The sequence below is a fragment of the Eulemur rufifrons genome, chromosome 30, assembly GCF_041146395.1.
Source record: "Eulemur rufifrons isolate Redbay chromosome 30, OSU_ERuf_1, whole genome shotgun sequence".
Classification (NCBI taxonomy): Eukaryota; Metazoa; Chordata; class Mammalia; order Primates; family Lemuridae; genus Eulemur; species Eulemur rufifrons.
In genome coordinates this window covers 63,318,823-63,372,624 of record NC_091012.1, presented here as the reverse complement: position 1 = coordinate 63,372,624, position 53,802 = coordinate 63,318,823, and the positions used below count along the sequence as shown (strand labels likewise).

Sequence of the window (53,802 nt, the reverse complement as noted above, 5' to 3'; positions counted from 1 at the left end):
GTCTTTATAAAAATAAATATTATAAATATATATTAAATGTGAAAAATAGTTTACTTTAAGATGTGAATATTATTTACTATGATGTCTTTTTATTTATACTTAATAGCACTTGAGGACTTCCCTCCTGTATTAGTTAGGATTCAGTTGCAGAGAACAAAATTCACTCTCATTATTTCAGGCAGGAAAAGATTTATTATTGGATATTAAATGGCTTACATAATTATCAGGAGGACTGACTAAACTGAGCTTTCAAGAACAACTTTCAAAGCCATACCACTACCAGGCCACCAAAGGAGTCGCTAACTCTTCAATGATTAGAAAACTGCTACTTCCTACTGCCGTAATAAAAAGCCATCACTACTGCTGTTACCTCTTGAACCTTGCTCCATCTGCTGTGATTTATATCATCAGCAAAATAGATGCCACGCACCCTTGCCTCTCAGTACCCACAAGCTAGTGACTAAATTGCGATAGAACAGCCAGACATCTTCACAAGCATGTTTAATAGCAGGAATGGCAGAAGCATAGCCTCCCTTGCTTCTGTCATTCATGTCTCACATGTATGCTTCTAATTGGCCTATTATAAATCCAGAATCCTAGTTACAAAGGAATCTGGCAAATGTACTTTTAGCTTTTTAGCCTCTGCAGTACAGGAAGGTGCACTAAGAGGGTGGAAAGCACATTGAACAGTGTGTTTGTTTTCTATTGCTACATGACAAATTACAACACACGTTTATTATCTCACCATTTCAGTGAGTCAGGACTCTGGACTCAGCTTAGCTGGGTCCTCTTCTTAGTATCTCACAAGGCTGCAACTAAGGCATCAGTTGGGCTGGTTCTCATGTAGAGGCTCAACTAAGGAAGAATCTACTTGCAAGCTCACTCAGGCTGTTTGCAGAATTCATTTCCTATGGTTGTAGGTCTGGGAGCACCAGCGTGTTGCTGGTAGTCAGCTGGAGGCCGCCCTCAGCTTCTACAGGGTTCACTCAGTTCCTAGCAGCTGTCCTCGGCTTCTACAGGCCACCATCCACAGTTCCTTGCCACACAGGCTTCCCCCAAATGGCCACTTCATCAAGCCATCAAGGAGAGTCTAGAGCAAGTCTGCTAGCAAGACAGTGTTTTATTTATTTATTTATTTATTTATTTTTGAGACAGAGTCTTGCTCTGTTGCCCGGGCTAGAGTGAGTGCCGTGGTGTCAGCCTAGCTCACAGCAACCTCAAACTCCTGGGCTTAAGCGATCCTACTGCCTCAGCCTCCCCAGTAGCTGGGACTACAGGCATGCGCCACCATGCCCGGCTAATTTTTTTCTATATATATTTTTAGTTGGCCAGATCATTTCTTTCTATTTTTAGTAGAGACGGGGTCTCGCTCTTGCTCAGGCTGGTCTCGAACTCCTGACCTCGAGCGATCCACCCGCCTCGGCCTCCCAGAGTGCTAGGATTACAGGCGTGAGCCACCGCGCCCGGCCAAGACAGTGTTTTATATAATGTATCATAGCAGTGACATCCCATTCCCTTTGCCATTTGTGTTGGTTAAAAGAAAGTCACAGGTCCTGCCCACACTCAAGGGGAAAGAATTACACAAAGGCATGAACATCAGGAGGCAGAGATCATGGAGGGTGCTCCATAGAGTCTTAGAGTCTGTCCACCACAAGCACCATTCCATGTTACTCACCTTTTTTGCCATTCAACACACTCTTCTTCCCATACTTCTTAATAACCACTGATAGCAACAGCAGCATGATCCCACCTACTATAACATAAATCTCCCTCATACAAAAGTGCACTATCTTCTCTGCTAAGGAAAGATCCAAGTTTCTGTCAGATACTTGGCTCTATCCATGAGTGATATTGACTCCTAATTCAGTCTCAAGTCCATATTGATATCCTATAATATGTGGACTAAATTATAAAGTTAATTACAATCAACTCATATAAAACAGTAGAGGAAAAGTAGGGAAATAGATTATTATATACCGGAAAGATAACGGGTAGCTACTAAGTCCTCATTTCTGCAACTGGTCACATGGCTATAGTTGTATTTTGGTTTTTTCTATTATACAATAATTTTTTGGTGCACATTTCTATGAATTTTATAATAACACAAGTATACCTGTAGCCATCACAACAATTAGAACACAGAATAATTTCATCACCCTAAAAAGATTCCTTCACGCTATCCCTTTATAGTCACACCCTAACAACCACTGATCAGTTCTCTGCCCACCATATAAAAGACCAGATGTTTGCTTTCCCAGCATCCCCACCCCTTGCAGCCATGTGACAAGAAATGGTTAATCAGAATCTTCTGCCTGGAATTTCTCAATCTATAGGAAGTAGGAGGGAAAGTGGAGAATACAGTACATTCTGGTGGCAGTAGTGGCATCTTCACATCAACATTCTGGTTCTACGATCGGATTTACAGTGCTCTTGACTGCCCAGACTTTCTTTATCCCCCACTTTAGGGGGAGTTGCTTAGTGGTTCTATGAGCCAAACAGTCCAATAAACATTTTCCTCTTTTTCTTTATCAGCTAGAATATTTTTTTGGATTTAAAGTAAGATAGATACATGTAACACTGGGGGCCGTGTAGCGCTGGATCCCTCAAGGCAAGGCAAATTATTCCAGTAGCTATATTCATAGGCACATAATCACCATAAGAAGCACATTTTGTCCCGTATCTCACATTATGCTGCAGTTTCTATTTCTGTTATCAGAACTACATGTTTCTCCCATCCCAGAAGCATCAAGTAATAGATTCCCTAGCTCCTAATTCTCATTTTCCATTGCAGGTAATGTCTTTTTTTTAAGACCGCTTTTAAGATCTTGATCTTGCCAATGTTCTGCAGTTTATGATTTATCTAGCTTTTTAAAAAATCCTGTTTGGGATTAATGATTAAATTTTGATAACCAACTATCATTCTCCAAGACCTGTCTACCTTCTGCACAGGCCAAACAGGCAAGTTAAATGAGAGCATGATAGCAATCACCCCCACCTCCTATACACAAACACATTCTTCAAATCTTTGGTGCACACTCATCTCTGATTTCCCTAGGGATATGGTGTTGACAGAGTCAGTAAATTCTACTTGGCCCTTTTTACCATAAATAGTTCTTACTACACTGGTCAAGGAGCAAATGTGGTATATCTGTCAGTTGCTGATTGTGGCTATTGCAAGTATGCACTCATGGACTAAGAAATAACCATATTATATGTTTGTAGATCGATTACACCCATTCTAGATGGATTTAGATAAAACTGTGTCCCTTGATTCCATAAGCCCTGACTCTGACTAGTGGATGACCGTTGTGTTCTAACCCCCTCCAGTCTCCCCCGGGGATGAGTGTGAACTCAGAGTCAGGGTCCAAGAATCTCTGAAAGTCTGAGTAATTCTATTTGCCCAGTGCAGAGTTACCCCAGTAAATGGCCACAGACCCCTCTGGCCAAAAGGACAACAAGAAAGCTAGAAAGAAGATTTACAACACATATTTTATGGTATTGCAGAGTCCTTCCTCAAGGGTACTTGGCTTTCCCTGTTCACATCCCTCTGGGTATGTGAACAGACTCAGGTCTGCAAATTGGGTGAAAGGCCATAAATCTCCATCATAATGACTCAAATTAGGTCTCTGTTCACTAGACATTGAATTATTTTGGCTATATAAATCAAGTAAGAATTAGCAGGCTGCTCATTTATTTTAATCTAAGAGACCTGAGGAATAATTAGCCACTATCATACTTTTCAGCAGGTCAAAACATTCAGACTACTTCTCTGGCCACATTTTTTTTTTTTTTTTTTTTTTTTTTTTTTTGAGACAGAGTCTCACTCTGTTTCCCGGGCTAGAGTGAGTGCCGTGGCATCAGCCTAGCTCACAGCAACCTCAAACTCCTGGGCTTAAACGATCCTACTGCCTCAGCCTCCCGAGTAGCTGGGACTACAGGCATGTGCCGCCATGCCCGGCTAATTTTTTCTATATATATTTTTAGTTGGCCAGATCATTTCTTTCTATTTTTTAGTAGAGGTGGGGTCTCGCTCTTGCTCAGGCTGGTCTCGAACTCCTGACCTCGAGCGATCCTCCCACCTTGGCCTCCCAGAGTGCTAGGATTACAGGCGTGAGCCACCGCGCCTGGCCTCTGGCCACATTCTTGTATTCACCATGCTCAACCCATCTCTGGTCATTAAGTGCTACCACTTGTTCTTTGCCATTCTAGGTTCCCATTATTCTCACTGAAATTAGCAAGTTCTTGTCAATGAAAGCATGAACTAAGAAATTAAGGAGATTTAGAATTAATAGTTAAAATGTCTATACTACCCAAAGTGATCTACAGATTCAATGCAATCCCTATCAAAATGCCAATGATATCCTTCAGAGAAATAGGGAAAAAAATCCTAAAAATTTGTATGGAACTACAAAAGACCCCAAAGAGACAAAGCCATCCTGAGCAAAAAGAACAAAGCTGGAGACACTGCACTACCTGACTTCAAAATAAACTGCAATGCTATAGGAACTAAAACAACATGGTACTGGCATAAAAACAGACACATACACCAATGGAAAAGAATAGAAAACACAGAAATAAATCCACATATTTACAAGCAACTGATTTTTGGCAAAGGTGCCAAGAACATTCAATGGGAAAAGGACACTGTCTCTTCAATAGATGATGCTGGGAAAACTGGGTATCCATACGCAGAAGAAAACTAGACCCCTCTCTGTGTGCAAAAATCAGCTCGAAATGGGTTAAAGATTTACATGTAAGACCTGAAATTAGGAAACTTCTAGAAGGAAACATAGGGAAAACACTTCAGGACATTGGTCTGGATTTTATGAATAAGGCCTCAAAAGCAAAAATAAACAAATGGGATTATATCAAACTGACAAAGGAAACAATCAGGAAAATGAAGAGACATCCTGCAGAATGGGAGAAAATATCTGCAAACCATTCATCTGGCAAGAGATTAATATCCAGAATATACCAAGGACTCAACAGCAAAAAAAACTAATAATAATAATAAATGATGTAATTAAAAATGGGAAAATGAGCTGAGTAGACATTTCTCAAAAGAAGACATAAAATGGCCAACAGGTATATGAAAATATGTTCAGCATCCTTTATTGTCAGGGAAATGCAAATTAAAACCACAATGAGATATCATCTCAGCCCAGTTAGAATGGCTGTTATCAAAAAGACAAAACATAACAAAGCTGGCAAGGATGTGGAGAAAAGAGAATGCTTATACACTGTTGGTGGGAATGTAAATTAGTACAACTATTGTGGAAAACAGTATGAAGTTTCCTTTAAAAACTAAAAATAGACCTACCATATGATCCAGCAATCCCACTACTGGGTATATATTCAAAGGAAAGAAAATCAGTGTGTCCAAGAGATATCTGCACTCCATTTCAGTACTGAAATCAACCAGGGGAGACGTGGCAGGAGGGGAGGGGAATAACCTTCCTAATGGGTACAATGAACACAATTTGGGTGATGGGCACACCTGTAGCCGGGACTCAAGCGTTACAAAAACAAGCCATGTGGGCCGGGCGCAGTGGCTCACGCCTGTAATCCTCGCACTCTGGGAGGCCGAGGCGGGTGGATCGCTCAAGGTCAGGAGTTCGAGACCAGCCTGAGCAAGAGCGAGACCCCGTCTCTACTAAAAATAGAAAGAAAATTATCTGGCCAACTAAAAATATATATAGAAAAAAAAATTAGCCGGGCATGGCGGCGCATGCCTGTAGTCCCAGCTACTCGGGAGGCTGAGGCAGTAGGATCGCTTAAGCCCAGGAGTTTGAGGTTGCTGTGAGCTAGGCTGACGCCACAGCACTCACTCTAGCTCGGGCAACAGAGCGAGACTCTGTCTCAAAAAAAAAAAAAAAAAAAAAAAAAAACCATGTAACCTAAAACATTTGTACCCCTTTATATTTTGAAATAAAAAAAAAAAAATACAGAAGATATGGAATTGACCTATGTGTCCATCAACAGACAAGTGAATAAAGAAAATGTGGTATTTCTATACAACTGAATACTATTCGGCCATAAAAAAGAATGAAATCCTGTCATTCATGGCAACATGGATGAGTCTGGAGGACGTTATGTTAAGTGAAATAAGCCAGGCAGAGAAAGAAATGCCACCTGTTCTCACTCATGTAAAAGCTAAAAAAATTGATCTCATAGAAGTAGAGAGTAGAATAGTGATTGCTAGAGGCTAGGAAGGGGTGGGGGAGTAGGGATAGAGAGAGATTGGTTAATGGATACAAAATTGTAGCTAGATACAAAGAATAAGTTCTAGTGATCTGTTACACTGTACAGTGCCTATAGTTAACAATACTTTATTGCTGCAGTCATCAACCCCTGGCCCCAGACTGGTAGCCTGTGGCCTGTTAGGGACTGGGTGCAGAGCTCTGCCTCCCCCCCTGCCCCTCACCTCGTCCCCATCGTGGAAAAAGTGTCTTCCATGAAACCGATCCCTGGTGCCAAAAAGGTTGGGGACTGCTGCTTTATTGTATATTTTCAAATAGCTAGAAGAGACGATGTTGAACGTTCCCCAGCACACAAAAAAGAAATATTTAATGTGGTGAATATGCTGATTATGCTGACTTGATCATTCCCCATTGTATACATGTATCAAAATATCACACTATACTCCGTAAATACGTACAGTTATGTGTCAATTAACAATAATAGAAAAAATTATGTAAATGGAATCCTACAGCTATGATACGATACGTATTATTTTGTGTTTGGCTTCTTTCACTCAACATTATGTTTTTGGTATTCATTTATGTAGTGTATCAGTAGTTCATTTCCTTGTATTGTGGTGTGATATTTCATTGTATGTATATAATTAAAATTTTTTAATCCATTCTACTGTTGATGAAAATTTGGGTTGTTTCCAGTTTTGGAATATTAAAAATAATGTGGCTATGAACATTCTTATATTTGTGTTTTGATGCCCATGTTTATGCATTTTGAGTGGATATATATTTATATATCTAGAATTTGAATCAGTATGTGAATAGGGTATGTATATGTTCAGCTTTGATAGACTACTACTTAACAGTGTTGCAAGTGGTTGCAATTAATACTGCAATCAGTCATGAATAAGAGTTCTGGTAGCCCTGTATCCTCACCAACACTTGGTATTGTCTGTTTTTTCTCATCTTAGCCATCCTGGTGAGTGTATAATGGTATCTCATTACAATTTTAATTTGCATTTCCCTGATTATTTTTTAAAATAAACTTTATTGAGATATAATTTACATACAACTAATGTACTCATTTAAAGTGTACATTTTGATGAGTTTGACAAATTTGTACACCTGTGTAACCAACCATGCCACAATCAAGATAAAGAACATTTCTACCACCCTAAAACATTCCCTTGTTCTTCAGCTAGGTCACCCTCCCCTACCCCCGTCCAGACAACTTCTCATCTGCTTTCTGTCATCACAGATGTATTTTTTCCAGAGTTTCATAAAAATTGAGTTGTACACTAAGTTCCCTTTTCTGTCTACCATTTCTGGCAACGTAATGTTTGTGAAATTCACCCATGCCTATATCAGAAGTTTATTCCTTTTAGCATTCCATTATTATGAATATACCACAATTTGTATATCCATTCACCTGTTGACTGTCATTTGGGTTGTACCCAGTTTGGGACTATTATGAATAATGTTGTTAGGAAGATTTGCTTACAAGTCTTTGTGTAAACATATTTTCATTTTTCTACGGTAAATATTCAAGAATGGGATTGATGGGAAATATAAGCATATTTTTAATTTCATATTTTTAACTTCCAAATTGTTTTCCAGATTAACTGCACCATTTTGCATTCCCACCAGCAATATATGAGAGCTCCAATTGCTTCACATTCTTACTAGCACTTGACATTTTAAGTTTTTGCCCTTTTTTATTTTGGCCATTCTCGAGGGTGTATAGAGTATTTCACATTATAGTTTTAATTTGCATTTCACTGATGGCTAATGAAGTTCAGCATCACTTAATGTACTTAGGGACCATTCTTATATCTTCTTTGGTGAAGAGTCTGTTAAAATCTTTCACTGATTAAAAAATTTAAATCAGTTTTATTGAGTTATAATTCACATATAATAAAATATACCAATATTAAACAGCTTAAGGAGTTTGGGAAAAGTATACACTTGTATAACCACCCCTCCAATCAAAATACAAAACATTTCCATCAGCCCAAAAAGTTCCCTCAGGCCCGTTTGAGGTGATCTCCTCCCTCCACCACTGCCCCTTGGCAATACTAATCTGCCTTCTATCACTACAGTTTTGGCTTTTCTAGAATTTCATACAAATTGAATCATACAGTATGTAGCAGTTTTTATAATATTTTATTTTAATTTGTATACACTTTTAGAACAGCTTTATGGAGATACAACTTACGAACCATGAAATTTACCCATTTTTAAATGTAAAATCTGATGATTTTTAGTAAATTTGCACAGTTTTACAACCATCACCACAATCCAATTTTAGAACATTTCCATGACTCCAAAAAGAGTTCTCAATCCCCATTACCACTCCCAGCCCAAGTAACCACTAATCTACTGTCTATCTCTGCTGATTTACCTTTTCTGTACATTCAATAAAAACAGAATCATACATTTGGTCTTTGCATCTAGCTACTTCCACTTATAATTTCTTGGAAGTTCATTTAGGTCATAACCAAGATTGAGTAATTTCTTTTTAATTGCTGAGTTGTATTTAATTGTATGGCTATATCACAATCTCTATATTCATTCAACAATTGATGAACATTTGGATTATTTCCACCTTTTGCTATTACCAATAATGTTGCCATGAACATTCATGGTACAAGTTTTTGTGTGGACATCTTTTAATTTCTCTTGGGTATATACCTAAGAGTGGGATTGCTGGGTCATACATATGGTAACACTATGTTTAACATTTTGAGGACTTGCCAAATTTTTTTCCAAAGTGGCTGCACCATCTTCCATTCCTACCAGCAGTGTATGAGGTTGCCATTTTCTCTACATCCTCGCCGACACTTGTTATTTTCTGTCTTTTTATTGTAGCCATGTAGTCGGTGTCTAGTGATAATCTCAATTCGGTTTTAATTTGTATTTCCCTCATGTCTAATGATGTTGAGCATCTTTTTATGTTCTTAATAGCTGTTATAGGATGAATTGTGTCCCTCCTCAAATTCACATGTTGAAGTCCCAACCCTCAGTACCTCAGAAAGTGACTAATTGGAGATAGGACTTTTAAAGAGGTGATTAAGTTAAAATGAAGCCATTAGACTGGGGCCTCAATGCAACATAAATGATGTTCTTATAAGAAGAGAAAGAGGCACCAGGGGTGTGTATGTGTAGAGAGACAACCATGGGAAGAGGCAGCAAGAAGATGGTCATCCACAAGCCAACAAGAGAGGCCCCAGAATGAAACTAACACTGCTGACACCTTGACCTTGGCCTTTCAGCATCCAGAATTGGAAGAAAATAAGTTTCTGTTGTTTAAGTCACCCAGTCTGTGGTGTTTTGTTATGGTAGCCCTAACAAATGAATACAGCTAATGATGTTGAACGTCTTTTCATGTGCTTATTTACCATGTATATGTCCTCTTTGGAGAAATGTTTGTTCATGTCTTTTGCCTATTTTCTAATTGAATTGTTCTGTTTTTTTTTATTGCTGGGTTTTGAAAGTTCTTTTTATATTCTAGGTATGAGTCCTTTGTCAGCTATGTGGTTTGCAGATATTTTCTCCCAGCCTGTAGCTTATCTTTTCATCTAATTCACAGGATCTTTTGCAGAGCACAAGTTTTTAATTTTAATGAGGTCTAATTTATCAATTTTTCCTGTATTGTATTGTGACGTTGGTGTCAAGTCTAAGAATTATTTGACTAGACATAGATACCACAGATTTTCTGCTATGGTTTTCTCTAAAAGTTTTGTGATTTTACCTTTAGCACTTGTCTGTGATCCATTTTAAGTTAATTTTTGTGTAAGGTGTGAGGTTTAGGTCAAAGTTCATTTTGTTTGAAAGGGCTGTCTTTCTCCATAGAATTGCTTTTACAACTTTGACAAAAATTAATTTGGCATATCTGTATGGGTGTATTTACCTTCATTTTTTAAAGATTTTTTTTTTTTTTTTTGCTGAATATCATGTTCTAGATTATGTTTTTGTTTTTCGTTTTTGTTTTCCAGCACTTTGACAAGATCATTCCATTGTCTTTGACTTTTATTGGTTCTGTTAAACTGTCACTTTTATTGTTGCTCTTTTAAGATTAATATGTCTTTTTTTTCTCTCTGACTGCCTTAACCCTTAACTTAAAAGTCTAAAAACAGCCGGGTGTGGTGGCTCATGCCTGTAAACCTAGCACTCTGGGAGGCCAAGGTGGGAGGATCACTTGAGTTCAGGAGTTCGAGACCAGCCTGAGCAAGAGCAAGACCCCATCTCTACTAAAAATAGAAAGAAATTATATGGCCAACTAAAAAATATATATAGAAAAAATTAGCCGGGCATGAAGGTGTATGCCTATAGTCCCAGCTACTGGGGAGGCTGAGGCAGGAGGATCGCTTGAGCCCAGGAGTTTGAGGTTGCTGTGAGCCAGGCTGATGCCACAGCACTCTACCCTGGGCAACAGAGTGAGACTCTGTCTCAAAAAAAAAAAAATAAAAAGTCTAAAAACAATGTAAAGGCCAGGCTTTGTGGCTCATGCCTGTAATCCTAGCACCTTGGGAAACCAAGGTGGGAGGATAACTTGAGGTCCGAAGTTTGAGACCAGCCTGAGCAAGAGGAGACCCCATCTCTACTAAAAATAGAAAAAAATTAGCCGGGCATCGTGGTACATGCCTGTAGTCCCAGCTACTCGGGAAGCTGAGGCAGGAGGATCACTTGAGCCCAGGAGTTTGAGGTTGCAGTGAGCTATGATGATGCCACTGCACTCTAGCTCCAGCAACAGAGTGAGAGTCTGTCTCAATCAATCAATCAAAACAATATAAGCCATATAAGGAGCATTTGTATAAAAGAGAAAAAAGTACTATCACATCCAACATTACCACACTGACACAACCACAGTTTTGTGCTTTTGGATACTATTTTCCATAAGCATTTTTAAGATGGTTAATTCTCTAATCCTCTTCCTATTTCTCTCTTTTAATCCTACTCTCTTCTATCTGGTTTCAGTTGTGGTATCTCCAACTGCATGCAATTTTATTGGATTCACAAAAATAGATATAAGGAAGCATTGCAAACATCTACATTTATGATTCTTACTTTCTATTCACATAAAAAGAGCAATATTTTCTATTAACTCCTCATAGGCCTACATACGGTTTTGTATATATCCAAGAGAGGAGGGGTATGCAAGAAGCGTATAATACATTACATAAAGACTAATATTTTCACCCTTCTCTTTCTTAAAAATAAAAAGAAACTGTCCTACCTTGGATCATTTTATTTTTATTCTCATCACTCTGTATTCATTTTACCTTCTATGTTTCAGCAAACATTTTGGTCGATTGGGATTTCTCCTATCATTTTTAGTGGTGTTTTTGTGCCTGTGGTGATTCTTTTATGGATTATTTGTAAGTTTTGCCACCATTTTAGAGAAAAATTTGAAAAGTTTTCCAATACCTTTTCAAGTTTAAATAGTAAAAATCCTTAAAGTGGTTTCTAGGGGGAAAAAATTCCATTTTCCTAACATGCCGAGTGCCTCCAGAGTGATATAATATGTTCATTTTACTCAAATGCGCAGGCAGCCTAGCTTTGGAGAAATAACATGAACTGCAGATTTTGTAAGCCACTGCCAGTGGCAACCACCAAATGTCACCACTCCCAGTAATTCAAGCAAATCTACTGCTCCCATATTCACGGTTTCACATACAGAGCCTCTTGCACAGCTTCCCCAAGTTGATTAGGAAACGGTGTATCCAGGCAAGGTGGGCAGGCAAAGAAAAACTGAAATTTTCCAGCTACCTCTAGAAGTGAAGTCATGCACCTTAGCTTCTCTAGCAACTGACCCGAATGGCTTTTATGCCAGATCACCAAAGCTTTCTCCCCAAAATTTCTGGGGCTTGTATCTGGGTTTTGGAAGGCAGACTATTATGCTGAAGCTGTTTTTACAGTACTTATTAAAATACAACTTTATATAACATTTTACAGTTTTCAGAGTAGTTTTATTAATATCATATAACTATTCACTGGAAACTCATTGCCAACAAAACTGTGAGGTTGATGGGCTAAAGATTGTTCCCGTTTTAGAGATGAGGAAACTAAATCACTTGTCCAAGTTATTACAGATGATAAATGACACAACCTTAACAAGTACCTGAGTTAGGTCTCCTCATGCCTGGTGTCCTTTCCTTCCCGCCACACTGCCCCCATCTCAGAAAACACTAAATATCCATTAATGAAATCTGCTAAGTTTACAAAGAATGGATTTTTATTTTAAGGCTTTCTTACTCATGCAAATTGTCAACAGTTTCCATGATTGTGTTTGAGGTTTGAGCCAGGAACTTTTCGCTGTTAGCCCAAGGCAAAGCCCCTACTCCCAGGCTAACAGTTTCACTACATGGGCAGGTCGCTTCTGGGTGTCCATGAGAGCTACACACCACTGGAAGCTCAATATGGAACTTGAATTCGAATTGAATATATTCTGCAAGTCGTCAGAAATCAGCGGTGTTAGAGTAGGAGACTAGGAGACAGGGCTGAGACCGGATGCAGGTGCTTGAAGATCAAGATCAGGTAAAGGTGTTAAAATAAACCACTTTTAAACAGAAGTTAACTAGAAGGGCTGATAACGCAGATAACAACCAGCCTCAACTTGCTTGTCAGCTTTCTGACACCTTACATGAACTTTGGATAATTACAATATCATTTACAGCAACAGTCCCCAACCTTTTTGGCACCAGGGACCAGTTCCCATGGTGCCAATTTTTCCACAGACTGGGGCGGGAGCGGGGTGGGGGGGGGATGGTTTGGGGATGATTCAAACACATTGCATTTATTATGCACTTTATTTCTATTATCATTATTACATTGTGATATATGATGAAATAATTATACAACTCACCATAGGTTGGGGACCCCTAATTTACAATGTGGTTTTAAAATTTCTCTGCCCTTGAAATCACCATGACAGTTCTGAAATAACCATATAAAGTATGAAAATGGAGGGGGGGACCTAATGCTGGGAATTGCTACCCAAATTTTTAGTAAAAGCCAGCCCCTTTGGCCTTGAATATTCCTCCCCTCAATTAATAAGAGTACAAAAGATCTAAGACCACTTCCTCTCAGTGCAGCTGCTCTTTTCCAGCCTGCCCACACTCTCTCCTGAGAGTGTACTTTCGTTTTCGATAAGACTTTTATTTGTTTGGCTTATATGGTGCGTCCTGAAGTTCTTTTCTGCGGGGAACAACAATAATTTGGAAAAGCCCCCAGTCAGAGGCCGGGGCCAGTGGAAGGTAGGGAAACTGAACACGTGCGTCCTGTATGCTCAGCATAGACACGCTGGAACAAAAGTCTGACCCTGGGCAGATCTTCCTAGGTGTTCTGGGTTCAAGGGGAACTTTTCATGCTTGAATCCTACCACTTACCCTTCTTCTCCTTAAGGCTTCCCACTAAGAAAGCTATATGCACTAGGAGCAATAGTAGAAGAGTAAGCAAAATATTTATTAAATATTAATAAAAGCTCGATTTGAGAATTCAGCATAGGCTTAGTAACCTCGTCCTCCTCTCTATCTTTCTGTTGCAGGGTTCTCTGGTTAAAAAATATGGATTGGAAAATGCGTCTTAAGCTACTCTCTCCCCTCTGAATCTGAGAAGCTTAAGTGTTCCGAACAAATGTGGCATGACCTAATCATCCAACAGCAAGTGGGACCGACTATATAGTTACAGATGCGTGACATTTTTTACTGTGATGGGCCTGCTCACTGGTGAAATATGCCTAGTGATTGACTTCAGACCAATCAGATTAGTAACTCCCATACAAGAAGATTAAAAAAGAGGTATATCAAGTGCCCAAAATTATAGGGGAAACTATTTTCTCTCCACCATGGACCAAGGCTGAAACATGGAGAGAAAGTTAAGAATGTTCCACTTCCGTGATATTAGAGAGCGAGTACACTTGCCTTTCCACATATGTCTATCGAGGGGAGCGTTGATTTCAATGCTGGCTCCCTCTCTTGGGTTGCCACGGTGACGAGAGAGTAAAGAACAAGTGACAGCAGAAAGAGAAATTCAGTGCCACCCAGAGATCCAGTGTTCCAGGAGGAAGTAACAAGATTCCCTTCTGAGCAGAACCAAGCTTGCCAGCGCTTCAGCGTCGAATGGGGGCTAGGGATGAAGTGTTCGGGCTCAATGGCTTGTTATCTCGGTGGTGCTCGTGTTTGTTGCCAGTGTGTTAGAAAGAGAGGAGACAGCCTCTGGTCCTGACAGCTAAGCCTACATTCTCTGCCCCCACAGTCACGTCAAGTGACACTGAGAACTTTGAGTTATCATCAGACTGCTTCCCTCGGTGCCTACAAACAGATGTTGCCATCAGGACCCATGCTGATGACACACATCAACACCTCCCAATCTTTGTGCTGACTAGGGACAAGGTTGCCCTTCTGAGACCCTGATGGTTATGTCCGACATGAGACGAGTGGCTAAATCAAGCTGGCCGTGAGTACAGGACAGCAGCTGATTCCTCAGCCGTGCATGCAGCTTGCCTGAGGAGATAATGTTCACCTCTCCACACACTTGTCATCTAACCTTTCATTGTATTCCTGGTATGTTCTAGAGATATAGCTGTCTTGGGTCACCAGTCCTGGCAACATGCTGCCACGTCTTTCAGGTGAGGAATCATAGCTTGATAATTTACTTGGCCTCAGTAGAAGCAGGAAATTGGTTGTCAGAGTGCAGTGATGTAGTCTTCAAAAGTAAGCCATGCTGGGCACAGTGGCTCATGCCTGTAATCCTAGCACTCTGGGGGGCCAAGGTGGGAGGATTGCTTGAGGCCAGGAGTTCAAGACCAGCCTGAGCAAGCTAGCAAGAACCCGTCTGTTTACAAAAAAGAAAAAAGAGAAAATTAGCCAGGCATGGTGGCACATGCCTGTAGTCCCAGCTACTCGGGAGGCTGAGGCAGGAGGATGGCTTGAGCCCAGGAGTTTGAGGTTGCTGTGAGCTAGGCTGACGCCAGGGCACTCTAGCCCGGGCAACAGAGAGAGACCATGTCTCAAAAGAAAAAAAAACGTAAGCCGAGTTCCGGGTTACAGGTGCTTCACATTTACCCAGAGTTCAAGGCCCTGGACAACTGCAAGGATTGGTGGAAAGTATTAAACTCAATCAACATCAAGATTCTGGGGGCGGCCGGGCGCGGTGGCTCACGCCTGTAATCCTAGCACTCTGGGAGGCCGAGGCGGGTGGATTGCTCAGGGTCAGGAGTTCGAGACCAGCCTGAGCAAGAGCAAGACCCTGTCTCTACTAAAAATAGAAAGAAATTATCTGGCCAACTAGAATATACATAGAAAAATTAGCCGGGCATGGTGGCGCATGCCTGTAGTCCCAGCTACTCGGGAGGCTGAGACAGGAGGATCGCTTGAGCCCAGGAGTTTGAGGTTGCTGTGAGCTAGGCTGATGCCACGGCACTCACTCTAGCCAGGGCAACAAAGTGAGACTCTGTCTCAAAAAAAAAAAAAAAAAAGATTCTGGGGGCTAGTCCTGACTCCTGCACTGACTTACTGTGCAACCCCAAGCAAGTCAGTTCCCTTCTCATCATCTTCAATTTCCTTATTGAAAAGTGAGAATATATCTCTAAGAATATTAAGAGATTCAAGTGAGGTCATGGATGTAAAGTTGCTCTAAAATGCAGAAGGAACATACCACCTGTGTAAAACCAGCTTTTATTCCTAAGATACTAAAGGACAAATATGTGTAGTCCAAGATTCTTGAAAGTGTACGTGGAGAAAGCCAAGTACCTTAGCTCACGTCTTGCCCACAAGCCTTAGGAGGGCCTGTTGACAGTGCCTCCCTTGGGGCAAGATAGCAGGCTTGGGGGCAGCAGGGACCTAACAGAGCTAGATGGGAATGGCAAGGGGAGTCAAAGATGTGATGACTAATAACATAGCATGTTTCAAAAATGAATCATTACATGCATATATATTCACATGTACTATATATAGTGTCTGTATATATAAATGTATATATGTAAATATAAATGTATTTACACATATATTGTGTGTATATATAAATATAAATATAAATGTATGTATATATCACTTCTATAATGTGCCAAGTACTCTGCTGAGGCCTTTACATGTATTATCTCATTTAATGCTTACAATAACCCTATGAAATTGGTATTATTATCATTCCTATTTTATAGATGAAGAAACTAAGGCTTAGAAACTAATTTTCTCGTGGTCTCTTAGCTACCAAGGATAGAACCAGTATTTGAACCCAAGTTCAGTTTAACTCCAGAGCCTATCCCCATAACTACCAGACACTAAAAATTGCAGGCCGTAGAATCCTCTGGGTGGATGGGCCTCCTGATCCCGCGCCTAGCGCTGTAGGTTTAGAGCTCAGCCGCTAGAGGGCGCCGCCTCTCCTGCTGTTAATGGGCAGCAGTGGATTCGCTTGGGACGTGCCGCTGGCTGTTCTCCCCCTGGGGTGTAGGATTTCTGGAAGAACCCAGAGCCTGACTCCAGCTGGTTCTTCCACTCTCCCTCAGCCTCTTTTAGTTCATACCTGGCCCCAGGCCTCAGGTGTCACAACGATGGGGACAGAAATGCCTTTGTAGAACAGTTTGTACACTACCTTTCCCTGTAGGCTGAAGCCAGGGCAGCTGCCTGCCCTGAGGGGCTTTCAGGGCTTCTCTGGGGGAAGGAGAAGGCGGCCAGGAGGAGCCTAGTGCTTAAGAGCCAAGACTTTGTCATACACTGTCCCGATTCTCCCCCAGCTTCCCCACTTACTGGCTGTGTGACTAACAGGTCCCTTCACCTCTTTGAGCCCTAGTCTCTTGTTTGTAAACACGAGGTAGCCATTCCCTACCCCTTGCCCCATTGGGGATAAAGCGTGCACGGTGGGGGGCACAGGAGCACAGTGCTTGGGATACCACGGGAGAGCTCAGAGTTCCTCCCATGTTTCAGCCAGAGCAAGGCAGCCCAGCACCGAGGAGCAGGAACAAAGTCTTCTCATCAGCCCCTCGCTTCTGCTAGCCCTGTGCTCACAGCCCAGGTTCTGTGAGAGCCTCCCGCTGCCAGGCAGGAGGCCCCTAAATGTCCTTCCCTCAGTGACACCTTTCAGAGGTCCTCAGCTTTTCCTGGCCCCTGGCCCAGAGTTCTTCATATCCTCTGACTCACTTCCCTCCAGCCAGAACTTAAACCCTTTCTCCCTCGCCCTCCCACAGATTTAAGCCTTTACTTCAATCTGTTGATTCACCCCCTGAAAGCACAAGGGCTCTGGAATCAGGCAGATCTGAATCTTGCTTTTGCCACTTACTATTGGTGCAACCTTGGACAAGTCATCTCTCAAATCTTGGCTCAGTCATTTCTTAATTGTGTGACCTTGAGCAGATTCTTGAACCTAAGTTTCTTCGTCTATAAAACCAGGGTAATAACAGTACTTATGTTTTAGGGTTGCTGTAAGGATTCAATGAGGTAATATGTGTAAAGGGCCTGGCATTTAGAAGGGGCCGCAGATTACCAACTGTGTGATTTGGGGCAAGTTTTTTTTTTTTTTTTAAACCACTCTAACCCTTAGTTTCCCTAACTGTACCTATCCCTCAAGGTTGTTGTATTAAAGGAGTTAATCCGTGTAAGATTCCTAGCTATGCACCCAGTCCATAGTAAAAATTAAAGACTTATCGGGTAGGCTGGGCGCGGTGGCTCATGCCTGTAATCCTAGCACTCTGGGAGGCCGAGGCGGGAGGATCGCTTGAGGTCAGGAGTTCGAGACCAGCCTGAGCAAGAGCGAGACCCCGTCTCTACTAAAAAAATAGCAAGAAATTAGCTGGACAACTAAAAATATATAGAAAAAATTAGCTGGGCATGGTGGTGCATGCCTGTAGTCCCAACTACTCAGGAGGCTGAGGCAGGAGGATTGCTTCAATCCAGGAGTTCAAGACCAACCTGGGTAACATAGTGAGACCCCGTCTCTACAAAGAATAAAAAGAATTAGTCAGGTGTGGTGGCAGGTGCCTGTAGCCCCAGCTACTCGGGAGGCTGAGGCAGGAGGATTGCTTGAGCCCAGGAGTTTGAGGTTGCTGTGAGCTAGGCTGACGCCACGGCACTCACTCTAGCCCGGGCAACAGAGCGAGACTCTGTCTCAAATTAAAAAAAAAGACTCATAGGGTATTCTGACTCTTACCCTCCTAGTTATCCTGTTGCCTACTGTCCTCTGGACAGGGGAAAGCCCCCTCTCCCACCCCAGTGGATGTCACCACGTCTTACCACTCGCACTGTGCATCTGTGGCCATCTAGTGGGCACACAGTTTAGTCTCCTTTCCTCCTCAGTCCCCTGTTGTAAATGGTGGCCTGACTTCACTGTTCTGACCAGTCAGGGGCCTGGCCGTGTGTTCCTGTCTCTTTGGTTTACCATCAGCTGGCAAGGCTTGTAGCAACCTCCATGCAAATGCGCAAACCCGGGTACAAAAGCCTGGCTAACTCTTAGTTTTCTCATTCGTAAGTGGGGATAATAGTTGTGCCCATCTCTAGGATTATTGTGACTACAGTACCATGCGAGGCGATGAGTGTAACATGAGCAGCAAGTGCCGGGCAAAGAGTGGGTGCGGCAGCTGCCACTTACTCACCCTTTGCAGGTTTCTGTACCTGGGTTTGTGCACTTAGGTGGAGGCTGCTGCAAGCCTTGCCGGCTGGGGCTAAACCAAAGAGACAGGAACCAAAACCAGGTTCCTGACAGGTCAAAACACTGAACCCAGGTCACCTAATGAACTTGTTTGGGAAGAGGATTGGCCACCATTTTAAAACAGGGAACTGGGGAGGAAAGGAGACGATATATCTACCCACTAGACAGCCACACGGTACAGTTGCCAGGAGGAGGTGAAAGGTGGGGTAACAGCCGCTGGGTAGGGCGTGGTGCTTTCTGTGTCCAGAGGCAGCGGAGAATGGGCAACTGTTTTAATGAGCATGTGCTGTGTGGGGTGGAGGTGTGATATAATAAAGAACCACAGAGGTTGCAGTGAAACGGTTAAGAGCAGAGCGCTGAACTTGACACCGAGGGGGCAGGCCTAGGAATAGAGCCAGCATGTGGCAGATATGGAATTTGAATCCAGGTATTTCTGCTTCCAAAGCCCATGCTCTTAATCATTACAAAATTAATGCCTAGCACATAGTAAGTGCTCAATAAATATTTGTTTAATGAAGGAATTTATACTACTGCCTGTTTCTGGAAGCTTTTCTCCCTCTGTCTCTCCCTGTGCCTATCCTTCAAGGCCCAGCTCAAATGCAGCCTCACCCTAGCAATGTGCCCTCTCCCTGTTGCTATGAGGTGGGGGAAACAAGAGGAAATCAGTGCTCGGGTGAGGAAGTGCTGGGACACTAAGATGGGACAGCTAGGTGGAGCTGGAGGAAGGACTCAGTTTTGCAGAGAGATTTTTCTCCTGAGTTTGTACACTAGAGTTGAAGCTGCTACAAGGATTGGATACATCGGTGACAAAGTAACTCACCCTGGGCTCTGATTAGTCAGAACAGTGTATTCCAATCACTTAGCAACCATGTATGGGGAGGAAGACTGGAAGCCATTTCAGGACAGGGGACTGGGAGGAAAGTCAGACAAAATGTCCAGCAAACAGCAGCATGTGCGCAGTGAGGGGGGAGCTGGGAAGTGAGTTAAGAATTTCTGCTCCAAGGTCATTAAATCCCTGGAGATTTAGGGATTTGTAATTCTATGCTATATAATACCTTAAAACCAAGGATATTGGGATTCCAAGGATTTTAAATCCCTATAACTTATGGTATAAGGATTCGAGCAAGTTTTGAACGATGAAATGCTGGGAGCTTAGGACCCCAAACAAGGATTTTAAACAGAACACTGGACATTTTAAAGTATGAATTAATCCCCCTTCGACTTCAGATCAATCTGGGTTTAACCCCTCGGACAGTGGTTTCCAAGTTGTCTTTCTCACAATCCCTGAAGGTACCCCACAGAAGGCGGTGGCGGGAATTGGTTTAGGGCAGAGAGGTCACCAGGGTAGGAATTCTGGGCCCCCCCATTGTGACTTCCACTAGGGCGGCTCCATTTTTATTTGATTTCTATATTGGGCTTTTGCATTTAATTCAAAAGATGAGTTTTCTGGCTAAAGCACAAAAAATAAGTTTTAAAACCTCTGTCCTAGGAAAAAGGGGCCTGAAAGCTATGAGCTACCATCTGAATGTAAAGAGTGGTCCAGGATACCACACTTGGCCTCTGTTTTTTTGTTTGAATTTGTTTGGGTTTTTTGTTTGTTTGTTTGTTTGTTTTTAATGGGAACAGACACCTCGAAGATGCCGTTGTTATAGTATGGAGGGTGAGAAATGACCACCTAGAGACCGAATTGAGCCAAATTATGAGTCTTTATTAGCTGGCCAGCGACCACCCCCTGCCCTGTTAGGGTACAGGTACAGAGAATGGCCCTGAGCCAAAAAAACAGGAGGGTTTTATACTATCCTGAGTTAGAGCTACGTGACTTTAGGCACGATGGTTGAAACAACATTATATCATCTTTTCTACAGCTGTGGGGTCTGGGACCAGCGTTGGACCGGACCCCCCCCCCAACCCCCGTTTTGGTTACAATCTTTAAGTGAGCAGGTTTACAGAAGCAGATAGCACCAATTAAGGAACATTCTTTCAGGCATCAAGCAAGCACAATAAATTTCACAAGACAGGCAGCTGGAAAGTTTAAACAATTAGTTACAAGTAAATTGCTTTGTTTTATCTCTGCAGAGTACATCTTTCCAGTTACAGACATAAGTCAAGCCGAACATACGTCACCTAGCAAGCAAACATAGGTTTAAATTATAGACTTAGGTCAAGCAGACATCGGTCATCTAGCGAGCAAGCATAAGTTTTCTAGTGGGCCTTTACACCGTGACTGGTAAACCACCAAACGGTGCCAGGGAGATCAAGAGGGGATGACTGACAAATCAGTCATTAGTTGGGTAAATCAACCATTAGCTGACTCTAGGCTGTAAGCTCATTTCTTTTATAAAATCAATCATAGCAGCTACTATGACTACTGTTACTATGCCTACCATTTATGGAGTGTTTTTGCTATATGCCAGGGACTATGCTAAGTACTTTACATATATTATTTCATCGAATCGTCACAACCACCCTGAGAGGAAGTATCATTATTATCCCCATTTTACAGATGCAGAGACTGAGGCTCAGAGTGGCTAAGTAACTTGACCAAGGTCATACAGCTAGCACATGGTAAATTCCACTTCACTTACAAGCAGAAACAGCACGGACTAAAGGAATTAAAATAGTCAAAGGTCAACTGCCTGGCAGCCTTAATTAAGGAACAAGGTTAAATTTTGACCAATAGATGGCACCAGTGCATGGGTTTGGTAGCCTACTCTAGGCTGTGTCCAATACAGGGCAGTCCCAGCTAGAGCTCAGAACTGTGAGGCAGCCTATCTCACGTTGGGAGAGGAGGGAAAGAAAGATGGCCATCATTTTGCTTCTGAATAAGGTGATGTTACCCTGTCCCCTTTGTAGCTAAGCTGGGAAGCTGGCAAGTGGGGAGACAGTGGTAGTTCTACCATGAGCTGCTTTAAGAAGACCTGTGAATCTTTTCTCCTTCAACGTTTTCTTAGTGCCAGGCAGGGTGTTGTGCAGTGAAGTCATAGGGGAATACCAAACGCAGCCGCATCTCCCTGCACAGGAAGGAGGCGGATGCCATGGTAGGGGAGGCACTGGCTGCATGGGTCCACCCAAGCCAGACTTGGGGACCCAGGGAGGCTTCCCGCAGGAGGGTGTCTGAGCTAGTTCTATGGGATGCATGGGAGTTTACCAGGCATGCAAAAGTGGAAAGGCATTCCAGACAGGTTTAAAGCCACAGGGGTGTCGGAAATCATGCCACATTCCAGGATAGGTGGTGTAAGTTTTGAGTGTTGAGAGATGAGTCTGGCGACAGGCAAAAAACAGATGATTGGAAGGTCTAGAATATCAAGTTAAGGACTTGATTAATGAATACCCAGCACTGTGTGTGTATACACATGTATTTTTCTGGGTAGAGAAGCCATGGATTCTCAAGGGGATCTGTGACAAAAAATAAAGTCCAACTATTGGTGAGGCACGACATGGTCTGATCGGTGGTCAGCGTGGAGGATGAATTGCAAGGGGCATGCTGGGACAAGAAAATTAGTTGGAGAGTAATTGGGGCAGGGTCAGCATGAGGGTGTGAGCTGTGGTGGGTACAAAGGGGACTGAGGAGACGAAATTGATAGGATTTAGCAGCCCCCTCCCCACATGCACCGTCTCTGAGGCTCAAATGAGGCTGTACCTCTCACCTTCCCCCAACTCCCATCCCTACTCCCAACATTCAAGCTGCCCTTTGGGAGCCTTTTTGTTCCCTTTCCAAGCTGTCCTTGAAGTTTAATCAAGTCTGATTTCACACGTCAGTGGAGGGGACCTGGCCCCATGCTGGGTCCCCAGTCCTACAACCCCATGGAGAAAAATCTGTCGACTGACCTCAGGTAGAGCAATGAATTGGCCTTGAGCTGGTCTCTGACCCTCTGCCCACGGCTTCACAACATGGACAGAGTTCAGTTAGGAAATCAGCACAGTTCCAAGAAAAAGCAAACATCCAGTTTATTTTTCCTCTGATTCATCTTATGCCAACACACAAACTTCAATGGACAGTAGGCAAAACAGGGGGCGGGACCCCAGAGGGGGCTGATTCTGCAGATGCCCCCTTCCCTTCCTGCAAGACCCATGAGAAAGCCACCCCAGCTTTTCTTGGCTCTGGTCTCGGTATTTCTGGAGGTGAAGCCAGAAGTAGGGCTTTACATGGGGAGACGGGACCACATGGCCACCTGGGAAGGCTGCAGAGTCAAAGGGCCCTAAGGGGTGACTGCTTCCCCCTGCAAGGGCATGCCCTGTCCTGCTCTGCTTCCTGGGGGCTTCAGAAACCAGGTCTTCCTTCCTCTAGAGCTCCTAGGACCCTCCCACTGTCAACACAACACCAGCCCAGATAATGAGATGCCAGAGGCCTGGGCTCACAGGCCAGACAGGTAAGCCAGGGTGAGCTGGGCAGCTTGAGGACCTAATTTTCAGTCCAGAAAGCTGTGCCCAGAGACTCCTGGCTGATCGATGCCCATGGAAGCTTGCCGGGCATACTGTTGCTTCAGTTCAGACAGGGCAGGGGCAGGGAAGGGGGATGAGCTGTGGCCTTGTGTGGTGTGGACCCTGGTATCCTGGCATACCCTTCTGGCCCCTTTTCATCTGCCTCCTCTTCCTCCTCTTCTTCTTCTTCCTCGTCTTCGCTGTCTGAGTCCTCATACAGGTTAATGGTGGCCTGGAAAGGGAGGCTCTGCAGTAAAATCTCCCCAGCACTGTACAAGTAGTCAAAGGAGCGGGATTTGGGCCAGAAGAGCCTGTGGACAGAGAAGAAACATGGCCCCAACTTAGACAAGGCCTCATATGTGCAGAGGGGCCAGTAGGGCCAAAAGGAAGCTGGGCCCTCGACCCCTTTTCTTAGCTGCAGTAATGGGGGTCAGAGGGAAGGAAAGGGCCAGCTTTGTAACAGAACCTTCTGAAGTGTTACAGAATGGCCCCAGGAGCCCCAGCATCTATCAATTCTGGCCCTGACAGCCTACCCCACCCCCGCTCCTCTCAGCCTACCCCAGGAGGCTTCTAGCCAAGCATTCTTTAGCCCTGTTGTCCCCATCTCCTTCCAAGGATTCCTTCACTGTCCCACCCAAAGGGCTTCATTCTTGGGGGTCACGACACTGCTTCCAGGGAAAGCCACCTTGGCCAAGTCCCTTAACCTCTCTGGGCTTCAGTTTTCTCCTCTGTGAAACAGCAATCATAGCACTGCCGCCCTTCTGCGCCACAAGACTGTTATGAGGATCCAAAGAGCTAATGGATTCACGTCAAATTTGGAGCTTGGTGCCAGAAGCTTACCTGACGGGGTGAGGAAACTCCGAGTTGGCCTTGGTGACCTCAGCAGCTGTTGCTCCACCAGCCGCCTGTCCAAAGCAAAAGCTAGTTAGCATGTGGCTTAAAGTACGTGGCCAGATAACTGCCTCCTCCATATCAGAGGTCTGAAACCCACAGGTAAGATGATCTAGAAGATACCTTTGACATCTCTGGGGTCTACCTGCCCCCCAAAACACCCACCCCACAACAGGGGGGGTCTCTCTTGGTTCTGTTTGAAAAACAAGTGGACAGAGTCCTGGGGGTTGTTTGCTTGCTGCCCCTGTTCCAACACCTGTTTGGAGGCTGGCCAGGGGACAGAGTTCTACTGGAGCAGCAAAGATTCAGGGAGGGGGTGGGAGAGCACCGGGGCAATGTGCCAGGAGACTGAGACTCGAGCACCAGCACTGCCACACACTGGCTGTGGGGCCCAGATCCCCTGCCCACCGTGAGCCTCAACCTCTTCATCTTTCCAATTGCCACAGAAACCTCAGCTGTGCCCTCCTCCCAGGGCTGCTGTGGGCACTGAATGTTAGCAAAGCTATGAGGATGCTTGCCCCGATCTCCAGCCCTGGATTGAGGTCAGGGGCTCTCTGAGAAGGGACCCGGTCACTGTGAATGCATGTGGCTGCGTGTGTGTGTGTGTGTGTGTGTGTGTGAATAATGTGTCACCTGGGCTCAAACTCACCAAATCCACCAGCTTCCTCACCTGCCTTGGAGAGTCATTTGTGGAGGACAGCCAGGGTCTCCAGTGACAAGCTCCTCTAGGACAAAGAAGAGACAGATCAGTAAGTGGAGGAAGAGACTGAAACGTGGGCTCCCTGAGATAATAAAAGAGGGCTCCCCGAAGCTTGGCTCAGGTGCCATCTGCTCCAGGAAGCCTTTCCCAACGCCCCTGAGCCCAGGCCAGGACAGATGCCCCTCCTCTAGGACTTGGCAATGTTAACATTACTCTTATCACCCTGTTTTGTAATTGTCTGTTTACTTATCTTTGGGCTCCTTAAGCTCAAAGATATGTTTGATCCATATCTGAATCCCCAACACCCAACACAATGCCCGCACACAGTAGCCGTTTCAGTCAATGTTTGTTGAAGGTTAAATGTTTGGAGGAATGAATGGGGGTGAGGTAGAAAATATCTTGCCTCCTACCTGTGGCTCTAAGAAGGAGAGCTCAGAGCCCTACCATCTTCCTGGGCTGGGGAGAAGGGCCAGAAATATTCCTGGGCCCACTGTGTCCCCACTGGCCTTGCAGGGGCAGGAAACGAGCACATGGGAACCTGATGATGTGGTCAGGGAAAGGAAAGTGCCCCAGACAAGGGCCTCTTTAGACTTTGGCCCTCTTTCCCCGCACCCCACCTCTGCAGTCTAGGTCGTGTGGAGCCCGGGTTCCATGGCAGTGTCCTTGTGTCCCTCAGTGGACTCAGCAGACTGGCCCATGAGGGGCTGGCTGCTTGGCCTTCAGCTTTGGCAATGCTTACTATCCCCAAGTCCCCTTCTGCCACCCAGAGAGATCACTGAGGTAAAAAGCCAGGTGAGAGATTCCAGCCAGCAATGTAAAGGGAGGGCTATGAGGCCACTGCTTTTCCCCTTCACAGCGAAAAGGGGTGCCCTGAACGCCTCATGTCACTTCCTCTCCCAGGAACCCCTCAAGCCTCAGTTCAGGCTGCCAAAGACCAAGTTCCACTTACCTTTCATTCCCATCCACTTTTTGTCCAGAGGAGAGGAGGGGCGTTGGGCGAAATAGGCCAGGGAGTGCCAGAGGGGCTTGCACGAGGGCTGGAGCCAGGGCCAGGGCGGGGGCTGGGCCGGGGGCGGCAGCAGCGGCGTGAGTGGCAGAGTCCATCCTTAGGGTGCCAAGGCCAGGCAGGCTGTGGGGTCTCCTATTTCCCAGGACCTTCTACACTCTTTTGGCCTTTTCTGGGAGACCCTTTTATAAGCCCTGCCCGGACTCATAAATTAGTCAGGGAGTGCAGGGGTGGGGGACTTGGGAGGGGGCTGAATGAATATGTAAGGAAGGAGGTGGGGGGCGGGGGAGCTGGGTTCCTGGGTGTGAAATCTCTCCCAATTGAATCAACAGGGCATCAGTTGGAGGCGAGGGGGTTGCTTTATCTCCAAATCAGAAAGAAAAACACAGAAGGGGCAAATTGCACACAATTTGTGTGAATTCCCCAGGCAGTAGCAAGGCCCAAGGGGGGAAGGAGGGGAGCTCATTAGCACCTGACACTACAGAATTGTCAGGGACGGAGAGCTGGACGGACAGGTCTTTGGCAAAGCCAGTTCCCAGCAAGAAGAGACAGCTGACCCCACTAAGGAGAGCTAGGGACTGACATGTTATTTCAGTTCAAACCCCAAACAGCTTTGCTGGGTGGCTGTGATATAGGATGGCCGCCATTAAGCACATCATCTGTGTTAGGAAAAAAAAGGGATTCTGGGTAGAGTAGGCCCAGTTGCCTGTGGGGGTCAACCTCGAGTCTTCCTGCAGTGCTCCCCCACCCCTTACTGGTCAGCTCATTTGCAAAAGTGCCCTCTCCAGCCTCAGCAGGAAGTGGTCCAGTGGAGGAGAGCAGGCAGGATTTTTTGTAGGGTCTCCGGGTCAGATTCCAAATCTCACAATTCAGCCTCCAGCTCGGGAGCCAGGGTGCTGGGGACAGAAAGAGTTCTTTCTGTCTGGCCACTAAGCTGCTGAAGGACCTTCCCCAGCCCCAGGCCTCGGTTTTCTCACATGAGCGATAAGGGTGCTGGCCCAGTGGTCCCAAAGGGCCCCTGCCGGTCTGACCGCTCCCTGGTAGGGGCTGAGTAAATGGGTACTGACCCCGGGCGAGGCCAGAGGCTTGAGCACAGTCCTCGGCCTTAGCCAGCCTTCTGGATCTCGGCCAAAAAGCTTCCAGTTACAACTACTGGCAGGTGTCTCATGCTTTAGAGGTCTCGAAACTGTTCCTCCTGACCTCAGTGTCCAGCGCCAGCACAGATTTAGCTTCTTGGACATTCATCACAGCCTGGTTTGTAATCGTCAAAAATTAGAAACAACCTCAATGTCCAATAATAGGAAATCAGTGACATTAATTAATCCTTGCACCTGAATACTAAGAAAGTGTTCACGATCATGTTCTAGGAAGTCTAATTGTTAACACTGAAAGTCAAAAAAAAAAAAATCAGATGCTAAAATAGTAGGAGTAACTTAAAGGTTCCTTTTTTCTCAGTTCACCTAACCCCCAACCTCTGTCCCACTTCAAATTCCAGCCCTGCCGTGTTCTTTGCAGCAAAGAAAAACTGAAAATGACCTAAATGTCTCACTTTAAAAAGCTGATTAAATAAATCATCGAGCAGCTACACAATTTCATATTAAATTTGGCATGGTAGGAGAATGAGGGAAAAGTTAAGATATTGAAGAGTGAAAAAAGTAAGCCTCTAAAATATTACTTAGAGGATGATCCCATTTTGGTAAGAAAAAAGTATAGAATGTTTGGTATGCTGAGAAAAAAAGACTGGTGAGAAGAAAGAATTACAGTTGTCATTTCTGGGAGTAAGAATAGGGTGGATTTTGACTTCTTTATGCTTTTCAGAATCTTCTAAAAAGTTCCACAATGAACTGATTTTCTATATTTGAGTAATAAAAAGTAAAGCTGCATAAAAGCAAAAAGAAACAAAGAAAGAAGTGCTTATCTGGGGAGGAGAGAAAACTCTGGGGGAAATGACAGCCACTTTCAAATATCTGAAGATTAGACTGTAATGAGATTATACTTGTTCTGGGTAACTTCAAAGGGTGGGCCTGAGTTCCATGACTGGAAGCTACAGGGAGACACATTTTGGCTCAATCAAAGGAAAACTTTCTAACAGCTCAGCCACCACCTAAGCTAAGCGTCTGGCACCTCACCGGCCCTCAGTAAACAGAGGTTTATTACATGAGGTGAAATGAGTTCAGTGGAATGTGCTGCTTTGGAGTGGGGCGAGCTCTCTGTCCCTGAATTTTGTAAGTACAGGCTGGATCTTGGATCCTAAAGGGGGAAATCTTGGCAGCAAAGGGAGGGTTGCTGGAGAGCCTGGGCTTCTATCAGCCTCTGAGAGTTCTTGCTAAATTTACCATCAGGAAATGAGAGTTGGCTTGTACTGCCTCACTGGCTAAAATGAGGAGTGAGCCTGAGAGAAGGAGCCACGCCGAAGAGACTGGGTTGGAATGCAAAGGACAAAGCACAAGCCCTGTTGTCACACTCTAGGATCTTTTTGACCTCTAGGTGGCCTCTGAGAGTAGGTAGGAGGGAGGAGGGAAAGTTCCAAGAGGCAGTCATTCTTCCTGAGCTGGGGCTCAGCCCAACCAGACTCAGCCCTGCCATCCATCATGCCACCTCCCAACTTGAACTTGTGTTCCTTCAGTCACTCCCTGGACGATGGGAGCTGTCCAGTCCCTTCACTCCCCTGAGCAGCAGGGCCACAGGGTTCCCCTTACACCCAGCTCCCAGCATAGTCCTGGAGCCCAGGGAGCCACCTTCCGTCCTGTCTCTGTGGCTCTTTGTTCAACGCTCTGTCTCGCTACCTCCTAAGAATTGCCGCTGAGGCCGGGCGCGGTGGCTCACGCCTGTAATCCTAACACTCTGGGAGGCCGAGGCAGGTGGATCGCTCGAGTCAGGAGTTTGAGACCAGCCTGAGCAAGAGCGAGACTCCCCCGTCTCTACTAAAAAAATAGAAAGAAATTAGCTGGATAACTAAAAATATATAGAAAAAATTAGCCGGGCTTGGTGGCGCATGCCTGTAGTCCCAGCTACCAGGGAGGCTGAGGCAGGAGGATCGCTTGAGCCCAGGAGTTTGAGGTTGCTGTGAGCTAGGCTGACGCCACGGCACTCACTCTAGCCCGGGCAACAAAGTGAGACTCTGTCTCAAAAAAAAAAAAAAAAAAAAAAAAAGAATTGCCTCTGCCTCATTCAGCTTGTGGGGGAAGAAGCCACGGGACTCTCTTGTGGGCCTCTCTCCGGCCTGCAGGGGTTGCTGGGCAAGAGCTGGCTGTTCTTTACGCCTGGCATGGAACAGAAGTAAACTGGTCAGCAGGCAGCAGAAAAGGTGTTGAGGCAACGAACGTGGAGAGCTTCCTGTCAGGGCAGTTCAGATCTCACCTCTGTTTCCCCTGACAGCCTTAGAGGCTTCTGGATTTGCCAGGCCTTTCTGTGGGTGCCTCCTCTGGGCCAGACACCCCGCTGGGCATTGCCTACAAGGGGATGGGCCCGGAAGGGGAAAGTGCAATGGACCCTGCCTCGAGACACTTACACCCAGTGAGGGAGACAAGACTCGATCAACCTCAGCTGCAGCCAGACCCCTCAGCCATCCTTGAGCGCATTCCCCTGTCAAGGCCCCAGCTCCAGCCTCCATATTATTTCTCTGGGCCATGTTCCAAACTTCCTTCAGCTCCCGACCATGCTCCCGCCCCACCCCTCTCCCTTAAAGGAACAACCTCTCCTCCTACTTCCCTGAGAAAACAGAGGCCTTCGAGCGTGAATTACCTCAGTGCCCTGCCCCACCCCCCCAAAATTGGCCTCTCCGACTTCCTTCCCCTCCAGCCCTCCCTTCTCAGGGCACAAGATGCCCCTTTAGTTAAAGGCTAATCCCTTCTCCTGGGCCTTGGCCTCATCCACCCTCCCTTTCTGGGCCCTTCCTCCAGACGTTCGTTGCGCTCCTTCTCTTCAGGCAAGTTCAGCTTCTTTCTCTCTACTCACTCTTTCTCTTCTGATTATAGAACCCCACACTCTGTTATCCCAAAACACAGGCACCCTTCCTTCCCAGACGTGTTCTCTTGCTCCCCTAACTTGCTCTTTCCCTTGATCTCTTTCTCTCTCCCCTCCCTCCTTCCTCCTCTCTTTTCTTTTCTTTTCTTTTTTGTCTTTTCCCTCAAATTTGTTGAAAATAGTCTACATGCTAGACTTCCACTTTTCCCAGCTTCCCATTTCACACCTCAACCAACTGCAATTTGGCCCCAGCCCCATGAGCTCAGTAAAAGGGCACTGCCAAAGGTCACCAATGAACTCCTAATTGCCAAATTCGATGACCTCTTTGAACCCTGGATGGCAAAAGACACTATTGGCCAAGTCGTCCTTTCTGAAACTCTCCTTCCTCTTTCAGCCGCCATCAGCACTCTTTCCTGACTTTCCTCCTGCCTCTGGAACCCTTCCTTGTGGTCCCTTTTGCTGGCCTCTCTTCCTCTGCCCGTTCCTCAAGTCAGCGGTTCTTAAATGGCAGTGCACAGATCAGGCTGATGTGCAGGGATGTTTTCAATGGGTCACGGCAAAATGAGAAAAACTGCGCTAGGAGAGTTTTCCCATAATCTAAATTTATTCAGTTATAAAGGACCGTCCTTCATTCTTAGATTATGCCCTTCCTGGGTTCTGGTAGTAAAATAGTCTCTCTGTTTCAAAATGATGGTGAGGATGGATGTTAGTTTCTTTCCTTAATGTTCCTACTTGGCAAAATAAAACGTTAGCTTCTCTGTGTCAGTCCCATAAATGTTTATTGGAGAATGAAAGAACGAGAGTTGTGTTTCCTGATGAAATTTTCCTGATGGGTGTCTCAAACTCATTCCAAAACCGAACTGTTTTCTCCCCTACACACCTCCGTACCTGCCTCAGTGACCAGCATCATAGTGACCCAGTTACTTAAGCTAAAAACGCCAGCCACAGAGCCCTGTTGATTTCAATCTCCACCATTTCTCACTTTTGTCTCCTCCATGCTCCCCACTCTCCTTCTCGTCTTCAATTCTGGCCTCATCTGGCCTCTCTCACCTACGTGCCCCAAATGGCTTCCTGATATGTCCCCCTGTCCTTGACTTAGCCTTTCCAACCCATTCTCCTCACAGCTGCCCCAGTGAGCTTTCTAAAACACATAGCTGAGTGTGGTCTTCTGCTTAAGAACTTCCAGTGGCTGTAGGAAATACTCAAAATCTTTTGTGTGGCATTCGAAGCCCTTTGCCGTCTGAGCCCTGAATGCCTCTCCGGTCTCCTGCTTCCAAAGGCCCTCCACGCGCGTCCACTGCGAGCCCCCATGCCTCTAGCTCCAGACTGTGAACAGGCTGTTCACGTGCAGTCTTTCCAGGGCTTCGGGCCTATGAAGGTCTAATCCCACCCTGTGTGGGGTTTATCACAGAGGAGGGAAAATCAGGGTCACACTTGGGGCAGTGGTTTTCAAACTTTGGGTCACACACTGTCAATGGCAGGGCTTAAAATCAGTTTTGTAGGTTGCAACCAGCATTTGAGAAAATGAATAGCAAATAAAAGAGTGGATCACCCATGGTAAGGATATGAATTGTTCCATGAAGCTTTTGTTTTCCGTGAAGCTTTTGTATAGATACATATATATGAATATAACTATACAGTGTCTCTATATAAAGATATGCAAACGCATGTACTGGGTTGTGCTGTAAAATGTATTTCTTATTCTGGGTCACAGTCAAAAAATTCTTTTTTTTTTTTTGAGACAGAGTCTCACTCTGTTGCCCGGGCTAGAGTGAGTGCCGTGGCGTCAGCCTAGCTCACAGGAACCTCAAACTCCTGGGCTGAAGCGATCCTACTGCCTCAGCCTCCCGAGTAGCTGGGACTACAGGCATGTGCCACCATGCCCGGCTAATTTTTTGTATATATATATTTTAGTTGTCCATATAATTTCTTTCTATTTTTAGTAGAGACGGGGGTCTCACTCTTGCTCAGGCTGGTCTCGAACTCCTGACCTTGAGCGATCCACCTGCCTCGGCCTCCCAGAGTGCTAGGATTACAGGCGTGAGCCACCGCGCCCGGCCCCACAGTCAAAAAATTTGACGGCACTAAGGGGGTTAGTGCAGATGCTACTCCGTGCTCCGTTTAGTTGGTGCTGTTCAGGTCACAGTCCCTAACTCTCAAAATGGTTCTAGTCTCACTAGGGGGCGCAACAAAGGTCAGGAGACTGGATAATGCCAGAAAGACTTCATGGAGGAGGCGGAGATGGAGCTGCGCTGGGTTTACAGAGGCAGAGAGAAGGGGAAAATGTCATTCCGGCAGGGAGAAGTGGCACAGAGGCAGATAATAAGAGTAGAGAACATTTGTTAAACATTTATGGGCCAGGCATTGTTCTAAGCACTCTGCATGGATTAACTTAAGCCTCACAAACAACTCTATGAGGAAGGTACTATTCAAAGCTTCAGTTTATAGATGAGACAAGTACCTGGCCCAAGATCACAGAGCTGAAAGTGACAAGGCTAGGATTTGAACTTGGGTAGTCTCTGTGCTCTTAAGCACTGGCCTGCCCTGCCCTTCACTGGGGGCCGGTGTGGACAGGTGGGCTGGGCAGGGTGGGCCGGCAGGCATCGAGGGAGCAGACCTGGAATGGCAGGTGGAAAGCCCCAGCAACAGGTTCTGCGCTCACCTCCGGGAAGGAGCTCTTACCCTTTTCCCCTCCAGCCTCTGCCCTGTGAGCTAGGGCCCCAGGGGCTGGAGACAGGAAGCCTAAGTGCCCAGTGAAGATGCCAAGTGGATGCCAGAAATAAGGCAGGGCCTGCTCTGAGAGAGGAGGAAGGGAGAATTTTCTCTCCCTGACCCAAGCCTGCCCCCAAAGCAAAAATAGCAAATGGTGCCTGGGGCCTCTGTCCTCAAGTCCAAATGTCCCAAATGTGCCAAATCTTGGACCCAGCCCCTTGGGTTCCTGGGACAGGGGGTCTCCTCTGGAGAACAGTTTGTTGCTGGGTCAGCTCTCCTCCTGCACCCTTTGCCGCTTGGCCCGCCATTTGAGCCAGGGCTGTGGCCCATGTGGCGCGGGCTCTCCTGGCAGAGCCTCTAGCAGCTCCCCATTTGCTCCTCATTTGGACGGCAGAGGCCTAGAAAAACAAAGCTCTGGGGAAGGAGAAGGGTGGGAGGGAGGGTGCCTGGAAAAGTCACTCCTAGCCGGGCTCCTTCCCTCACCTTTCGCCTTTCAGTCCACCCAGCTCCACCCTAGCCCCTTGGCCACCCTATCCAGCTCCTCTTCTCTGGTGAAGCCTCTTTTCCCAGCCTGGCCTGAGACCTTGGGACGATGGAGTGGTGCTGAATTCCCAGCAGTGCGGTCTTTCCTCTGTCTTTTTAGTCTTGGTGTCCTGGCTAATAAGCAATTGGTAACTAAGACATTGGTAACTAGTGGCAGCTCCCTTCCTGGGAGGCGGACCCTGACAAACTCTTAATAACAACAACAGCAATAAAAAAAAATAGCTAACATTTATTGAATGCTTACTGTGTGCCAGGCGCTATGCTAAGCACTTGATTGCTTTATTGTTTTATTTACTCCTTATAAAAACCCTATAAGTTAGGATTATTGCTCCCATTTAAAGATGAGCAGAAAACTGGGGCGTGGAGAGAGTAAGTGATTGACCAGGATGAAATAGCTACTAAGGCCGGGCGCGGTGGCTCACACACCTGTAATCCTAGCACTCTGGGAGGCCGAGAAGGGTGGATCGTTTGAGCTCAGGAGTTCGAGACCAGCCTGAGCAAGCGTGAGACCCTGTCTCTACTAAAAATAGAAAGAAATTATATGGACAACCAAAAATATACAGAAAAAGTTAGCCGGGCATGGTGGCCTGTAGTCCCAGCTACTCGGGAGGCTGAGGCAGGAGGATCGCTTGAGCCCAGGAGTTTGAGGTTGCTGTGAGCTAGGCTGACGCCACGGCACTCTAGCCCGGGCAACACAGCGAGACTCTGTCTCAAAAAAAAAAGAAATAGCTATTGAAAGGTCTGGCTGCCACTCCAGCGCAGACCCTTCTCGTCTGATGCCTTAAAGTGGAAAAGCCTGGGCCCTACAGTTGGATGTGGGTATGTGGGATAAGAATGGTCCTTACCTCACAGTGTTGCTGTGAAGACTGGATGAAATAGTGCATAGATTTTGCTTCAAGCCTGATGAGTATTTAGTACTCGGTAGATATTGGCTCCTTCATTGAGTATACTGTGGTTATTCAGAGCACAGGCTCTGGAAGCAGGCCTGGCTTGGAATCCTTCCTCGGTCGTTTCCCTCCAGGTGACCTTGGGTGAGTTAATCAATTTCTCAGAGCCTCAGTTTCCTGGGGATGAAAATAACAGTACCTATCTCACAGGGCTGGAGTGAGGATGGAATTAAACACTGTGCATACACTGGTGTTAATTCTTTTTGTTCCATACACTTTCAGGTGTTTTCTGCATGCTTGGCCAGATTCAGCTTCCTAAAACCCAGCTTCCATCCTGCTCACACACCTGCATTGGCAGCCCATGACTGACGGGAATAAGTCAGGCACTCACAGATTTTCCCTGTACCCCCAGCCTTACCTCTGGCTCCACCCAGCTCTCCCTGTCACTTCCAGCAGGCTTGTTACTATACTGTCCCTGCACGTGATCGTCTCCACCCCCCTGCCCAAGTCTAGAAATCCTTCTCTCTCCCCCATGACACCAATTCTGCCTCTCCTTTTCAGGTCCTCCTTGAACCCACACTTACTGCAGGGAGCCTCCAAGCCACGCTAACATCTGCTTCCTTCCCCAAGGCCTCTCATTTGAGCTCTGCTCCCATGTAAGGGTGCCAGCCTTCTTTTCAGTCACTTTTTCAGATGGGATGCAAGCCTCTCTATTGGGGTGATCCAGGAAGGGGCTGTGGCTTAGTCATGTCTCCTCCCTCCCATCAGCGCTTGGCACAGGACTCAGGACACAGCAGGTGTCACGGAATGGTATTTGACGAACAGATTTAGTCTAGCAGGGCTTTGGGGCTCCCGGGTAGGGTGGCAAACAGCCCTGACAGGTGCATGGGCCAGGATGAGATTCTCTGTTAGCGTTTTATTTTGGCCTTGTAAGGCAGAGCATCCAAGATCCCAGGATGGGAATGGCTTTAGAGGGTAGCTGTTGACTTGGCTGGGACAGCTCATGACCAAGATAGGTCAGGAGTAGGAAATGGCACAGCAGAGATCCTTGGGAGAAGGAATTAGGGATTCTCTCCTCCTCCTCATTCCCAAGTGACTCCTCTATTGACAGGACATTTCTAATTATGATTAAAATTTCATCTCCACCCTCTCCAGGCCTCTTCCTTCCTCTTCCAGCCTCAGCCTAGACCAGCAGCCCTAAAAATGTGGTCCAAAGACCCCATGGTGGCCTGGCGTGGTGGCTCACACCTGTAATCCTAGCACTTGGGAGGCCGAGGCGGGTGGATCGTTTGAGCTCAGGAGTTTGAGACCAGCCTGAGCAAGAGCGAGACCCTGTCTCTACTAAAAATAGAAATAAATTATATGGACAACTAAAAATATATATAGAAAAAATTAGCCGGGCGTGGTGGTGCATGCCTGTAGTCCCAGCTACTCGGGAGGCTGAGGCAGAAGGATTGCTTGAGCCCAGGAGTTTGAGGTTACTGTGAGCTAGGCTGACACCACGGCACTCACTCTAGCCCGGGCAACAGAGCGAGACTTTGTCTCAAAAAAAAAAAGACCCCATGGTGCTCCTAAGATTCAGGGGGTTCAGTCAAAACTACTTTCATGATCATACTAAGACACTATTTGCATTTTTTACTGTGTTGACATTTGCACTGAAGGAGCAAAAGCAATGGTGGGTAAAAGTGCAGGTGCCTTAGCAAGGACCAAGGCAGTGGCATTACATTGTATTCATGTTACTCTTTAGCACCAATGTATTCCTGGTAGAAGAAATGCCAGCTTCTCTTACGAATGTCTTGATGAAAAAGTAAAAATTATTAACTTCTATTCAATATCAATCCTCTGAGTATGTCTTCTTCATAATCTGTGTAACAAAATAGGAAGGATATAGAAAGCACTTCTGCATACTGAGGTATGATGGCTGCCATGAGGAAAAGCACTTGTGCAATTGAATTACAAGCTAAACTAGCCAATTTTTCATGGAACGCTTTTTTTTTTTAACTTGAAAGAATGATTGACAGGCAAATTATGGTTATTCAAACTTGGGTACTTTGCCAGTATTTTGTTAAAAATGAACCCTGTCACCTCAAGAAAAAGAACTGATGATACTGTTTGTTGTCAATGATAAAATTTAAGCTTTCAAGTAAAAAGGACAATTTTGGAAAACCTGTATCTGCCACTGTGAGCTTGAGAGCTTCCTGGTACCCTATAGACCTTTCTGAAAAGATTATTAATAATAGTAATGAACGTGATTTTTCAATATTGTATAATCAAAAATGAATCAACAATTGGAAGATCTGCATGAGCGGGTAGACTGATATTTTCCAAATAACTAATGCATGATGTTACAAAATCATGTAACAGAGTACAAAACGTTCCCTGATATGCTTTCAGATTCAACATAGCAAATAAACATTAAGAAACTACCACTCCTGAAGTTCAGGTGTAGTTATCAAGAAGAATCCCCACACAATTTATCAGTTTTCTATTGTTGCCATAACAAATTAGCACAAACTTAACAACTTAACATTATACAACACCTATTTATTATCTCACAGTTATATATGTCACAAGTCCATGTGGATTCACCTGTTTTCTCTGCTTAGGGTCTCACAGGGTGAAGTTGTCAGTGGAACTGGGCTCTTATCTGGAGGCCCTGGAGAGAAATTCCCTTCTGAGCTTACCCAGATTGTTAGCAGAGCCCATTTCCTTCAGAGTGTGAGTCTGAGGCCCCATCGCCTTCCGCCTCTCATCCAAAGGCTGCTCTCTGCTTCTAGAAGCTACCCTCATGGCCTCCTTTATTTTCAAACCATCAATGAATGGCATGTCAAGTACTTCTCACACTTTGAATCTGACTTCCTTTTCTGCCACGAGAAAACCCTCTTTTTAAGGACTGCCATGATTGGATTAGGCCCACCTGGATAATTTCCCTTTGCCAGATAACTAACATAACCATGGGAGTGATCGCTCATCATAAACACCCACTCTCAAAGGGGAGGGCATTTCTCTACAGGTGAGAGTCAGTTGTAGGTCACTGTTAGAATTCTGCCTAAAAAGACCATCAAGTACCCCCTTGCTCTAACTCCCTATCTTTGTCAGGCTGGATTTTCTTCATATACTTCAATCGAAACAACGTACTGCAACAGCGGGAATGCAAGAGCGAAAATGAGAACTCAGCTGCCTTTTGTTTGGCCGGATATTAAAGAGAATTGTGAAAATCTAATATAATGCCACTTTCTTGCCGTTTTTTGTTTCAAAAAACATAGCTATTTTTCATAAATATACATGATTTTATCATGTCATGGGTTTATAACTGTGATTTTAAATTAATAAATGGTTTTAAAATGCTTCAGTTTTAATTTCAAATGTTAAATGTCAGTAGATATAACCCATAAAAATAAAAGCCCCTTGGAGTCCTCGATAATTTTTTAGCTAATGTCTTTTATTTATTTATTTTAAAATTTACACAGATGACTTTTTAATATTCTGTGTGACAAAATGTGGAAGGATGCATAAAATTCACTCTTTTTGGTGTGCAGCTCCCTGAATTTTGATGAATGCATAGTTATGGAACAACCATTAGAGTTCAACACCCCAGATAATTCCCTTCTGCCACATCATTGTATTCAACCACTTCCCCCACCCAACCCCTGGCAACCACTAATATGTTCTCCATCTCTATAGTTTTGTCATTTTGAGCATGTCATATAAATGGAACATACAGTAAGCAGCGTTTTTGAGTCTGGCTGTTTCACTCAGCATGTATCAATTGTACACTCCCCTTTCTATTGTGGAGTAGCAGTCCATTGTATACAGACATACCACACTTTGTTTCTCCATTCACTAGTTGAAAGAGATTTGGGTCATTTCCTAAATAATCTTTAAGAGTGTAAAGTGGTCCTGAGAACAAAAATGTTGAGACCCATTGACATAGAATGTTCTCTTCCCAGAGCTCTCCTCTCTTTGGTACTTCAACCAGTGCAATTTCAAAATTTAAAACTTAAATTTACAATTTAAAAACAATGAGGAGGAATTGACATGTGGTTGCAAAACTTTTCATTTTGTAATTAAGGGCATTAAAAAAATTTCCACCCTAACAAATATTAATACTACCACCTCTTATTTTACAAAAGAAACCTTAATACTAACTATTCAAAGAATAAGCTCAGAATTACAGATAGTCCTTTAAATTGAATAAACTTTAAATAATTAAAAAATCTTGGCACATGGACCTTAGTTTCCTTCTATCGGTGATTTCTTCACCATACCCTGCCTTCCTTCTTAAAAGTCTTTGCATTGGTCCTTGGGAACCACTTGTTCCACATCTTTCCTCCTAGATCTTCTTTTTTTTTTTTTTTTTTTTTTTTTGAGACAGAGTCTCGCTTTGTTGCCCGGGCTAGAGTGAGTGCCGTGGCATCAGCCTAGCTCACAGCAACCTCAAACTCCTGGGCTTAAGCGATCCTACTGCCTCAGCCTCCCGAGTAGCTGGGACTACAGGCATGCGCCACCATGCCCGGCTAATTTTTTCTATATATATTTAGTTGGCCAGATAATTTCTTTCTATTTTTTTTTAGTAGAGACGGGGTCTCACTCTTGCTCAGGCTGGTCTCAAACTCCTGACCTTGAGTGATCCACCCGCCTCGGCCTCCCAGAGTGCTAGGATTACAGGCGTGAGCCACCGCGCCCAGCCTCTCCTAGAGCTTCTTATCCATCTCCTCTCAAACCTCTATTCTCTCTTTCCTGCCAGATGTGTCTTCATGAGCCCTTCTCTTGCCTCCCCTCCCAGAACTCCCTTACAACATCATTTTGTCTCTCCTTCCTCTTCTCCCAGACTCCTCCCTTCCCTGACTGATCTACTGTTTCCCTTCTCACCACATTCTCTTCTCAGTCCAGTTCCATCAATTCAGTGGTGCAACTGCTATGTGCTAATCACTGTATTAGCCTAGGGTAGCATGATGAAAACAACAAATGAAAGCCAAGCCCTCCAGGGATTCATAGCCCTATGGTGGAGAAGAAACAACAAATACAACCCAGGACAATTTGCAATTTGCGGGGGAGGGGGGGGGTTGGATAACAAGGGTGACAAAGTGCTTTGGCAACACAGAGTAGGAACATTCAACTAAGGGGCATCAGGAATCAGGGAAGCAATGCCTAAGCTGAGACCTGAAAGAGAAGTTTTTCAGAGAAAGCCAGCTGAAGGTGGGCTGAGCTCAGGGTCCAGAAAGTTCTAGGCAGAAGGAATAGGACTTTTAAAGGCCTAGAGGGGAGGGAGAGCATAGTAGGTTTGAGAAACTGAAAGTGAGCCAGTGGGGAGTGTAACGAGTGAGGAGAGTAGCACAAAATCAGTTTGGAGAGCTAGGTGGGGGCCAAACCATGCACAGCTACTGTGTGGAGAATGGACCGTTGAAAGCCAAGAGGAGAAGCAGAGAAATCCGGAGGCTGTTGCAGTGTCTAGGGGAAAGAGGATGGCAGTGGAGGTGGAAGTGCAAACCAGTGGATGGATGGAAGAACTGTATCTTGGAGGTAGAATTGGAAGGACTTACAGGTCAGATGAGACAGAGTATGGAGAGTCAGAGAAAGACAAGAGTGAAATTAAGGCTAACTCTGAGGTTTCTGGCTTAAACAATTGGCTTTCTCAAATAGAGAAGACTGAGGGAGGATTGGTTTTCATTCAAAAGGGAATCAAGGATATAGTTTTGGACATGTTGTGTTTGAGATGACTTTGAGCTATCCGAATGGAGATGCCAGTATATAGAGGTCTGAAGCTCACAGAAGTCTGCGCTGGAAATGACGATTTGGAAGTCATAAGATTATACAGGGTAATTGAAACCACGGAGAATAAATGAGACTTCCCAGAGTGGGGATGTGGAGTGGGAAAAGAGGAGCCTAGGTCAGGCTCCTGAGAAATATCCATATTTAAGGGTCTGGCAGAGGCAGAGGAGCCAATGAAGAAGAACTCAGAGAGACAGGAGAAAAACCAGGGGTGCATTATGTCACAAGGGCCAAGAGGAGAAAGCATTTTAAGAAAGGCGAAGTTATCTAGGGCACTGAAAGCTGCATAGAGGTCATGGAAGTTAAGGACTAAAATGTGGCCAGTGGATTTGGTGATTGGTGACCGTGAAAAGAACTTCTTGGTTTGGTGGAATAATGAAGATGAAATGTCTCTAAGCCTCTTTCTGCCCTAGACCTGACTCCTTCTCCCAAAGTCTTCTCATCCCTACCCCCTTTCCCCTAGAATTTCTCATTTCTCCTTCTAGACTCCTCTTTTCATAGCAACATCTCCTCCCTCTCCTCAAGACCATGCTTTATACAGAGCTCTCTTAGATTTTTTCCTCAAAGACCCCTCTCCTACCTCTTCTCCTGTTCTCTTCCCTCATCCATCTCTTCCCAGACCCTTATTTTCTTCCCTTTCTTTTCTCTCACCATTCACTCCTCTCCTAAATCAGATACTGATTTTCTCAGCCTGCTATTCTTTCCTCTCTTCTTTCAGACCCTCTCCATCGCCTCACCTATCTATGCTCTCTGGATCCCAGCAGGGGTCTTAGCAGAATGATTATTAAGAAGCCTCCCAGGCTCAATACTGAGGAGTCATAGCCTTTGGCATGATTCCACCAGGATCTGATAGTGCTGACTTATAGGAAACATGGTGTTAGAACCCAGTCCTTGAATGATTGCCAATCTGGTAACCACATCCTGCCAACACAGTCCCCTCATCCGCCCTGGCACCTGCCCCTAAGATTCTGCCTTTTCCTATCCTCAATTGCACAGAATCATTGTGAGCTGATAAGGTGCCCCTCTACTACCTTACGTTCTAATATCTTGCATTCAACCAGCATTTTCTAACTTGTCAAAATACTTTCACATTCATTAGCCCAGCCTTGGGAAGTTGGCTGGTTGAAGCCTAGAGAAAGAAGATAGACAGACTTGCCCTTAGCCTGGTATCCCTCCCACCCTTTTAACCTTGCTTGCTTTTGTGCCCACAGATGCCCCAGGCCTGAGCTCAGGCATGGCTGCACTTTAAGTCTGTCCCAGCCTGCCAAGGGGGAGTACCCTTGAGAGACCCTTGCTCAGGAGCACTGCCAGGGGATAAGTGCAAGGCAGGGATGGGCCACCTTGGGAAGGTGATTTCTGATTTGCTTCACAAAATTCACCCTAAACAACAAATCTGACTATTTGCCTTGATATTACTTGAAAAGGGAGTTGAGCGTAATGAGTAAGAGGCAAGCCCCAGAGTTGGTCAGGTTTGGTATGCAGGCCTGGCTCTGCTCTGCACTAGCTCAGTGTAACAATGGATAGGAAAGCCCTCAGCATGGTGCCTGGCACCTAGAAAGTGTTCAATGAATAGTGGCCACTAGCTTTATCATTTTTACATATGAATCCTTGGGAGGGAGTCAGTGTGGTACATTGGAAAGTTTACTGAACTAGACATCTAGAGACCTAGATTCCGGATTTAACTATTACTACTCAACTTGGGATGTCGGGTAATTCATTCTTTTCATCTCATTGGGTTAGGTTTCCTCATCTGGAAATAGTAATAGCTGCCCTACTTTTGGAATATGTTGTATTAACCTTTAAAGCATGCATACTCTTTGACCTAACAATTCTATTCCTAGGAATTTGTCAGTATTATGTACAAAGATGCTAGGATATAGTAGTGAAAAAATTAAAATAAAAATGTTTAGTAGGCAGTGGTTAAATGAATAATATTTTATATGATAGAATGCAGCACAGCCATAAGAGAATGATGTAGCTCTGTTTTTTAATTGACATGGTGCATGACACATTATTTAGCAATGACAGAAGGTTAAATAACTGTAGGTATAGTATGATTCAATTTTATAAAAAATATTTCTACTGATGTCTTCTACAGTACATCAAAATGTTACCAATGACCATTTCTGGCCGGTAGCATTACGAGGACCTCTAGTTTCTTCTTCGTACTTCATTTTCTGACTTCTTTTCAATAGCATCTAGTATTTTTCTACTCAGGAAAAATACAGGAAAGCTTTTATTCCATTTTCAGAGGAAACCCAGTCACTGCACTCCATTCCAAAGCACTTTTGAGAGGCTTAAATGACATAGTGTATGGTACTGCGGTATGTGGTAAAAAGGGGAGGCCTGCCGTTGAGGGCCACCTCATTTCCACCTGTAGGACCTGCTCTTGAACTCACAGAGTCTAAACCTATAGTACACATGTTCACCCTTGAGCCTTGGGAGCAACTTTGGTGGGGGGTAGGGCTGGGAGCTTGCAGGAGAACCAAGCTGGGTAGAAGAGCCCAGGGCTGCTTGGGCACTGGCTCACCAGGGCTGTGTTTATGAGGCTTACTCCATGCTGGGCCTCAGGGCTGCTAGCCAGGGACACCTAATGGGCATAACAGAGACCCCTCCTCTCACCACCCTCAAAGCTGGAATGTTCTGAATTCCACCTTGGGCCAAACCGCCCTCCCCAAGAGGCCTCCCCTGGGTTCACAGAGGTCACCACACAAAAGCCCAGCTGGAGTTTTTGACAGAAAAAACACAAAACCCACCAAATCTTTTTTTTTTTAAGTACCTCAATCTTTCCCAGCCTCCAGGGGTTTAATTCTGATCTGCAATAAGTCTCTGACCCAAGGCTCAGGTTTGCAGATGGATTTTGCAAAGCTGTGGTTAACAATTAGAAATCCTTTATCACTTCAGGCCATAGCCCCTTGCACTTCGCTCCCCTCCCTCAGGAGCCCTTCCTCCCTCTTCAGGGGCATCTCCCACTCCAAGGCTCTGCAAAAGAACTGCTCTGTAAGTATCTCCATCCTGATTTAGATGCTGCCTTTTGAGTTCACCTGTGTGAGCGTTCTTCCTTCCTAGTTGCTATCAGTTCAGCCCATGGTGGAGCCAGGCTGGGCCGCCTTGGGTTCTGAGTAAAGGGTATGGGAGGGAAAATTCTGGTGGCACTTAGGTTGGTGGTATTTGGTTCTTCAAAGCTATCACAAAGGTTCCCATCTTCAAAACTACAGGGCCAAAGGAAGCACTCTCCAAATCAGATCATTTCTGGCTGGAGCTTTTGGGGGCCAAAGGACGGGGATAAAAATGGAACAAAAGGGAGCTATAGTTTACCCCTCTGCCTAACTGTCCCGGAGCGGGGCTGGAAGAGGTCCTCCCTCACAGCCAGCTCCAGTGCCCTCCTCGGCATGAAGGCTCAGAGAGGCAGCAGCAGGTGGGCTCCTGAGTGAAGTCCTAAAGTCTCCCCTTGAAGCCCTGGAATGGCTCTCCCCCACCGCCCTGAAAGTCTGTCATTAGAAATTCCTGCTTTGGACTGAGGCATTATTCTCTCCAAGTGCCCTCCTTGAAAATGGAGTTGGAACTCCATACTCACAGCACTTCCAGGAGGGCAGATTGTAGGTGATTTTTGTTTTCCAAATTCTGCCTTTCTGTGTTTTCCGGTGTTCTAAAAGTGAGAATGTTTTAGTTTGATGATCAGGACAAAAATAAACTTTTAAAAACTATTAGAAAATCTCTCAATCCAGTTGCAGTTCCCTGAGTTGTCATCAATCAACTGATGTAGAAGGAAAGGCAAACTGCTCCAAGGACAAACTTTCGAGAAAGTAGGGCCTCAAGGAAATGGCTTTGCCAGCTACTAGGGCCTCTGGCAGCTGGGGATGAGATTCAGAGAAGGGGGCAATTGTCTCAGAGTCCTCTGAGGGTCGGTGAGATCAAGGGATGGAGAAATAAGGCTGACTGACCCAAGAGGGTTGTGGTGGCCCCCATCACTCTCAGGAGGCCACATTTGGACCTTCCTTGAGCCTGATAACCATAAATGTCCTGTCCCATGCAGTCTTATGAGGGTGCCCCCAAAGAAGGGGTACCATGCACAAGATTCTTAGAGCAAGAGACATGGAGAGTAGCAGGGCAAGTGCCTAGGCAGGAAGGGGTTAAGTCAGGAGTGGCTGTCAATCTTGACCTTCCTAATCCTCTCCTACAGCTCCAATCCCTCCCCTAAGGAAGATTAGGCAAGTATCCTAAGTGAAACCTTCTTGCCGGGCGGGCCCTGGGGCCATGGAGTTTGTTGGCCCCATGCCCAGAAGACAAATTCAGCTGGCAAGGCCTAGAGTTTTCTGTACCTTTAGAGCAGCCAGCACTTGGCTTCTAGGAGGATCCCTCAAAAAGAGGTTTCTTTTAAAGCTGCCTGCTTGTAATAACAGCTTTTCGGTCTTCTGTATTTGTCAAAATGGTTTCCTATCCCCATTACCTTGTTTGAGATTCAAAACTTTGGAGATGAGCAAAGTGGGGCCTAGAGAAGTTAGGGGACTTCCTCAATCAGTTTCCAGGCACAACTCAGGCCAGGACCCTTCATCTAAACCCTGTCTGTCCTCACCTCAACTGCTCATCAAACAAAATCCTGGCTGAACCTAGCCCGGCTTACCACCCAACCATCTGTCTACCTGTCTTTCTGACCTTGGCTTAAAGCTAACCCCCATGGGGCCATTTCTGCCATTCGAATAAGCTCCAACAACTTGTAAGAACAAGTTGTTATTCCTTCCCAGCTATGCCAAGTCAGACTCTCTAGAGCTTCCAAGCCTCAGTGGTGGCTTTTTCTTGACCCTGCCCTCCCACTGCCCCAAAATACTTTCCTACTTACTCCTTCTGAGTCAGGACTGGCTCTTTGGAGAGACTCACCTCTTGGGGACACTGTTGATTTCCATAAGAAACTTAAGCTTGGCTCTTCTGCTGCCATCCCAGGAAGGCTGAAGCAGGAGCTGCGCTTCTCTGGGAGGCAGTAGGTCTTCCCCTTGAAAACCTCAAGGTATCTCACCCACTCTCACTGGAAGCCCAGATACAGATACGAGGGACAAAGGAACTGTATTTAACCCAGCCTGGGTGGGAAGTAGGGGGGTCCCAAGGACGGTTTCAAGGAGAGGATGAATTGAATGACTAGCAATTATCCAAGCGAATGGTGGATGACGGAATAGCATGCTTAAGGGCTTAGGACAGAAAGAAAGGCAAATTCAGAGATATTCAAGTGCTTAAGCATGGCTGGATCGTGTGTGTGTGTGTGTGTGTGTGTGTGTGTGTAGCAGCATAAAGCATGAGGTTGGAAGTTAATGGTGAGAGATGAGGCTGCGAAGAAAGGCAGGGATCATACAATGGAGGGTTCTCTGGGTTTCCTGGGCTGGGGAGTTTGAACTTCATTCTGAAAGCACTTAAGAACTCCTGAAGTTTTTTAAGCATGGCAAAGGGTGAGGTGATAGTCATGATTTGGTTTCTACTTTAGAAAAAACCCTTGACTATTGGATGGATAATTGATCAAAGAAGTGGGGCAGAAGTGGAATTAAAGAGACCAATTTGAGGTGCCTATGAGATTTCCAAACAGACAAGAGATGATGGTTGTATGGTTTGAACTAAAGTTTGGACAGTACAGATAAAAAGAAGTGGGTGGATTCATGATATATTTTGAAGGTAGATCTGATGGGACTTCATAATTAATTATATGTCAACAATAGGTGAGGAATCCAGGATGACTAACTTGGGTTACTGGATGGGTGATGGCCCTAATGAGATAGGGGACACTGGATGAGGAATAGTTTGAGGGTGGGGAGAAGAGGGTAGATGACTTCAGCTTTGCAAATGTTAAATTTGAGGTGCCATTAAAACATTCAGGTGGGGTCATTCCAAATGCAGTTGACTGTACATATCTTGAGTTCAGGAGAGAGATCTGCGGAAGAGGTATAAATTCAGGAGTCACTGGCATAGAGACAGAGTGGGTGAGATCACCCATGGAGAATGTTAAGACTGAGAACAGCAGTCTGGAAGTCTAGGTGAAACCCTAAGACAGCAGGAATAGTCAGATTTAAAGGGTGGGCAGAAGAAGAGAAACTTATAAAGGATACCTGGAAGAATCATTTTGTAAGGTAAGGAAAACAGTGGTGCTACAGAAAACAAGGGAGAAGACAGTTTTAGGAAGGAAAGGGACAAGCTGAGATGACAGATATGACCACTGGATTTTGAAACAAGGAAATAGCGGATAGCTTTGGTGAGAACATTTTCTGTCAAGGGCTAATGACAGAAGCCAGATTACAGAGGGCCGAGCAGTGAGTGAAACTGTGATGAAGTTGGAGACATCAATCTTAATGGCTGTTTAAGGATCTTGGCTGCAAAGAGAACGATCAAGATAAGCTAATAGCTGCACAGGGAGGAGGTGGGGTAGGGAGCTCAAAAAGAATGGTAAATATTTGAAGTAGTCATCAGGAGAATGCTTCCCAGGAGAAGGAGAAAGATTGCCAAGAAGCACTGAAGGCTTTACTGAGCTGCTCAGTCGTGATCAGGATAGGTACTACTGTGCCCAGGTTAGCAATAAGAAAACAAATGCTGTAAGAAGACTTGCTCAGTGTCACAGCTGCTAAGTGACAGAGCTGAGATTCAAACTAGATCTCCCACCTCACCTGTCATCAAATGTTTACTGGCTCCTACTCTGCACTGCTTTGCATTGGCACTGTCATATCCAACGCTGATGAATGCTATTATCAACCATGTGCCCAGTGCTGAGGAGGCACAATAGAAGTTTAATATAAGTTTTTTCATCTTCAAATTGTTTAGAATTTGAAGAGACAAGGTATTCAACAAAGGTCTTGTGCCTTTCACAGTGCTCTACCCAAAGCAGGAGTTCAAAAAATGTCTTCTTGGGCCCAGGTGCAGTGGCTCATGCCTGTAATCCTAGCACTCTGAGAGGCCGAGGTGGGAGGATCACTTGAGGTCAGGAGTTTGAGACCAGCCTGAGCAAGAGCGAGACCCTGTCTCTACAAAAAATAGAAAGAAATTAGCTGGACAACTAAAAATATATAGAAAAAAATAACCGGGCTTGGTGGCGCATGCCTGTAGTCCCAGCTACTCGGGAGGCTGAGGCAGGAGGATCGCTTGAGCCCAGGAGTTTGAGGTTGCTGTGAGCTAGGCTGATGCCATGGCACTCTAGCCCAGGTGACAGACAGAGTGAGACTCTGTCTCAAAAAAAAAAAAAAAGTCTTCTTAATGACTGAATAAAAGTGGTAAAGAGGTTTCAAGGGGCTCTATATGACTACCAGATAGGGACTTTCTAAATGAGTCAATGACACTGCAGTGTAAGGGTCATCGAAGTGCTGCCCAATATATATAATGGTGTAACTCTTCTTGCACTTGCACACACATTCATTCTCTCTCTCTCTCTCTTTCTATTAATCCCCTTCTTCCTCTGATCCCTTGTCCTTCTCTCAATCTTCTTTTCCAACATTGGGCAGCACTTCGATGACCCTAACACTGCAGCATCATTGACTCATTTAGAAAGTCCCTATCTGGTAGTCATATGGAGCTCCTCAAACCTCTTTCAACTTTTTTTTTACTTTCTTTTTTTATTTATTTCAAAATATTAAGGGTTACAAATGTTTCTAGTTACATGGATCGCTTTTGTAATGCTTTAGTCACGGCTATAGATGTGTCCATCACCCAACCAGTGTTCATTGCACCCACCAGGTAGGTTTTTACCCCTTCTCTCATCCCCTCTCCCCCCTGCTTGATTTCCACTGAGTTTTACTTCCCTCTGTGCACATGTGTGCTCATTCATTAGTTCCAATTTAATAGAGAGTACATGTGGTGCTCGTTTTTCCACTCTTGAGATACTTTACTTAGGAGAATGGTCTCCAGTTTCTTTGCCATTTTTATTCATTCACTAGGAAAACATTTTTTGAACTCCTGCTCTGGGTAAAGCACTGTGCAAGGCACATGAGATACAGAGAAAAATAAGATACAGTACCTGTACTCCAGTAGCTCACAGACCAATGGGGCAGAATAAGGGTTTAAACAGGAAATTGCAATATCGTGCAAAAATTACTCTCTCTACCTCAGTTTCCTCATCTGTCCAGTAAGGATTATAGTACCTACCACAAAAAACTTGTCATGATGATTAAATGAATTAAAATGTGTAAAGTGCTTATAATGGTCACATAAGAAACACTATATGTGTTGCTATTATTGTTGTTATTAATACTGTGATGGAAGTAAGTAAACACAAGATACTGTAAGAACATAAAGGAGGGGCACTTGACCCAGGCTAGAGTAAAAGACATCTGAGCTGAGTCCTAAAGGGTGAGAAGGCACTAAATAAAGGAAGAAGAATGCAGAGCATTCCGCATAGAACAATCTGTGCTCACATTTGGGAGCAAAAGACCACATGGCATGATTGAAGAACTGAAAATAAATTAGTTCAGCAAGAGTATAGAGTACAAGGAGGGGAATGGCAGGAGACTAAGCTTGAGAGGTAATGGAGTACAGGCAAGTTTGGACTTTATCCTTTAGTTGATGAGAAGCCATTGCAATGTTTTATGTACAGTAGTGACTTGATCAGATTAATGTGTTGAAAGATTACCTTGAAGACAGTGTGGAGGAGGCAAGATTAGAAGTAAGACCAGTTAGAGAGCTGGTGCTATAGTCCAGGTGAGAGAGAATGATGAAACCCTGAACTAGGAAAGTAGCAGTGGAGGTGGAGAGCCATGGAGTCAAGATATATTCAATAGGTAGAACTGGTGGGACACAGTGATTGTAGGATGCGGGGATATGTGTGAGAAAGGTGTCAAAGATCACTTCCTGGATTTTGGTCCAGCATAAGGGGATGGATAGAGGCATCACTCAGTGACTGCAGTGGACCCAAGGAAGAACCGTTTGGGGAGAGGTGCAATGAGTGAGGTGATGAGCAAGTATTCTTTGGACATGTCAAATTCAAGGTGCCTAAGAGATTTCCATGTGGACATTTTGACTAGGTGATTGCTCTGCCAGTCTTGGAAGCTTAGGAGGGTCTTCGCTGGAAATTCAGATTTGGAAGAGCCAGTGGATGGATGGGTAGTAGATTATGTCATGGGGGCAGATGAGTTTGCTCAGGGACAGAATGTTGATTGAGAGAAGGATGGACTTCTGAGGAATACCCACATGTAAGAGATGAGTAGGGAAAGAGAAATCTTGAAGAAGGCTAAAATGGAATAGCCAGATTGTGGTAAGTTGAAAAAATTAGTGGGTTGGAGGGTCTTGTAGAGGATGGGGAGAAGGGTGTGCCCTTGACCCTTAGTGTTCTGAACCTTGGTAAGAGTGGGGGCTCCCTGAACACTGCAAAATCCTGTACAGCTCTGAGATTCCAAAGGATTGGCTCAGATGCCTGCCTCATACAAAGCCCTCTATTCTAGAGCAGCCTCCCTTTCTCCTGTCTGCCCTAGTGCCCCTAATACATACCTCAGGGAATTTCAGGGCTCCCTCCAGGCCCTGGAACAACTTTTTTGCTCTAGAGTACTCCCTCATCATTTGAGAGGCTGATGATGGTGAGGGCATCTATTAAGAGACCAGATAGGAAATGTCTGGGTGTGTTATACATGCAGGAGGCCATAGGCTAGCCTGCAGAGGGGGATTTGGGCAGAGCTGGAAAGATCTGAACTCTCAGAGTACAAACAGAATGCTTTTTTACCCACCTACTCCAGTGTGCCCTGGAGTAGATTTTCACCGTGGGCACTACTCTCTAGGCCCTTGGAGATTCAACAGGCCTCTAACAAGCCGGAGTCCAAGGCTGTAATTCTAGGACCTGTTCCTCCTGATCCAGTCCCCTGGAGTTTGGCCTCAGTCTGCAATTGAGGGGCCCTGTGGCACTGTTCCTTGGCAACGTGTTACGTGGAAGGCCTTAGACACTAGCAGTTAACACAGCCACCACAACCGCCACTGCCATCACCACCTTCCTGGAAAGTAGCCACCTGTCTGGCCCTTGGCTTTGTCTAGCTGCCAACGTAAGGCATGTGCCTACGCAGGAGGTGATGACATTTTGGCTCCACTTTCAAAGTTTTTTTTTTCCCCCTTTCTCGTGTGTTATTTCTAAAGATAACAAAGGTCAAAAGGCATCCAGCATTTTCTGGTTTCTCATAAGCTTCTGGTCAATATTTAATCTGGTTTATGGATTTTTTTTTTTTTAGGTCTTCTAGATGCTTTCTTGAGCCTGCTTGTGGCCACCCACAGACACTTGTAAGGAGGAGAGAAGTCAGCTTGGCAGAGTTACTCTGAAATGAGGGATTAGAGGCTGGGATCTGAGGAGCAAGAACTGCAGCCAGAAGAAGAGGGAGCGGGCCCTGAAGACACTTCTACTGAGAGGTCTGCCATGGCCTCTCTTGGCGTCCAACTTGTCGGCTACATCCTAGGCCTTCTGGGGCTGTTGGGCACAGTGGTTGCCATGTTGCTCCCTAGTTGGAGAACGAGTTCTTACGTCGGTGCCAGCATTGTGACGGCAGTCGGTTTTTCCAAGGGCCTCTGGATGGAGTGTGCCACCCACAGCACAGGCATCACCCAGTGTGACATCTACAGCACCCTTCTAGGCCTGCCTGCTGACATCCAGGCTGCCCAGGCCATGATGGTGACATCCAGTGCAATCTCCTCGCTGGCCTGCATTATCTCTGTGGTGGGCATGAGATGCACAGTCTTCTGCCAAGAATCCCGAGCCAAAGACAGAGTGGCGGTAGTGGGTGGAGTCTTCTTCATCCTTGGAGGCCTCCTGGGTTTCATTCCTGTTGCCTGGAATCTTCATGGGATCCTGCGGGACTTCTACTCACCACTGGTGCCTGACAGCATGAAATTTGAGATCGGAGAGGCTATTTACTTGGGCATTGTTTCTTCCCTGTTCTCCTTGGTGGCTGGAATCATCCTCTGCTTTTCCTGCCCAACCCGGAGAAATGGCTCCAACTACTACGATGGCTACCAAGCCCAGCCTCTTGCCACTGGGAGCTCTCCCAGGCCTGGTCAGCCTCTCAAAGCCAAGAGTGAATTCAACTCCTACAGTCTGACAGGGTATGTGTGAAGAACCAGGGGCCAGAGCTGGGGGAGGCTGGGTCTGTGAAAACCAGTGGACAGGCCTCTGGGGCCACAGGTGAGGGACATTGCCACTGGATCATGTCAGAAGGTGCTGCTGAGGATAGACTGACTTTGGCCGCTGGATTGAGCAAAGGCAGAAATGGGAGCTAGTGTGACAGCATGCAGGTTGAATTGCCTGCAGGATGCTTGCCAAGCCAGCCTTTCTGTTTCCCTCACCTCGCCCTCCCCCTGCCCTGAGTCCCCAACCCTCAACTTGAAACCGCAGCCCCTACCTTTATCCAGGCCCCAGAGGCTCCCTTCTGCCCTTTGGTTTACCTGGGAATCCATCCCCAAACCCACTAATCACATCCCGGGGACTTACTCTCTCTGATCAAAGACCCTCTCCCTCTGGCTGAGGTTGCTCTTAGCTTGTTGCTGGGGGATGAGGGGGGGAGAAGTGGTGGCTTTAATGGGCATGGCTCAAATCTCCTTCTCAAGCCTCCCTCCAAAGAAATTGATTGGTCAGTAATGGGCCGTGGAACCTCCATTCCACTCTTGTTATGACTCCACAGTGTCCAGACTGGTTTGTGCACGAACTGAAATAAAACCATCCCACAGCATCCAGGGAACAGAAAGCAACTGGGTGTAGGATGAGAGGACAGGTAGGCAGCCTGGGACCAAAAAGAGACCAGAACCATTTCCCAGGGCACTTCCCAGAATTCCCTCATGTTTGCGGGTCAGGGATGGAGTCTGCGGCTTGAGGAACACACGAGGAAAGAAGATCTGGTGGAAAGCTCAGGCGGCAGCAGACTTTGACTCCCCTGAGAAACTGCCTCAGAAGCTGCGGCCCCAACTTCTGCTAAGGCCCCTGCCTGCTTCTGGGGTACCTGACCTGCCTCCTGGCCTCCTCCACAAGGCTAAGGACCCTAGACAATGGTTGCCTTAAGAACAGTGAACCGGTTTTTCTAGAGATAGTTCTGGGCTGGGGGATGACAGCATGGAAATGTGTGGTACAGAGGAAGATACCATTCCCCATTGCTGGCCAAAGAAGAACAAGAACTTTGGTATCTAAGAAGCTGGGTGGACATCTGTGGTGGCTCCAGTGGGTGTTTCTACTGTGCCAGAGAGAGGCAGCCCCTCAGAGGGTCTTCAGGCCTAATGAAAAATCAGCCCCAAAGGCTGAGATCAGGCCCCCAGGGGGCTACCCACAGAGTACTACAGAGCCTCTGGAAGACCACAGCACCCAGTGGGCCTGGCCTGTTCTCCCCACATCCATCAGAAGATATTCCAGAATTGCCAGAGGGCAACCAAGGGCTCCAGCATGGCACATCCCTTCCCAAGGTGCTATGACCATGGTCTGAGTGATGGCTGAGCCGGGATTGCGGTTGAGGTGGGAGATTAGAGAATGGTTCCCAGGTAGACAGTTCCACCTCTAAGGTCTGAAAATGCTCCATTTCCCCTGCAGTGGGAGTGGGGGTCATAAGCCAAAGACCTTTTCCCTCACCAGCCTAGGCATGAACAGCTTCTGAAAAACTCCAGTACCCCTCCCCAAACCTCAGTGCCAGCAGAAGGGGCCCATTCATTGTCTCTAACGTGCTTTTCACATTTCCACCTTCTTGCCTACGTTCCAGCTGTTCTCCCAACCTGGAAGGCCCCATCCCCTTAGCAAAGTCCTCCTCGTGCTTGGAGGACTTGCTCAGTGTCACCTCCTTCATTGAGCTTTCTCTGACCACTCCGTTCCTCTCCTCTCCCTCCCTCCTCCAACCCTCAATGTATAAATCCCTTCTTGATGCTTATCATTCACAATTTTTGATTGATAGCTATTGATAGTTATCTTTTCATGTGTGTGTCTGATCTCACAAGTACACTGTAAACTCTTGGAGGGCAGGGACCACATCTTAGACCTCTCTGTATCCCCCAGACTATCTGTAACAGTGCCGAGCACACAGTAGGTGATCAATAAACACTTGTTGATTGAGTCTGTTTTGTTGATTAAAAGGGGTCCAGACAGGGCAGGTGTGATTGGAGGGATTTGGGTTAGGGGAGGGGAGGATGGAAGCTGGCCTTTCTCCCCACAGAATGAATAGAAAATTCTAGACTTTACTGGAAACAGAAAGCATGGCAACTCCTCTCCCCACAAAACTCTACCTCTTCATCTTAACCAGGGCTCTTTCCTTTTCACAACATTTACTTCACTTATTTGTTAAATGATTATGTATGTATTCCTTTCTTTCTGTGAACCACTACTAAGAGGAAGGTGAATGAGTTCTGATCATGTCCATTGAGCAGATGGGGAAACTAAAGCCCACACAAGTGAAGAAATTTTCCCAGGGCCACACAGCTGGTGTTAGTACTGCAGTCTCCTGACTCCCAAAGTAGGACCCTGCTGATTCGATATTACTCACAGCCAATAATAGGAAGAGCCTTCGAGAGTTCCCGAAACTGCAGAGGGAAAATAACTATGGCCAGCCAGGTAACAGTGAGGGGCGCAGGCTCTCCTCGTCTTCCATGAGGGTGATCTGGGAGAGCAGGACCAATTCATCAAATGCACCACCTGGCACCACCCCTCTTGCCATGCTGGCCAGCGTGGGCCCAGTTAGCTGCCTTACCAGGGGGATGCCAGGCTTACATTTGATTAAGACATAATACCTCAGTTCCAATTCTCCTAACTCTGGGGGTGTGGGAGTTTAGGAGGCCAACGATTTGGCCCTGTTCTAACTATTCCCTTCAGCTGGTTGAGCAAGAAAAGCTTTGCTCTAGTTTCCTAGAAATCTTCCTGAGTCCTGCCAGGGTCCAAGACAAACATCTTTCAGCTCACCCCATTACCTTCTCTCATAAAATAATTTAGATTAGCCATAGACCTAGGGAATAGCGAAGGCCATTGTGTTTGTGCCCCAGCCCCATGGCTCTCATTGAGAATTAACAAAGCCTTGTTCACAAGGGTGTTAACTGTGGAAACACTGACAATAACGGAGCCCTGCAAAATTCAGCTTAACCAGGCCCTGCACCTAGAGGGTCTCAGCACATAGG

General features: G+C 45.5%; 2 protein-coding genes across 3 annotated transcripts; one reads left to right on the top strand and one right to left on the bottom strand.

Moving 5' to 3' along the window:
- Positions 1–22,791: 22,791 nt before the first annotated feature.
- RIPPLY1 (ripply transcriptional repressor 1) lies at positions 22,792–25,950 on the bottom strand. 2 transcript variants are annotated; one of them, XM_069463545.1, is made up of 4 exons: positions 25,796–25,950; positions 24,796–24,871; positions 24,096–24,160; positions 22,792–23,566 (listed from the first exon to the last, which is right to left on the bottom strand). In XM_069463545.1, exons 1-4 carry the CDS (start codon positions 25,948–25,950, stop codon positions 23,317–23,319), a joined length of 546 nt encoding a protein of 181 aa, XP_069319646.1. In that variant the 3' UTR covers positions 22,792–23,316. The 2 variants fall into 2 exon arrangements, with proteins under 2 accessions (XP_069319646.1, XP_069319647.1); XM_069463546.1 differs by lacking the exons at positions 24,096–24,160; positions 24,796–24,871.
- A 16,631-nt stretch (positions 25,951–42,581) lies between these two features.
- Positions 42,582–52,750, top strand: CLDN2 (claudin 2). The gene is made up of 2 exons (XM_069462781.1): positions 42,582–42,732; positions 49,905–52,750. The coding sequence occupies exon 2, from the start codon at positions 50,087–50,089 to the stop codon at positions 50,777–50,779; it is 693 nt and encodes a 230-aa protein (XP_069318882.1). The 5' UTR covers positions 42,582–42,732; positions 49,905–50,086; the 3' UTR covers positions 50,780–52,750.
- The last annotated feature ends 1,052 nt before the right edge of the window (positions 52,751–53,802 follow it).

Bases quoted from the DNA above. Each gene is read 5' to 3' on its own strand.
- RIPPLY1 (XM_069463545.1), bottom strand. From the start codon at position 25,950: ATGGACTCTGCCACTCACGCCGCTGCTGCCGCCCCCGGCCCAGCCCCC. The intron at 24,872-25,795 runs GTAAGTGGAACT...TCTTTGTCCTAG, and splicing joins AAAGTGGATGGGAATGAAAG to AGGAGCTTGTCACTGGAGAC. The intron at 24,161-24,795 runs GTGAGTTTGAGC...TGCTTTGGACAG, and splicing joins TGAGGAAGCTGGTGGATTTG to GCGGCTGGTGGAGCAACAGC.
- CLDN2 (XM_069462781.1), top strand. From the start codon at position 50,087: ATGGCCTCTCTTGGCGTCCAACTTGTCGGCTACATCCTAGGCCTTCTG.